Consider the following 72,089-nt stretch of genomic DNA (forward strand, 5'->3'; position numbering starts at 1 on the left):
AGCATACACATGAGGAAGACCTTCAGCCCTTCTGGGAGAACATCCTGTGGACAGATGAGACCAAAATAGAGCTTTTTGAAAAACAAATGAAAAGAACACACCCCCTACTGTCAAACATGGTGGAGGTTCAAAGATGTTTTGGGGTTGTTTTGCTGCTTCTTGCACCGGATGTCTTGACTGTACACATGGCATAATGTAATCTTAAGACTACCAAAGAATTTTGGAGCGTAATATTGGCAGGGGACAGTGTCACAAAAAGCTTGGTCTCTGTAAAAGGTCATGGGTCTTCCAACAAGACAATGACCTAAAGTATACTTCATAAAGCACCCAGAAATGGTGCGCTCGAGAGATCTGAAGTGGCCAGCAAGGAGTCAAGACATAAATACTATTGAACACTTGTGGTTTTTGTGTTGTTCCAGTGCAAAAAATTTTTTTTACATGTACTGTCCCTTTAAAAACACAGCACCAGGTATGTAGTCATGGGACTCCGCCCCATCCACTCTGCAACATGGAAGAAAACTCAGAAAAAAGACCGAAAAATGCTGCGTCCATCGTTCATTAAAAGAATAGCTCTGTAATTGTCATTGAGGTAAAATTAATTTAATAATAAAAGTATTTAATAATAAATAATAAATCAAATGTAGTAATAATAATAATAATAAAAATAATAATAATAATTATTATTATTATTTAAATAATTTTCCAGCATTATTTACCACTCAAAATGATCAGTGAATCGACACATCCAATTTCAAATAGATCAGTATTTACAGAGGCATGCAGGTTTGGGCACCCTTGGTTAAAATGTGTTACTGTGAATAACTAAGCAAAAGTAAAAGGTGACCTGATTTCTAAAAAGCTAAAAAAAAAAATAAAGATCAGTCTCAAAATAACAAAAAAGGGGAAAGGACCCAAAGCAAAAGTTTAGGCACCCTATATGGTCAGTTACTTAATTACATCCACTTTGTTGAGCATCACAGCAACATCTTTCACTTCCTTAAAGGTAAAAGGCTTCTAGTTCTGTAAGAATCCTGGGTTGTCTTGCTACACCGTTCTTTTGAGGTCTATAAATTGTCATTTATTTAGTTTAGTTTGAAGAACTGTGAGGGCCAGTGGAAAACGTTCAACTAGTGCCTTATTAGGTAGGTTATTGTGGATTTTAAGTTGTGTTTAGAAAAATTATCCTCCTATAGAAGCTATCACCGTTTCACCCTGTGTTTTTACAGATTGTGGGTTGTATGCTTCCAAAATGTGCTGATATCTAACAGTATTCCTTTTACCAATGCAATGTCTCCCCTGCATTTGACTTTTAGCAGTTCATAGTTAAAAAAAAAAAAGTTTTTTGGTTTTTGGTCCTGTTTACTGCTAGTTAATGATTATATGAACTGAGAAAGTTCTAGGCAGCTGCTTAGAGGAGCCAGTGACTGCTGACTGTTGAAACAAGGGTTGTGGAGGAACATATGTTGATTAATCACCTGAGACCTCTCCTGGGGTGCCCAAACATTTGCATGGTGCACAATTTTCTTTAACTATATGCCTTATGGTGATCAGTTTATCATGATCATTATTCACAATTACAGACTTGGTTTGATTCAACAAAGTGAACTTAATAACTGTTAACCAAACAAATAAGAAAATCTGCTGTTTATTACATTTCTATGGATTTAACATGTTCTTTCTGTCCAAAGAAGCCAGTAAAGGACATAGAGTGTAACAACGGTCAGGTGTAATAATAATAATAATAATAATAGTAATAATAATAATAATAATAATAATTTAAAAATGGGTATGTTAAAAAAATAGTAAAATCCTACAACATGTCAGAGCAGAAAAGGAATGAAGGCTTTGCGCTGGTCTGGATATGCCTTAAACGTGCTTCTGTAGTACTCGTGGCATAGCTGGGCAGCCAGGGCTTGATTGCAGAGAACATAGAGCACCACTAGCCACCAAGTGAGAGAGAAGCAGCCACAGCACACGCCCAGGGAAGCGTAGATCAGCAGCTCGGCCAGGTAATGTGGACAGGACACTTGCTCAAACCAGCCCCCATGTGGGATCCTATGAGCAAAAGTCTCCACCTTACCTGCAGACACAGAAAGAGAGAGACTGCCTATAACCCTCTTCAATTCGACTGTGAAGTTCTTCACAGGCATGTGGCCTTCAGTCACAGTCATTTAACTTCATACAAGTCACTTACTGGAGAAATCATTGAGGAATTGGCCGTTTTATGTCTTACAGCAACAAATAAGAAAAAAAATAGATAATATATGTTTCAAAAGCACTTAATTGAGCACGTCTTGACCACAAATGGCCTCTTTTACTGTATCCAACTAATTTACCTTTGGAGTCATTTGTCCAAGGCACATTGTTCCAGGTGTCTTGGTCTAGGTTTTCTCTGAAACACTTTAGTCTTGCTTAGATGGGTTGGACACCTCCCTTTAAAAATCAAATGTGTGGTCTTTGTACTTTGACTTTAGCTGTGGCTAGAGCTAGCCCGTGATGACATTTAAGGTCTTGCTAGGACTTGACCTGGCCATGTTGGCAGTTGAGTTAGCGGACAGTGGAACGGCTGATTTCTAATTGTTCTGAGATCTTTTTAAATCCACTCCAAGACTCTTTCTAGTCTGCATCTTCAACCTTCTTTCTGAATGCCCCAGAGAGCTCTTCAGATCTCATCAGGATGATATCACCCCTTCAACAATCAAAAGCAAACAATGTTAAATGTCTGAGGTTTAAATAAGACTAAACTCCTCCAAATGTGGAGTTGATGTGGAGATGTGTGCAATAGCCAGAACAAGTCCAAAAATCTGAGGTTGTTTTTGAGTCGATGTTATCAGTGATTTAAAAACGTGCTTTTGAATTTGACCTTCAACCTAGAGGTAGAAGTCTTTTGTTGTATGTCTGGAAATAACTGCCCAGTGGTGTTGAAAAGATGGCCACCAAGTGAACAGACTTGCTTATAAGGTTTCCATGAGTGTTTTTTCACATGACTGTAGATAAAAAGAACTCAATTTCCCAAATGATGCAAAAAGGTTACAGTTAATTTAAAAAGGTATGTGAACCTTTGCTTTCAGTGACTGGTGCGGCCCCCTTGAGCAGCATTAAATGATGTTGGTGGGTGTCCTTGCATGAACTTCTCTTTTTAGGACCTTCCACAATACTTCTGTTGGGTTAAGGCGTCGACTTTGACTTTATAATATAGTAAAAACAGTCATGTTATGCAATTTCGTTGTAGACTTTATTGTTTGCTTAAGACCCTAATCTTATCCTGTAGAACCTGCAGGTACAATCCAGAACTCATAGGTCCTTGAATAATGGCAAGATGCCCTAGTCCCAAATGAGCAATTCAGCGGCAAACAATGATGCTGCCACCCCCATGCTTCATGGATTAGACAAGGTTCTTCTGTTGGAATGGAGTGTTTAGATTTTCTCCAAATATTGCGTATTTCGTGTAATCCAGAGGGTTCTCTTTTTGATTCATGTGTCCACTAAACAGTGTTACATTAGGTTTCTGGCTTATTCATGTGGTTCTACACAAACTTCACATTGACATCAGTGTTTTTCTTGGGAAGTTGTGGCTTATGCCTTGCTATGCTGCAATGCACGCCATTCCTTTATCAGTGTTTGCCTGATGGTGGTCCTTACCTGAGCTGCTGGTACGCAGGCTGGCCAGCAGTAACAGTGAGCGATGCTGCAGCAGAGATGCCCAGATAAACAGCAGGACACCTGCTGCATGATACCATGTGAGCTGGGACCACAATGAATCAGCAGATGATCCTGAAATATTGATGAAACATGAAAATGAGCATTATTACGTCAACAACCAGCAGGTTATTATTAAAGCTGTTCTGGAATTTCTACTTTCAGAAAACTGGAGACCATGAAATATGACACAAATTGCCTTACAACTTCATCATTACACAAAGTAGTATTACTTTATTAAGCCACACAACATTTTTAACAACATTAGCATGTATGGCTGTACTAGATAAATCCTGCTTTGTAAAATTTCCCTTAGAGCTTCTCAAAGTAGAAGTGCTGGTCTAGGATCTGCTCCTGTCGGTAATCTAATCCTAGCATCAGCCTACACTAAGAAGCTTTGTGAACACAAGCCCACGTCTGTAAAAGCATCTATGCTTATGCAACAATTTCAGAACTATATACATTGATTAACTATATACATGTAAGGTCATCAAACCTGCTGCTAGAGACAATGTGGTGGATATCAGTGAAATCATGCTCACCATCTGTAGGTTGTGGGGTATCCACACACAGGACAGTTAACCCCAGTAGGACGTAATAACTTAAGCCAAAGGCATACTGAACAACATGGATCACACCATCAGAGAAAACACTGACAAACAGGCACTCCAGCAGACGTCTAAGGCAGTGAACCCACAGAAGAATAAGCAACACTAGGACAGTCAACTGAAGTTCTGAAATGGAAGAGAGACGGTGGTTAAATTACATTTGTTTAAAGCAGTATTAACCCAGAATTGGTATTTGTTGCTCATTGGTTTCCCTCTACAGTCATGCCTTATAGGTACACATGCGTTTACACATGTATTTCTGGACAAGCTGAGAGATACAGAACCGTCACAGAAAGTGAAAGAAGCATGTGGGCTGACACAGTAGAGTAATATTACAGTATTTTACACACATATATCTCAGGTTATGCAGCGTTTTGCTCTATAATGGCAAGAGTATTGATAGTAATAGACATACCGGCCCATGCAGCCTTTGGACGTCCGGTCAAGAATCCAAGTGTGTCAGTCAAGACGCCAGGAAACACCTTGCCTAATATTACAGTGCGGACTGAGAGAATGAGGAGAAGTCCATTCCACAGGACAGATACGGCATAGAAGTGCCAGAACCATCTACAGGAGGAGAAATGTCACTTGAGTCCACTTGTTTCACTGATATAATGATACATTTACTATTGGTTTAGGCCAGGGGTCACAGATTGTATGGGACCAGTACAGATATGGGAATTGTTGGGCTGAATGTACATATCTGGTGATGCTGATATAAATTTCCATACCTAAACATTTACAAAACTGGGACTACCTGGAATCTACCTAAAGAAACACTATATAGACATATGACCTTTATGACTTGCACAGTCTCACTTAAACATCGTGTTCTTCCAATAAACACATATGTAATCAGATATTTGCTTGAAACATTGGTCGAACATCTGATGCCTAGCATTATTAAACAATCATATCCTTGCTGAACAAACAAAAGTTCAGCATAGAGTATACCAGCGTAAACCTTGAACAAAAATATGCTATTGGCTTAACAGCATGAAGGAGGGTTTCCCCTGGATGGCCAGCCTCTCTGCAAAGATTTTATCTTGCATTTCTACAAATTATTTAAACATTCGTGACAGCATTGTAACAGTCCTACTTTAAAGTTACATCAAGCAAATAATAATGTGAAAACTGTACCGAGTCATGATGTAAGGATATGTGATGAAAAATAAAAAAAGTGCACCCTTCCTCTATAGAGAGACCACCCAGTGCTTGTTCAGTTCTTTATCACTTCAAGGTATATGGGAGACATATAGCTAGCTGTCTTCAAATACCCACTGAAGATCCATCTCTTTCCCAAGCATTTAATATCTACACTTATTAAAGACTCTGTTTCTGTGTCTGACTCTGACTCTATCTAGCTAGCTGTTGAGTAGCATGCATCTATGTACCCTTACTGTCGTTTGTATGTTACAGTGTCTCAGCTTGAGGTATCTTTGGACTCCAGTCTATTCACACTAGGTGGGACATTAATGAGCTCCTCTGGGGTTAAGACGCTCTCGACAACATAAATGTAAACGTAGCTACATTATTTAAGGGGAATTGCGGATGTGGACGCAGGGGTCTAAAAACAACGTGAACAGTGTGTGTGATTGTGGTGTAAGGGTGGCCTCTGTAGTAAGCAGCTCTGAAAGGAGCACCTTTTGGGAACGTCAAAAAGACGGAGGACTCCGGACCGCTTCAGCTGTTCCTTAGTTTTCCCGTATCGAATAAGGTCCTGAAACACCTGCTCGGCGTCTCCTGGGAGCTTCAGTGGAAACTTATGAAGGCAAAACGCTGCCAGGAATCCTAAAGCCAGGAATAACCACCCGATGTCAACCACCTGAAGAGTCGCAAGCATCCTAGCAACAGCGTGCGTGTGCGTGTGTGTGTGTGCTTCAGTAAAACACTTCCGCCAGAAGCGAGGAAGCTGGACCTCCGGTTCCGTTGAAATATATCACCTAGTTATTTATTAAATCATGTTTGTGAAATTTGTGGTGACAAATAAGGATAATTCATCATTTTGCCTGTTTGCTTAAAAAAAGTTATGAACGTTTAGCTTATTCGTATTTACAAAATGTATTATGCCGATGTCCAGATGTTAGCGCTGTGTACACCAGGGGGCAGCCTGTGCTGGCGTGATGGCACCCGTTAGCTGATACAGGGGTTCAGTCAAAGACACACACACACACACATACATATACATAGACACACAGATTGTACAAGCACCATATTAAACATTAATAACAGAATAGGATGCTGTAGAGCAGCCACACTGTGCCCTAATGCAAAAACCAAAACCACCATTACAGATGTGCACCTCTGGTCCAGAGCTAATTCAGGTATAAAATAAGAATACAGATGTGGCTCTCAATTGGTAATGAAACTGTGTTATTTGGAGTAATGGAGCTCCATCCAGTACCATTTATTAAAAATAAAAACTTTTAATGAGCACCAACCCATGTTGGCACTTTGTTGCCTACCTGACAGTAATCTCCAAAAATCAGACTACTTGACTCATTTTAAACCATTCAGTTCTGGTCCTAGAGTCAGCCTTCCCTGATCGAACACCTAATAAAGCTGGGAATTAAAAAGCCCTTGGTTTTCTCCCTGGTTATCTGTTTTTGCAAGCATGTTAAGATGGGCCATTCCTGGGCCACACAGTCCATATACCGCACTGAACGACTGCTCAGAAGACAGGATACGGATGCTGCAACCCATACATTTTTGTTTTTTTGATAAATGTCTGCTAAATAAAAACACAATACTGTATGTATTTGAACAATATTTATTATTATACAATACAGTTATTTCTATAATACTAAATTGAAATGGTGCAGTCTGTTACGGCTGTCAGAGGGCAGCATCGCAGCCACTTTAAATCCACCACTGAGAGAACTGAACCTCATCTCAACCACTAATTCTGATCACTAGATCCAGTTAAAATTACTGACACGCATATCTGGTCTGCCTCTGAGCAGCTTTTCAATGCAGTATACAGGATGTGGGTTCTGGACGTGGCCCATGTCTGAGCCCAATCAACACTGCTGGTTTTTAACGTGTTCGTTTATGAACCAAAAGTGGTCATTATTAATTTTTACATGAATGTTTTCCACTCCAGTTTTTGTTACTGCACTTTAAAGACTCATATATGCAAATGAGCTCTGATCTGGTAGGCTGTCCTACATTGTGCCTCGTTTTAAAAGCAGGCTGAAGCACTCTTTATAACTTCAGTATGAATGGGTGGGGTTAAATTGCTCTGGGTTGAATAAATGGATTTATGCAACTAGGCTGGTTTTCACAAAATTCAGCAGTTTTTGCAGTTTTTGAGCAGTTTTTGCAGCTCAGTTTTCATATATGGACTTTATGAGCTGGGGAGTCAACAACATATTTTTAAGCTTTTTTTAAAAAACTACATCATACTAATTCATATTTAAAAAGTGATCAGATAAGGTGGTGAGTTGTATGAGGGGTGTTACATCAGGGAAATCAACAATTTGTGCTGGACACTGACCCTTCAGGGCTGGAACTGTTGACCCCTACTTTTTATCATGCTGATACAAAGCCTGCCTCTGAATCAGCCTGTGGGATGTTTTCACTACTGAATAGTATTATAAATCTTGGTGTAGGACGTGGTACTTGTAACCTGTTTTGCTTTGAGTACAGTCCAGAGGGAAGTCTCTCTTCCTTTCCTCTAGACTCCACTGTTGTGCATGACCTGCATACATCAAAGACAGCACAGGGCTTGTCTTCTGATGGTCGCTCTGATGCAGATGTGTGTTTCTCAGCACAATGGAACTGAATAATAGAATCCCATCGACGCATTCCAGATAGACTTCCATGACCTACTGTCTGTGCGGCACTGCAGACGCGGTCCCGTGCACTCTCAGATGCCTGTTCATAAGCTGATTATCAGTTTAAAGGACATGGTATTGTTTGTTGAGTTGAAAGGACCCTGTTCAGAAGAGGAGGGGGGTATGTGAGGAGGTCATCTTTATTTAACCTCTCTGAGGAGAAGCAGCAATCTACAGTAAGCAGTTATCATTCAGTGTCTGACATCAGAACACAGACCACCTCATCAGAAATATAAAACTTTGCAAGTTGGTACTACACATGCCCATTAAAGCCATGCAAATACCAAACAATGTTCGGGTATTAGACAAGACAAGACAAGACAACCATATTCACAATCAATGTTGGACAATTTGGCTTCTGCCTTTAACCCATCCGTGCAGTGAACACACACATACACACTAGTGAAACACACACAGTGTCTATTAGCACACATCCTGGAGTGGTGGGCAGCCATTGAAGGGCCTTGCTCAAGGGCCTAACAGTGGTAGCTTGCCACATACTGGCATTGGCAAACAGTCAGCACATACAGTGACCCTCCCTGTTTAAAATGCTACTGTGAATAGTTAAGGGAGCATAAGGTGAACTAATCAAATTGTAGAGGTAAAAAAAAACAATTTTAGAGTTAAAAAAAAAGGAAAGGGCCATCTGAAGTTTTCATCTAAAGAAGCCTGATGTATTTGAAAACATGTCCTGTGGACTGATGATACTTTTATGAGAAGGATTCCTCTCCAGCTGTTAAGTATGGGCTGCTGCAATGTTAGCATCACTATCATAACGTTAGCGTCACAGTTGTGCCCAGTAACACTATCACATTGTTAGTATCGCTACTGCTCCCAGCAGTAGCATTTCTACCACGTTGACAGCTGACCTCGGCCAGCATCGCCATTGTGGCTTTTGAATCGCCAACACATGCTGCGTCGCTACTGCTGCGTCCGCCAGCCTCGGCTATCATGTATATCTTGTCTATATCTTAAGCCTCTGAGGGCAAGGCTTCAGTCCTTTTCCAGGCAAGGTCACATGAAATGGTACATGAAACATAACAGAGGTCATTTTATGCCACAGAACCTTTTTCACAATAGAGCAGATACTCTCTATTGTTCCCATTGACGATTCTATACATCCAATGGTGGTCCGGCAAAACTAGGCTTGCCTGTTTTTTATTAATACCTTCATCAGGAATAATGTCATGATAACATGCCCTCATATGATCTCATGTAAAACTTAGTAGATTATTAACTGCAAACTAAGGCAAAAATTGGCCTCAGTCTTCAGTAACAATTACCAGTTATTATATGAGGTGTGGTCTTGCTTGGTTGGAGTAAAAGCCTGCTGTGGGCTTTATTGAGACATGAAAACCACTTGGTTGATATTAAATGTTTGAGAGACCAGTAGACAGACTGGGTAGTCTAAAATGAGCTTCTACAGTGCTACCTGTGGAATTGTAGTCTCATCAGAGGATTTGGTCACATTTCTATCCAACAAAATCCTGCTGATAATAAACTCCTTCACAAACGAAATGAGGAGAAAGTTCGTATTCACAGTGATTGAATGCAGACTGTTGTAGTTAGCTGATCTCTTATCCTGTGCAGCTCATTACAGGGCTGTAAATTTCAGCTTGTTATTTCAGTGCTGCCGTTACCTGCTTCTACATCCTCGCATGCAGAAGAGCTTGATAAGCACTTCATTTACAACGGGAAAGAGTAGTGATATATGCACAGGTCTGGGGTGTTGTAGTCTTTGGGATGTCCCTCATGAGCCATTACCTATGGTACGTGCATGTGTGTGTGTGTGTGTGTGAGAGAGAGAGATCTAGAGAGACAGAGACACACACAGAGACAGCGAGAGAGAAAGATATACAGAAAGGCTCTTCCAAAGTGATAGATTCCAGGATGCCTCCTAGAGAAGGCTGCTTTCCTGTCTGAGGATGTGTACTCCGTTTCCTGCACCCCTGCCGTTTCCTCATTGTGCCCAGTGGTGAAGTTCTGTCACTTCATCCCACTTTCCATCGCATCCATCCTCAAATCTTTCCACTCATTATGTCTCTTCAACATCTATCTGTCCTCATTGCCATTATACACCATTTACACACACACATCTTTTCAATATGTAAATCTTCATTCAGTGTGAACTTTGACAGCATATAAGAGCTCTGCTGCCTTACCATGCTGCCATTGTGTAATTGATGTGTTAATTATGCATGTGTGTGTCTGTGTGTGTGCATACATGTATATATGGATGGTACAAATCAGATCCTGACAAAGCTGAGAAGATCACCATGCTGAGCATTATCTGAGAGGCATCAGTGAATATTTAGCAGCTGTGAGTGACTCAGGCTTGGGATGTGATAATGAACTGACCTCTGACCTCTGCTGTCAAGCGTAGTAATTCAAGTGCAATCTTACCGAGAGCATAAAGCCAGGATACACTGGAGGCATGTGGCTCACTCTGCTTACACACTGCAATTCCTATACATTTTACCCTTTTGAACTCCTCTGAACCACCAGTGGTTCCTGGCTTTCACCCTCCCACCCACTAACTTCTGTACTAACTTAAGAACAGCTCAGTCAGTTTGCATGGCTTTGCATGTAGCTACGGATTAGCAGTACATTTTTAAGAGAAGGAAAAAGCCTTCTTAACTTTCAATGGAAGTCAAGCTAAAATGATCATACCACATACCACAAAAGACATTTTAACGATTCACATTATATCAAAAAGTCAAAACTAGTAAAAATTGAGATACTAGGTTTTTATTGGACGGCCATGATAGTATGTTTACTGTTTATTTGTTTCTTGAAGTATATAAACACTGTTTTAAAACATACAGTTACAAATGTACTGTAAGCCTCACTACAAATGATTTTACATGGGTTTGTAAACAGGGTTAAATTAAATTTCCTAGGTCATCAGCAATTTATTGCATATATATAAAAAGGTCTACGATGGCCTGTTGTATGCCATATATTGAACACAACTTCATGTTGGAAGACATTTTCTCGTACTGAGGGACTGAGGACTACATTTTGCCACAAAGCTAACAAGTAAACGGGCTACCGAAAGGAGATGTAATCTTAGGTAAGCTGAGGTTGGGTCTCCTTGCTTGAAATATTACTGTAAAGGAAAGTGGTGTGAAGACATACTGTGGCAGTAATGTGTGAGTCAAAGTTCTTGGCAGTATGATAGCATGTTGACTCAACATCACAACAGCAGCATTTGCAGGCCTCGCCCAGCAATGCTACTGCATTGTTAGCGTGCAGGTTGCCAGCCCCGGCTGATCTCGCTGAGGAACAGTACTGTGGTGGTAACTTTGTTATTGCGCCAATAGCATTGCCAACGCTCGTCGGCCTTGCTGAGCATCGTTTTTGCGGCATTAGTATTGCTACTGCAGCTATTTTTGTATGAGTTTGTAAATTGTGTTAAACTAGATTTCTTAGGTCATAAACACTTTGTAGTACATACATAAAAAGGGCAGCACTTATCTGTTGCTTGCCATATATTGAATCCAATTTATCAATCTTAAGTAACAAATTAAACAAATTAAAGTATAATTTTCTTTGTAAGGAATATTGAGAGGTTGTTTAAAATGAATGACTTATCTTTGGTGTGTGAAACCACACAAATCTTACAAGTGCTTCTAAGGGGAAAAAATACAATTATAATATTCTTTATTTACATAGGCTCGGAATTTAACTAAGCACCTAAGCCCAAAGCCAAGCCTGTCCAATAAGAAAAGAAGAGAAGTATTCATATTGCACAATCCCATAGGACTTAGTTATCCAGTTTCAATGAGAAATCCTGCTATGTTTAATACCCCTACTAGTGCACAACTTAATGCTTTACACACATTCTGTTCTAAAAATGTTATGAGGGTCACATTAATATTCATGCTGCCCATTGTTCTGCCTGCCCACTCGCATGCTTTCATATAGTTTATTTTAAGACTCTGTTCTGCATTGTATGTAAATGAACAAATGGAACAAAAATTGGCAACAGACTAACAGGCTAAACAACTAAACAAAGATTCCTGTATTTCAAGTGCATGTAAGCGTGTTTTGTGGTCGTGGTTGTTACTATTGCAGCGTTCTGAATGACCTATGATAAATGAACAAAAGAATAAAGCTTTAATTGGGCAGTTTTGGATACTTTGCTCAAGTTACAGACAAAACATAATTTGAAGTGTTAAAATGCTTATAAAAACAGTGTTTCACAGTTTTAGCCTCATCATGGGTCTATGATTTGTCTGAATACAGTACCTTTGTATTTGCATACAGGGAGGACCTACCATGTGTAATTTAGTGTTTCCCCCTGCTCCCCCTGAGACATCAGACTCAACTCAATGGCTAATCAGCAAAGCCTTTATGAGCTGAAACAGGTGAATCAGTGCAAGATGCATTCCAGTGACTACTACCACCTCTACTACTACTACCTCCACCTCTACTACTACTACTACTACTACTACCACCTCTACTACTACTACCTCCACCTCTACTACTACTACTACTACTACCACCTCGACTACTACTACTACTACTACTTCTACCACCTCTACTACTACTACTACCACCTCTACTACTACTACTACTACCTCCACCTCTACTACTACTACTACTACTACTACCACCTCTACTACTACTACCTCCACCTCTACTACTACTACTACCACCTCTACTACTACTACTACTACTACTACTACTACTACTACTACCACCTCTACTACTACTACCTCCACCTCTACTACTACCACCACCTCTACTACTACTACTACTACTACCACCTCTACTACTACTACTACTACTACTACTACTACTACTACTACTACCTCTACTACTACTACTACTACCTCTACTACTACTACTACCACCTCTACTACTACTACTACTACCACCTCTACTACTACTACCTCCACCTCTACTACTACTACTACTACTACCACCACCTCTACTACTACTTCCTCTACTACTACTACCATATCTACTACTACTCCTATTACTAACTTTACTACTTTTACTACTACCACCTCTACTATTACTACTAACTCTTCTACTACTACTACTACTACTAGCTCTACTACTACTACTAGTACTACTACTACTACTACCACCACTTCTACTACTACTACTACTACTAATACCACCACTTCTACTACTACTACTACTACCATCACATCTACTACTACTACTACTACCACCTCTACTACTACTACTACTACTACTACTACCACCACCTCTACGGCTACTACTACTACCACCACCTCTACTACTACTACCACCACATCTACTACTACTACTACCACCACCTCTACTACTACTACTACCACTACCACATCTACTACTAATATTACTACTATTATTACTAACTTTACTACTACTACTGCTACTACCACCACCTCTACTACTACTACTACTACCACCTCTACTACTACTACTACTACTACTACTACTACTACCACCTCTACTACTACTACTACTACTACCACATCTACTACTAATATTACTACTATTATTACTAACTTTACTACTACTACTACTACCACCACCTCTACTACTACTACCTCTACTACTACTACTACTGCTACTACTACCACCACCTCTACTACTACTTCCTCTACTACTACTACTACCACATCTACTACTACTATTACTAACTTTACTACTTTTACTACAACCATCTCTACTATTACTACTAACTCTTCTACTACTACTACCAGCTCTACTACTACTACTACTACTACTAATACCACCACTTCTACTGCTACTACTACTACTACCATCACATCTACTACTACTACTACTACTACCACCTCTACTACTACTACTACTACCACCACCTCTACTACTACTACCACATCTACTACTAATAGTACTACTATTATTACTAACTTTACTACTACTACTACTACTACCACCACCTCTACTACTACTACTAATACTACTACTACCACATCTACTACTACTATTACTACTATTATTACTAACTTTACTACTACTACTACTACTACTACCACCTCTACTACTACTACTACTAATACTACCACCACATCTACTACTACTACTAATACTACTACTACCACATCTACTACTACTATTACTACTATTATTACTAACTTTGCTACTACTACTACAACCACCTCTACTACTACTACTACCACCTCTACTACTACTACTACTACCATCACATCTACTACTACTACTACTACTACTACTACCACCTCTACTACTACTACTACTACCACCACCTCTACTACTACTACCACCACATCTACTACTACTACCACCACCTCTACTACTACTACTACTACCACCACATCTACTACTAATAGTACTACTATTATTACTAACTTTACTACTACTACTACTACTACCACCACCTCTACTACTACTACTAATACTACTACTACCACATCTACTACTACTATTACTACTATTATTACTAACTTTACTACTACTACTACTACTACCACCTCTACTACTACTACTACTACTACTACTACCACCACATCTACTACTACTACTACTACCACCTCTACTACTACTACTAATACTACTACTACCACATCTACTACTACTATTACTACTATTATTACTAACTTTACTACTACTACTACTACAACCACCTCTACTACTACTACTACCATCTCTACTACTACTACTACTACTACCACCACATCTACTACTACTACTACTACCACCTCTACTACTACTACCACCACCACCTCTACTACTACTACTACTACCACCACATCTACTACTACTACCACCACCTCTACTACTACTACTACTACCACCACCTCTACTACTACTACTACTACCACCACATCTACTACTACTACTACTACCACCTCTACTACTACTACTACTACTACTTCTTTTACTACTAACTCTACTACTAAAGTAAATATGTTCAATGTCTTAAATCATCCAACACTCAAATCCCAAAGCTGACAGAAAGCCTTTTTGTTGAAGACACTGCTTAGTGAACCTGTCCGCAGAGCAGAGTATTTTGATTGGCTCTAACAGTGCACAGGAGGGCTTTATAATATGAAGTAGCAAAGGGCTACTTGCATAAATTTACTGGCTGATGAAAAAACAAAAGTCATTAGTCATTCAGACATTTGCAAACATTCTTTCACTAATGCAAAACAGTCTTTATCACTGTACAAATACAGAGACTGTTCAGAGTACCAGATGGGATGCTTGTCAACAGCCTAAAGTGGCTATCAGCTGTCCAGCTATGGAAGAGGTTCTTCAATGGTTCTTTAGTGAAGTTAAAGATTCTATACAGAACCATGACGACTCAAAGAACGATGGGTTGGTTGAATGGTTCTCACATTAGTGTTTTCCCATTGGTTTTAGTTGGATCAGATGTGTTATATATGGATTGGTGCTGAACGCTGCAGAATGGTTAGATCCTTAGAAGGAGTAGTAGTAGTAACAGTGAATTTTAAAGCATCCACATGGTGTGATGTGGCTGTCCATGGCTGTGTATGTAAAGCAGAGGGAGAGTGTGGAAGAAAAAATGATTCTTGTCCCACTGATTGACTTGCTTTTTAGGTTGTTCAAGATAGATTTTCAATTTGCTGCTTAATGAAAACACTTAGTATTGAAGAAATGTCAGGATCATGATTAACTATACTTCAGGGTCGCCCATCCCTACCTTAGCATTAGGTCGATTTAATTTAGTTATGTTGTTTGATATATACTTCCATGCATAATTGATGGTAGGGACTGTGGGAACATGGCCGTACCACTTTTCTGATTACCTAAAATTCTAAAACCTGAATACCTAAAATCCTCTTGATAATTGCATATGCATTAAAATCAAATATACCATTTGACCAAATATAAAATTTTCATCAGCTCTATATAGGGAACTCCCTTGTGTAGAGGTTCTGTTGGTGTTTTGTATGTGTGTTGGTTCCAGCCTAATCTTGATATCAAATTATGTGTCATGTAACAATTATTGTAACATCCATATCACATTCAGTGGGCAGACACATCAGGAATTGTAATAGTCTTGGTAACATTAGCATTGTGCAAGCAAAAATAGCTAGTCATAGCATTGTACAAGCTAGTATAGCCTGCTTTTAGCTAATATTAACATTAAATATTAACAGAAAGCATAGTGCTATGACTTTGGACTAACATGAACAGTTCTGGTTCTCTCACAACAACAACAACAAAGCTAAATGAAAGTGAGTCGAACTCCTAATTTGCTATACAGCTTGTAGATAGCAAACATGTGCATACTGGCAAATGTTAGTTAGCTAACAGCCTTTTACTAGCCTACATACAGTAGGACATACAGTAAGACCTGATGTCTGTGTTTTTAATTCGGGTGTCCATGTTGTCCAGCCAGATGGCTGAATTAAGAGGAAATACAGCAAACTAGCAACACTAGAAGAATTACTACTAATGTTCATTTAGTTCAGCCAATCGCTATCAACACTGGCTGATTGGCTGAACTAAATGAACATTAGTAGTAATTCTTCTAGTGTTGCTAGTTTGCTGTATTTCCTCTTAATTCAGCCATCTGGCTGGACAACATGGACACCAGAATTAAAAACACAGACATCAGGTCTTACTGTATGTCCTACTGTATGTAGGCTAGTAAAAGGCTGTTAGCTAACTAACATTTGCCAGTATGCACATGTTTGCTATCTACAAGCTGTATAGCAAATTAGGAGTTCGACTCACTTTCATTTAGCTTTGTTGTTCGGGCAGACATCAGGGAGAGACAGAAAAACATTATTAATGAGAGAAACATTATTAATATGATTCATAAATCAGATTAGGCTGTTTTAGAGTCATAACACATTGAAATGTTTATAGAGTATACCTAATATACCATAGGCCTATATGTGCATCATAAAAGGTGTGTTTTTACTTCTCTTGGTCCAAGCAAGAAAATGATTACTTGTTACACTGATTTGCCTTCATACTGACATATTTGCAATTTACCAAAATTAGAGGGGAAAAAAAGAGGTGAGGTGTATGTATTGGGGGCACAAGTGTGAAAGTGTGAAAACGAACCACACTAACAGAGAGATCACACCAGGCTGCATTTTAATAGAAACACAATTAACAAGTATCCTTTCTATTTAAATTGTTTTGCCTCCTTGTTTTTCTCTTTTTCACACACTTTCTATGATTTACCTTCTTAATTTTCTCAAATTTTTCTTTCTTTCTTTCTTTCTTTCTTTCTTTCTTTCTTTCTTCTTCTTCTTCTTCTCCTTCTTCTTCCTCGCTCACTCTCACTCACTCCAGTATCAACAGTGGCTAAACCCTCTTTGTCCCCACGACATGCTGACCACCCTCAGCAACCCGTCGGCTCTGTTTTCTCAGCCGTGTAACACAATACAGCACACACATGCTGCTACCATTAGCCAAATTCCCCAAATGCAGTTTATCAAACTAAAAACACGTACGAGATTTAACTTTGATCAGCGGTCAGATGTTTCATACAGAGCTGTGTGAGCCCCCCCGTGTGCTTGTTTATAAAGGAATGCTGAGAAGCGGAGTAAAGATGGAGTGAAGGCTGGGAGGGAAAACATAATGGGGCCATGCCTGGTAGAGCTGATCCGCTCAACAACACGTCTGAAAACCATCCATTATGAAAAAGGCCTTTTCCATGTATATACATACCGTACGTTCTTACCACCATGTTTTCAGCCTCCTTTGGGGAGTTTGATCATGGGGTGGCTTGTGCAGGGGGCTCTTGTCCAGTGTAGGTAGTTTATCTTAGAGGCCAAGTTTCAAATCTGTGTTTATGGCTTTCTGCATCTGTAGGAATTCATGCTAATTGGAGTGGACAAATGTATGTATGGTTCATAAAACAGGCAAATACGCATGCATGTTATACTGCGCCTCCATCATCATGTTAACTAATATATCTGAACATTCAGTGGAGCTTGGCAGGAGGTAAACTCTGCTACATATGGCAGAAGTGTACACACACTAGGACAGGCTAGTGTTGTGTGTGTGTATATATGTACCTAGAAATCAGACTTTGACATGTAAAGGCAAACACTGTCCCAGTAAACTGCTCATAAAAGCAGAAGAAGCATTCAAGAGATAAGAACTGTAACTTTTGGCTGAACAATCCATTACACAGTATGGTCTGAGGGTGATGCCACATGGGTGATACAGGGTGGAAGGTGCCACACTCCAAATAAGCCTTGCCACCCTGAGCGAGTGTGCTTCAGAAACAGATTTCTGGTCATTTCACTGATTGTCTATGATCCATTGGCATTCTGGGGCAAATCAAAGAGCAATTCAGGGCAGAAAAGACAATTGCTCAGTCATGCCAGACTACTAGTGGTGCAAGTCTGCTTCCAGTTGATATTGATACCTTGTGTTCATATGCTATAAATCCATGGTCTCCAACCCTGCTCCTGGAGAGACTCCGGATCCAACCCTAATCCTCCCCATCTGATCCAACTAATTACTGCCTTCAGAAGTCTTGGACAGAGAGAAGTCTGATTTAGGAACAAATCTCATCCATGCTCCAGGAGCTTGGTCTTGAGATTAATTTGTTATTAAATATAAATAAAAATTAAATATAAGTTTGTTGTTAAATATGTCACTAAAAGACCATTTCAAGATTCGTACAATGTGCAGTAAATATAATTCTACCCTTGTGCATATGCACGATTTACAGAGGCAGCTCAGATGTCAATCAAAAGATTTGAACAGAGGATGTTACAAAGCAACCAGTGTGATTTTATCACCTGAATCTGGACCTAAACCTAAATCCAAACTTAACCAAACCCTCAGATTAACCCTAACATAACCATAACCTAAACTTACCCTAAGCCTAATCTTAACCATTAACTGAAATTAACCAAATTCTAACCCTAACCCTTATCTTAACCATAACCAAACCATAACTCTAAACTCAACCATACCCCAAACTTAACAAACCCTAACCCTAAACCTAACTATACCCTACCCTTAACCCAAACCCTAACCTAAAATTAATCAAATCTTAACCACAAACCCTAACCTTAAGCTTAACCATACCCTAAACTTAACTAAACCCTAACCCTAAACCCTAACCCTAAGATTAACCATACCCTACACTTTACCCAACCCTAACCTCAAACCCTAAGCCTAAGCTTAACCATAACCTAAAATTAACCAAACCTTAACCCCAAACCCTACCTCTAAGCTTAACCGTACCCTAACCCTAAATCTAAGCTTAACCATAATCTAACCTTAACCAAACCCTAACCCCAAACATAACCCTAAGCTTAACCATAAACTAAACTTAACCAAACCCTAACCCTACACCTTAACTCTAAGCTTAACCATAATCTAACCTTAACCAAACCCTAACCCCAAACATAACCCCAAGCTTAACCATAACCTAAACTTAACCAAACCCTAACCCTACACCCTAACTCTAAGCTTAACCATAATCTAACCTTAACCAAACCCTAACCCTTACACCCTAACTCTAAGCTTAACAACAACCTAAACTAAACCAAACCCTAACTTTAAACCCTAACTCTAAGCTTAACTATAACCTAAACTAAACCAAACCCTAACCCAAAACATAATCCTAAAATGAACCATAACCTAAACTGAGCCAAACCCTAAAACTAACCTTGACCATAACCTAAACTTAACCAAACCATAAACCTAAGCTTAACACTTAGGTACAAAACCTGTTTGTTCTAATATTACAAATTTAATTGGGTACAGTTTTAATCATATATGTATGAATTTTATGAGATCTTTGACTCCAGTTGTGTACTCTCCTTCTAGACAGATAAGCTTGGACAATTATAATGGTCATTAAAAATGTAAGGGTTTACAACCCTGATTCAACTGAATAAAGATGAGCTTAAAACTACAAACATGTACAGAAGCTTATGTCATTCCACTCACCTATGTCTCGTCTATAGCTCTGCCCTCTCATCATCTTTCCTTTGTGTTTCTGCTCTAGTCTTGTATAGTTGTCCTTTTGTTTCAGTATTCTTTGGCCTGGTCCTGTGTTAACCCTTGCTTCCTCTATGTTGTGTTTAAAGTGAGTGTTATTACTGTGGTGAAATCTAAAGAGCTCTCTGAGGCCTTTAGAAAGAAGGTGGTAGATGCAGACACGTCTGGTAATGGATTTAACAACAACCACCAACATGGCCAGTTCAGGCGGCCCCAGCAGTTCAACAGCAGACCACAAAATACATAACGAAGTCTCCAACAAGCCTAACATATCCTCACAGGATCTACAGGTAGCTCTTGCCACAGCTGAAGTCAAAGGACAGCATCTATCATCAGAAATAAAGCACACACATTTTCATGGGAGGTGTGTAAGGAGGTAACCCTTGCTGTCAAAACACTTACAAATACATAGGTATAGGTGCCGCAAAGATCTTTTCCACAGAACAGGGTTGGACATTATCTAAATCCACAAGCTCTTCTAGGAACCTCTAACTACATCACTGTCAGATGGATGGATTCTAAGCCCACACAACATTTGGGCCTATTGAGGGTCACAAAGTCCCTTGCTTCCTCTATGTTGTGTTTGTTAGCTTGTTTTAGATTTGCTCTGGGTTTGTTGCTTGCCCTTCCAATACTGGTGCCTACATCCAGTTTCCAGTCTTCTTTGTTATGACACCTTCTATGAAGGCCTTAAAGGTCCTGGGGGATCCCCACTGATATGTAGGTATTTGTGCATGTGCCTATGCGTGTGTGTGTCTGTGTGTGTGTGTGTATGTGGGTCAGTCACATGGGTCTCTCACCCCATTGTGCTGGTTGGCTCTAAGCAAGCGTTTCCATGGCTCTTTCTGTGTTTTCTTTTCCAGTGCCCTTTACTGATGACAGAACAGGAACTGGCACACCTTGGCCTGGACCGTCTGGACTTTAAACCCAGACAGAAACAATGGCGAATAAATGGACACACTGCTATCATTGCCACCTACAACAGCTATATGGTGAAATGACTATAAGAAAGGTTTCCTGATATTCACACTTCAAGATAATGACACATTAACTTAAAACATGATCCCATACTGGGATGGTGCTTTTCCAGACACAAGCCAAGGAATATTCCTCCAGTTTGGATCAGAAATCGTGTACACTTCTTCCTGCTGCGGCAATACTGTATCATAACTCCATATATCTCCGTCACTTGAATGAGCGTAACAGGGATTTCTCAGTCTTTGTCTTCTGTATTTTCCCCTGTGCCTCTCTCTCTTTTCCCCTTCCTTCCCTTTGATCCTGTATCTTCTGCTTGCGTCTTCACTCTTCTTCCCCATCCCTTCATGTATCTCTTGGCTTGCCAACCCGTCAGCCTGGCTCTCTCTTTGTTTTGGTCTAAATTCAGGAGAGGTTGTGACACTGTGCCACACAGTGTGAGTAATGCAACAAAAGGAGAAAACAACAGATAGAGAAGAAAAATGTTCCTGTGGGGAGCTTTTCCATGCTTGCCGCTGGGACCGGAGCAGGGCAATAGGAAACGCGTTCCTTTTTTACCCCTCCTCTTCTGTTGAGCAAGGGAGGAGGTGCAGGTGCTATGGCTCCCAGTAGAAGTGACCAGGACAGGAAACATGTGGAGGTAGCACGCGCATAACTCCAACACCCACCCAACCATTGCACGCACACACATGCACTTAGACCTTGATAGGAGGGAATACAGAAGCTTACACAGCGCAGCAGCATACCTTGTTGTGAACAGCCATTGTGTTTGATGAGGAACAATATGGACTACAGCTGTTTGAGTTATTGGTTGGCCAATAATGCATTGCCAATAATGTGGCAATAGTAAGTGATTATTTTGGTTGTGGTTTTACCACAGGTTATATAATAACAGGTTAATAAACCTTGTATGAACCTCTGTTTAACCCTTTAACACTCCAAGGCTTATTACACACTAAGGTGTATTACTCAGTAACTACAGGGATGTCGGTACAAACTGGTGGGGCTGTTCTTTGGTAATAGAAATAAAAAAACAAACAAAAAAACCCCAGGACCCATTTGTATGTGGGTGGTGTAATTGCGCACATGACTACAGTCATTTACTTCAAGTCTATCTCCATTGGATGTCTACAAATGAAATTAAACATATTATAATACATTAATATCTACCATATTTACTGGGTTACTGTACTGGGTATTTACCAGTTTTCCAGAAAGGGATTAAGTCTAATTCTGAAATACATTATTTGCAAAGAAGAATCTTCATTCAGTATGCTGTGTAGTCCAGGACTAAGGTTAATCCCTGTCTGGGAAACTGACCAATAATGCTCACTGGAAAGGTAAACATGTAAATAATCACAACTGATATCGGATCTACAGATTTGACCTATTCTTTAGACCTTGTATTCTAAGGAACCATGCAATCACCCACTCTCCTTCCACAAAATATAGCAGTTAAGGATACCTTTCATTTGACTGATGTAAGGATCTATCTGATACAATTCTATTGGGCTAGTTGAACATTCAGCCATGCTCATCATTTTTTGGGAGTGGGTGCTTCCTTACCTGTGAAGTCTTAACAACAATCAGACCACCATCATGCTTATTCTTTAACTATGTGTGTGTGTCTGTGTGTATGTGTTTGTGTGTGTGTGTGTGTGTGTATGGGGGGTGACTAGTGTTGGTGGCCTCCCTTGTTTTTTCCATTGAGCCATCAGAGATCAGAGACTGTCCCAGGCAAAAGTACATGGGTGGGTCAGGAGGCAGAAGCAGAGTGAAGGCAGAGGGGGAGAAAAATCAGCAGGGGGCTGGGGATGCTGGTGCCGAAGCTGCACGTTGTGTGGAAGAGGTACTCCAGAGGTATAAGCCTCCCTAGTGAACATGATAGGGAGGAGCAGGAAAATGCTTTATAGGAATTTTTCCTGCAAGTCCTTTCAGAACGGACAGTGCTGTTTCATGCACTGTATGTGTGCAGCTGTTGCAAAACAACTGAGCCCAGCAGTAATGTGTAATAAAAGGGTTAGCACTCACTTCACTTGAACAATAATGGGAGATGGTGATAACTAAATACATAAATCTGTTTATTTAAAAATTCCATTTTTAATTATTTGTAAAATGTAATTAATAAAAATACTATTTTAATGTGAGGAAAGAGTAAGACACCTCCACATTTTTACTACTATTTGCCTAAATCATCAGCTGCAGGTGATTAGAATATCATTAAATCCTCTCTTTTTTAAACCTCAGATATAGTTAGGTTAACTCTTGATTAGAAAAGTGAGTGTTATTACCATGGTGAGATCCAAAGAGGTTTTTGAGGTCTTGGTAAAGAAGGTTGTAGAAGCTAAGATCTTTTCCACAGGGTTCCTGGACATTATCTTAGTAAACAAGCTCTTGCAGGAACCTCAAACTACATCACTGGACTCCATCAAGCACATAATTTCTCCTCATACACATACGTACATTTTGTATAAATGACATTCCAACATGACTTATGTTTGTTTTTAATATTTATAAATCTGTCAGTGACTCACAAAAATGCTTTTTTGTTGGTCTTGGATGTTAATAATGACTCATTTTATTCAAAAATAAAGTATTGTACTACAAATAAACTGCAAAAAGTCTTTTTCACGCAATACAAAAATCTCCCCTTTTTCTATCATATATTTAATCATATAGCACATTTCTAAAGTTATTTCACAGAAAGGGAAGCAGCAGTGCATTCAGATGCAGCTGTCAGATGACCTACAAAATCAGAACTGGTCCAGGATAGATTCTATAAGTGAAGCCCACACAACATTTGGGCCTATTGTGGGTCACAAAGCCCTCTTTGTCTCCAGCAGTTTCTAAAAATCTCTCTGTCCACACGGGAACGCAAAAAGCTTGCGTGATCATGCCAGCCGCGCGAAACAGTTGATGTCAAATTCCTTAAGTGTAACGGCCAAAACAGACCTAAAAACCTTTTCTAAGTAATAACTTTTCTCACTGTGGTTTTGTAGCTCTTTTATTCAACTGTGAGTCAAACAATAAACCCACTCTTTATGCTAACCATACACTAAAAGACTTTGAAAAGATTCTGAAAATACCTCGGACACTCTCTCACATCTAAAGACAATCTGTCATTACTCACACATCATTTTTGCAAAGACTTTTGAGAATCCTGCAGGGTCACTATTTGCATGACTGCAGCTAGATTCGTTTTGAGATAATTTCCCATCATGTTCCTGAAACTGTTGAGCAATGGAGCAAAAACAGAAGCAGCTTTTGGCCACAGTTGCCCTTGTGTGTGCTGTAGTTTATTTACCCCCCCCCCCCCCAAAAAAAAAGACACTGCAGAACACAACCCTTGCTGCTATGCTGCTTCCTATTTAGTGTTGGAGATAGCCATGTCACAATTACCATAAGCCAAAAAACCTTGATAACCTGATAATATTAAACATGGTTAATTTTATTGGAACATCAAGACAAGAAAAGGCATCCTTACCACCTAACACCAAACAGTCAAGATGACCGAAGCCTGCTGCATCTCTCACTTATTTTATTTCAAAATAGGAAAACTGTCTGCGACTATGAAAACTCTTGAAAAAGCTGCACGATTTACGAGTGCAAAAGTTAACATAGTAATATCAGGGTTTCAAACTGATTGGGCACATGAAAAACACTGAAGTTCACTGAAACTCAGAGAGCCTAGAGAGTGTTTTCAAAGCCCTCTGTCTTCAGTGAGCTACAACAGACTGATTTTGTGGACAAATGGTCAAAATACAGATAAAAGGCTACATTTTTTAAATATATACATTATGTGTGGACAGGGCCTTAGTTGGCACTACCTGTGCAGAGCCAACACTGTGGGTCCATTCACTTGCCACAAGCAATTTCTCAATTGCCTTCTCAGGCAACCCTCACCCCTAGCTAGGGCTGAGGTAGAGCTGCCAACGCAAGGCCAACACTGCAAATACACAGTGTTCTGTGTCCTGAACTGTGTCTAAAACTATTCCGCGCCCTATTCACTATGCCTTACATGTAAAATACAGAGCACTATTATAGAGCACTATCATATGGAACAGATTTTGGACTGTACTGTTGGATTTCAGGGACCTCATTATGTGTGTGAGCTCACTACTGTACAACAGGAGACTGCATTGCATAAACAACTTGAATGTCGGTCTTCTTATCTTATCATAGGAGTATCCGTATGGGCGTTGTGGGATTGTTTTAGTGCATTGAAAATTCGTATTTAGATCCTTACATCAGTCAGGTATTTTCAGATGCCACTACAAAATAGTAGTGGACTTTCTAGTGAACAGGACACAGTTTTGGTCACAGCTGTGATCTGTCTTTATCAGGATGCAACCTTTGACAGTGGCTCTTCAGTAGCAGAATCAGTATCAGTATCAGTGCTCAGAATCGTTGAGTTCAGGCTTGCTAGCTGAACTGCTTGATTGGTTTAGGTGCTGGTCGTAATTAGTGCCTGATGAGGTGCATCCTGATTCCCCCGCAGCCCCGTTGGTCACACGTTTCCACATTTGCAGGCTTGACAGTGACGCTGGGTCACAGGGCCCCTCCCTCTGTCCCTCCATCTCCTCTTCTCACGCGCTCTCTCCGGTTCCCTCCGTCTCTCCGGAGCGCACGGATTTACAGTCTGCTGTCCGTCCAGTCCGCTGGATTCGCTGAGTGGATTTTACTCTTTCCCTCTGTTTTTCGGTCCGCTTCCACGCGCGTGGCTGTGTGTGTGTGTGTGTGTGATACACAGAGAGAGAGAGAGAGAGTGTGTGTGAGAGATTGCAGTAGTGTAACCAGGCGCTGGTGTTCCCTGATGCGCAGCTGAGGATAGCCGTCCTGTGGGAACTTTTGAAGAGTGGTTTGATGCGGGGACAATCCGTCAAGGTGGTCGCACGATGGCAAAGCCATTTTCGCTTCTCTCTCTCGTGGGCATTATTTCTGCACTCAGCGGGGTGACAGGTAGGCGAAGTAACGCTGCTATTCATACTCCAGCCTAAACAGTTTCAAACATTGGAAAGTCATTACTCGAAAGTAATCAATATCATGGATGTGCGCGTGATAAAAGCTAGAATTGATTGGCTGTTAATAGTAGTTGCTACACAACAAACCTTGTATCTCCAAAATGGCAACAGGAGAAGGACAAAAAAAAAACTTCTTAACGGAAGACAGTGTAAAAATATTTGGAGCATTTATATTAAATAAATAACATTGTATTATTATTATTATTATTATTATTATTATTATTATTATACAAATTAAAACAAATGTAAAAAGTAAACAAAAAGAACTAAAAATGGAGATACGAGGTTTCTATATCAACCACGTCATTCTATCATTGTAAAATCTACAACTACAATACAAATTTAATATATTATGAATGATTTGAATAAATGTAGTGCATCACAGTTTTTTTTTTTCATATATCAGGGATATATGTATATTTTTATACACATATATGTTTAGTAGTGATAAATATAGCACTTCCTCTCTCTTTCCTGAGTGCATGGAACCATGCCTCGTGCCTTAAGGTTCTTGAGAACATCTCACTATCAGGCATCCCAGAATTTCACATGGGATATAGCAGTATCATTGTGATGCATTCTCAGTTAGGACTGTAATGATGTGGTGAATTATGTGGAGGCTTAATTCTGGGCTGTTTCTATTGGTCCAGTCATCCAGAAGTGTCCACACATAAAAAAAAACAAATGAGAAAAAGGAGAACAACAACACGAATGGACATATGAGGTTTTGTCCCAGTAGACTGCTCATTTTAGAGATTTGGCCGTAACTTTATCTGACTCGTGATCCTTTTTGCCCAGTATCTGGTGCCATTCCCACACTGCCATTGTTGTTTGAAATGACCTCAGTGCCCAGCAATTCTGAGATCAGATCTCATCACTTCTTAAATCAAATGTTTGAATTAGTGGGGCCCTGCAGGGTGTGCTTATTGTAGCTGTGAGCCGATGTTTGTGTGTGCGTGTGTGCTGTCCCTTGCCCTGGTTCCTCTGGAGCAGGAACCCCACCTCAGGGCTTGGAGCGCGGGGCCATTTAGGCCGGCCCCGGCCCATCTGCCCCAGCTTCCTGTTTTGACACAGTCAGTTCTCTGCACTGCTGCTGTAGCTCCAGTGGAAAAATAGCCCCAGAGCTTAGAGTGCATGCTCCAGAATTCTCAAAGAGTGCTGATCTTGGATCCTTTAAAAAATACATCTAAAAAATACATGGGTGGAAGCTGACTCTAGATCAGTACTTGTGCCTTGAGAATTTTCAGTTATATTAGAATTCTCAGAATTCTGAACCAGGCCAGTCCAAGCATTTACAGGCACTACGGCTGTTATCAGTTCCTCGTTCCATTTGCTGTTGGTAGGATGAGTAATGCTCTAATGACAATTAAACAGAGCAAGAGTCCTGGAATAGGTTAGGGTTAGGGTTCAGCCCTGCTCTTATGAACTGCGTCACTTTTGTCACCATCCAAAAAGCTCTTAATTTAATCTGAGCAGCATGTTTATTGTGATTCACAATTAAGAAAGGAAAGAAAATCAATTCAGGGCCTTAAAAATGCCTTATGGATACAGTAGCAAATACAGTTTTTGACCAAGTCATTTTTTTTAAAGAAAAAACAGCTCTATACTAAAAATGCACTTTCAACATCAACCAATTAAGTGGTGTGAGTTCAAATTTGCGAATTTTATAACCCCATAGGTGGGGCTAACTGTACACAAAGCTTCTAAATACCCCATACAGAGACCCTATACAGAAGTATTGTTTTCAAAGGATCTACACACAATATGTCCAAATATTTGTGGACACCCCTAATGAATGCATTCAGCTACTTTACGTTGCACCCATTGCTGACACTGGTGTGCAAATGCACACACACACAGCTTGTCTAGTCCACATAGAGAGACATATTTGCCAACAGAATAGGACACTCTGGAGCAGATAAATATGTACCTACTGGAACCAGTGCCTAATGCCAGCACTGAGCTGTGGAGCAGTGGAACTGTGTTCTCTGCAATGATAATGCTCCATCCAGTAATTTTGGGAAGGGTATGGGATGAACATATACAACATATTTGTCTGTCATAAAGAAAAACTATTTAACATGACATTGAATGATTATTGGAGCTGTCATGATTCTATATAGAAATGTGGTCTATGCTAAAGATGTCACGAAGATGCCTTTTTTAATTACATAAAGAGACAGAGATGCTAGCTTTACCAGTCAATAAAATGTCTGGTAATTGATGCAATCAATATATATTCAGTACAGTTACATTCTATCCCAGTTAACAGAGAACATTATAAGCATAACATTATAAAGGTTCCAGGAAGATTAGCCTGTAACGTTACACAAATAATGTTCTAGAAATGTTTCGAAAACATATGACATAATAAATGGAAACATTTTAAATGTTTATAGTAACATTCCTAACAGTACAAAAATTTAAAGGATGATACAACTGATACAAAATCACACTGATATCACTCAGACACATAATGAATGTGAATATAATGAATGTGATGTAAAATGTTTAACTTAAGAATTGGAGCATTTATTTAAACACAGATATTTTTTTTTATTTACATTGAACTTCCATCAGTTTCTGAAGTATGCCTACCAAATGTTATAACTAGTATTCAATTGTAAGAATTGAACATCTAAAAAACTTGACATGTTGAATGCTATAAGAACCAAAAGTCGTAACATTTATAAAACATTTACTAGAACTTGTTAGATGGTATGTTGTTGAAAGCTTATTACAAATTACAAAACATGTCCAAATGTTTATAATTAGTAATTATCATACGTGGCAATACAGTAAAAATCAGCATGATTACATCAAAATGTATAAAATGTAAATGTATAAATGTATAAATGTGTTCTACATTTATGATGCATTTAAACATAAACTTTTCCAAAAGGTTTTTGTTTATGAGGAAAAGTGGAGTTTTCTCATAGTCTTTTTATTAAAAGCTTAGTAGTAACACCCAGTTACAACTAACCCCACCTTATGGAGGCTGTACTTTAGCCTGGCTTGCTCTCACTTACTACTTACTATTTATATGGTGGCATATTGCAACCACCAAAAAGGAAATATCAACTTTACTGGTGATAAGAGAGTAAGAGAAGATGACCTAAAGCACATTGTACCTGATGCTGAATAGGGACCTAAAAAGTTCTCTAATATTTCACCCCATATTAGGTTAGAACACTTCTCCTCTAAACTATATAAGAGTTACAAGTTGTCTTGCTAATAGATTAAAAAAGATATGTCAAATCTATGTAATGTGTAAAACTGTCACTCTCCTCTGTTTCCAGCTATGGAGCTCAGGTTTGTGCCTGACCCTCCAATCTTAAACATCTTAAATAAAACACACAAAATCAATGCTTCAGACACACTGGAGATTACCTGCAGGTAAGACTGAACTACGCTACACAAAGAAATGAATGTGAATGTAGTATAATTTATTTATTATCAGATAAAGAAATATTCCAGGGTTTTGTTTAGCCTAATCTCAAAAGGAAAAGTCTGACTTTACTGTCTACCTGTCCTATAGGGGCCGCCAGATCCTGGAGTGGTACACGCCTCAGAACCGCACCGGCTCTGAAAGCAGACTCACTGCATCTGACTGTAGCGGGGATGGACTGTTCTGTAGTACCATAACAGTGACCGCAGCCATGGCCAATGAGACAGGAGAGTATCGCTGTTCCTACAGAAACCTGGCCGTGGAGGACGGGAAGACCTCAATTGGAGTGTATGTCTTTGTGCAAGGTGAGTTGTTCTCAATTCTTGATAATAATTAAGGCTGTCAGTGTCAATTATATTAATACTCACCTAAACAACCAGTTATTTTGGCAGTAAAGTTCATCTTTATAAAACGGTATGTGTTAAAAATGTCAGTGTCATGTCCAGTTCATCACTACTAATAAATCATGTTATTTTGTCATCCGTCAATCCATCTGTCATGACATCCTTAAAGCTTTAGTGATATAAATTAACCATCAATAAAAAGACAAAATAAAAGTATAAATAAAATGTATACATAAATAATACATTAGTAAAGTAAGCAGAAGAAACAGCAAGTATAATATGCTAATATACTGTATCTAACATGCATGATAAACATTGAAATTAAATACACAATTTGTTTAAGACTTTTTGAGGTTTTAAGACTCAGAACCTGATCCAGAACATGAACTGTTATGGCTTTCTGTATTATATAAAGGTGTCACACTATTAATGGCTAATAAATAATTTAGAATGGAGAACATTCTCTCTTTGTTTTTTTTACTCAGATTCATTTGGAGATTGGCACAACCACAACCATTAGAATGTTGGTGTTTGTTGGTATTTGTCCAGTCTGTGTACTCAAGCCTTAAGCAGCAATCCATGAATGGAAATAGCTTAGCATCACAACAGACAATTAGCTCAAACAAACCAGCCAAAATAACAATATAAGAGTAGAATAACTTGATTTAGCTTCTTAAAAAAGGCTTTCTCAGGAGACATCACAGCAATTAATGAAAATGCCATGCAAGTCTGATCAGTCCCTCAATCTTAAGGTTATTGGTTTGGTAAACAGGTCATGTCAATTTCTCTCCAGTAAGATGAATAATATGGTGAAACAGTACTCTGCAAAGAAGAGTATGTAGCATGTCTGAGTTTGGAGGGTATAGGTAAGGTAGAACTGAAGGCTTATCATGTCAGATAAAGTACAAACTAATCCAGTTTTGATTTGATCACTTTTGTCCAGAAGAACTGTCAATAGGAGATGTAGCCTAAACAGGATTTAGTCAGAAATAGAAAGCAAAATGATTCATATGAAAGAGTTGTGGGTTATAAATGACTCACACAGAAGGTTTTTGTCCAGACAGTATTTTATTAACACAAATATAGGCTTTTCAGCAGATCTAAAAAAATAATTTATTCAAAAGTATTCAAGACTAGTACTTTTTTTAAAAAAATCTGTTGGTCTAAATTTCTACTATCCTTTCTCACTGTCCGAGAGGGGTTTTCACCCATTCCTTCTGGCAGATTGTTTGTGGATCGCAATTTTCGAACTGTCACAGATACCTGATTGGTCTGAGAACCGGACGAAGTTTAAGTTTTAAGTTTTAGACTCAAGCATCCCCAACATGATGCTCCCATTGCCATTCTTCACTTCAGGATGTTTTTTTTAGGATGGTTAGATTAATGACCACATGCTCCATTATTGTCTCATGTAACCACATACGTTCTGACCACAAACTCTGCTTCTCTAGTTCTTTGATGTTTTTTCTTTGGTAATGGACTATGGCCACCCTTCAAAACAGGCCAGTTGTATACACAGTTCTTAATCCTAAAGTGATGTGAGCTGTTTTTGTAATATAGGCAGATGATCTGATGAAAACTTGAATACATGTTAAAGTCTGTCTCATGCTCTAAGTGACACATGAAAGCTCAAAATGTCTGTTTTTAATCAGAACGGCCAAAAAACATTCCAAGTGTACTGCTGTTGTCTCAGCACTTACATTCTACTGTATTCCCTCAGACAGGCTAGCAGCAAGTATCATTATAGAGGTGTTTTTTCCTCTAACTGAAGGCCTAGATTCAACAGTCATGGTACGCCACTGTAAAACTTATTCATTAAGGATTTTGGTGTTGGTCTACAGCTTAAGCATCTAACAAGACTTAGTGGAAATCTGAACTGTTTAAGGACTGATACAGAGTAAGCAAAAGAGAGACAGACACAGAGAGAGAGAGAGATAGACATATCTAGCATTAGCACACTTCCTGTCCGATCCTTCAAAGTGACCTCTCCACATGTGTCACCTCTGTATTCTGCTTCCCGTTAGAGTTGTACCAGTCGATGATCCTACATCCTGTTCCCTTTAGAATGGTTCAAGGAAAGACATAATTTGGAGTTTATTAAAAATTAAGCAAAATGAAATGCTAAAATGTAGAAAAGACTTAAAGCTCTGAAGGAACTTGTTGATTGAATGTAAAACATACTTCTCTGCCTCCAGACTATCGTGCGCCTTTTATCCGTTCGGCTCAGGATTATGACGTAGTCTTCATTCGAGAAGGCGAACAAGTGGTCATCCCCTGCCTTGGTTCCCTAGAAGACCTCAATGTCACCCTGTACACGGTAAGGTTTTAGTGATGGCACAGAACGGTGGTTCCCACCCTTGCTGATGAAGTACCCCTCTGTCCCTTTGTTTCCCCTTGTGTATTGTCCCTGCTTCATACTCATCTGATCCAGCTAACCAGCTCATTAGCAGGACATTCCTGAGTTGTGTTAGAGCAGGAAAACACAAAAATGGCAGGACAGGAAATATGTCGGGAGTTGGGAAGCTGTTCTCTAAAGAACCTCATTTGAAGATGTGGAGCTTGTTTTTTCTCAACTCATTTACAAAACATTTTTTTTTTTATAGTAGAACAACTTTTGATTCCCTAAAATAGACAAATTCTTAAAAAATGTGGAAAAAAATAACATCTCAAGAACCTTTACATAACATGACAGTTCTTTATAAATGTAAGGGTTCTTCTTAGAACCTTTAGATCATGTGGAGCATGCGCATTAGTCACACTGCGGGATGAACAATTTCATATAAGGCAAATCAAACACGTCATGCTTTTTTGCTGCTTCATACAAAAGAAAAATTCCCACTATTTTCATTTTCCATGACATATCTGCCAGATACAGATTATCCTTGCCCATTATCATTTCTTTTACTCCAATCCTGTCTACATGAAGTGCATTATTAATATTATGACATGTTGGATTGTCGACATCTGATGAAGTTTGATTTCGCAATATATATTGCAGAAAACAATAAATATAGCTATGTCATTTTTTCCCCAATATTATGCCACTGTGCTCCCACTGAACCATATTATGGGACTTTAACAGAAGTATCCAGTGAAGGAACTGGCCACTGATGGAAAAGATGTGCTCTGGGACAGCAGGAGAGGCTTTATTCTCCCTAGTCACGTGATCAGCTACGCCGGTGTGGTCTTCTGCCAAACGCGCCTCCAGAACGAAACCTTTCAATCTTCACTCTACATTGTGGCTGTTGTGGGTAAGGATGGGCACACTGACACAGGCAGTCCATAGCAAACCATTTAGACCAATGTAATCATTCATCTGTATGCTGTGCTACATTTTGTGCTCCGTTTTCATCCAGTCAGTTTGTGAGCAGTGATGCATTTAGTAATCCCTAAAACGTGTGGGTGGGAATTTGTGAGTGTAGAATTCCTGTTGTGTTTAGAAGTTACAGTTTGAGAGCGGCTGTTTGGATGTGAGGAGAACAATACCCCCCTCCCTTCTCTTCCTCAGGATATAAGATCTATGACCTCACCGTGAGTCCTGCTCACGAGAAGCTGGCCGTTGGGGAGAGGCTTGTGCTGAACTGCACTGCTCGCACTGAGCTCAACGTGGCCATTGATTTCCAGTGGTCCTTACCTCAGGACAGGGTCAGTGTGTGACGCTTGCATTATCACAGAAATGCGTAACCAATGAATGCACGGTCCTAATCAGCTGATCATAGACCTGAGAAGGGTCCCTCAAATGTGTATCTGGGTTATTGGTTTAAAATAAATGTATTTCATTTGGTCCTGTTCATTTTCTTTCAGTTTTTATTTAATTCATAATTCAATTTTCATTTAATTTTAATATTTAAAAATGCAATAATTTTCAGTTTTTGTTCAGTCGGACATTTAGTTACTGATTAATACACCTTAGTATGTAAGGCTTGCTGCATTAAGGGGTTAATTCAGATCTTTCTTTGCTTTCCTAACAGAGAAATACCAACCGTTCTGCACAAGCACATTACGAGACCAAGTCCTACAAAAAGAAGCTGTGGAACTCTCTGGAACTGTCCAACTTGCTGATTATTGAGAATGTGACACTCAATAACATTGGAGAATACATATGCACAGCATCCAGTGGTCAGATGGTCAAAACTGCTCAAGCAGCTCTTATAGTTTATGGTATGTGAGAGATGTCTTTGGCTACTGCTTATTAGCTTTTAGGTAAATCTTTGGTTGCAGTTTTCTTTCCTTTTTGCCAGTGCCAAATTTCATGTTTGCAAATGTTAATATATACCTTAATGTTGGAATGGACTTTTTCAGGCAATGGATTGTAGGTGTTTTTTCTTTCATAACATAGGTTTGAAATATTTAGGCAATTTATTCAAACAGTTTAATCACAGTTGGATTTTGGTATTACAGAGAAGCCTTTCATAGCGCTGAATGATCAGTGGGTTCGTGTTGTGGACGCAAACACAGGCCAACGAGAAACAAAGATCCCTGTAAAATATGATGCTTATCCAGAACCTAATGTGAAGTGGTGAGTGGCAAGAGTGTAGTTTGTGTGTATGTATATCTGTGTATGTGTCTGTAAGTGTTTGAGTGTGTTTGGAGGCCAATGTTTGAGACTCAGGATTCACATGTACTTTCATTTAGACTGTGCAAGATGTCATCACATCATATTTCAATATTTTGTAATGTGTCACTGTCAAGGAAAAGTCTTACATCTTCTTTGTTTCTGCTTTTCACTTTTTATCTTCACTGTACTGTAGGCAGTTTTCCTTCTGTAAAGTTACTATATCGGAGATATGAGGTTTTAGCTGGACAGCAGTGAACTGTAACATACTTTGCCATATAATTAAGTGCATTATGATGTGGTTAAACTGTAGGCATAGTTATTTATTAATTAAAATATTAATTCAAGAAATTGTTCACTCTAACATCACTGTAAAATATTCAGTAACTACAGGTAATGGTATGCAGTCATGTTGAGTTCTGGGTCATTGAGAGTTTAATGGAAAAACACACAGTTTGTGTCATTGAGTGTCTATATTCCACTCTCTGTCTTGTTCTTTGAGGTTGAAGAATGGCCTTCCCATTTCCAATGAAGAGTACAGGATGAAACCAGCCAAAGACTCTCTCACTATATTTGAAGTCACAGAAAAGGATGCTGGGAATTACACTGTGGTCATGACCAATAAGATCACTAAAGAAGCACAGAGGCAGACATTTCAGCTACTGGTGAACGGTACTGTTCTATTCTGTTCTAATATGACCTTCTCTTCTTTTCTCCTCTGTCTTTGCTTTTCTATCCCACTCTTCTCTGTATGTTTCCTCTTTTCTCCTCTCCTCTCCTATCTTCTCCGCTCTTCTCTTCTTATCACTTCTCCTCTCCTCTCTTCCTTTCTCTTCTTTTCTCTTCCTCTCTCCTATCAGCTCATCTCTTCTCCTCTATTCTCCTCTCTTCTCCTCTCCTCTCCTCTCCTCCTTTCTCTTCTCTTCTCTTCTCTTCTCTTCTCTTCTCTTCTCTTCTCTTCTCTTCTCATCTCTTCTTGTCTCTTCTCTTCTCTTCTCTTTTCTTCCTTTCTCATCTCATCTCATCTCATCTCCTCTCCTCACATCTCCTGTCCTCTCATCTCCTTTCTTCTCTTCTCATCTCTTCTCATCTCATCTCATCTCTTCTCTTCTCTTCTCTTCTCTTCTCTTCTCTTCTCTTCTCTTCTTTTCTCTTCTCTTCTCTTCTCTTCTCTTCTCTTCTCTTCTCCTTTCCTCTTCTCTCATCTGCTCTCCTCTCCTCTTTTCTCCTCTCCTCTCCTATCTTCTCCGCTCTTCTCTTCTTATCACTTCTCCTCTCCTCTCTTCCTTTCTCTTCTTTTCTCTTCCTCTCTCCTATCAGCTCATCTCTTCTCCTCTATTCTCCTCTCTTCTCCTCTCCTCTCCTCTCCTCCTTTCTCTTCTCTTCTCTTCTCTTCTCTTCTCTTCTCTTCTCATCTCTTCTTGTCTCTTCTCTTCTCTTTTCTTCCTTTCTCATCTCATCTCATCTCATCTCCTCTCCTCACATCTCCTGTCCTCTCATCTCCTTTCTTCTCTTCTCATCTCTTCTCATCTCATCTCATCTCTTCTCTTCTCTTCTCTTCTCTTCTCTTCTCTTCTCTTCTCTTCTCTTCTTTTCTCTTCTCTTCTCTTCTCTTCTCCTCTCCTTTCCTCTCCTCTCATCTGCTCTCCTCTCCTCTTTTCTTCTCTTCTCTTCTCATCTCATCTCATCTCTTCTCTTCTCTTCTCTTCTCTTCTCTTCTCCTCTCCTTTCCTCTCCTCTCATCTCCTCTCCTCTTTTCTTTTCTTCTCTTCTCTTCTCTCCTCTCTTTTCTTCGCTCACATATATCAATGTATATTTGTTTGTATGTTTGTGTGCAGCTCACCCCAAGATTTTTGAGAAGGAGGTGCCATTGGATCGGAATGTTCACATGTTTGGCAGCAGCCCCACCCTCACCTGCACTGCATCTGGTGGCTCCAGCCCTGTCACTATCCAGTGGCAGTGGATGCCCAGCGAGGACTGTCCAGCTCGATTTCAGTAAGTCTGCATGTCTAATGATTTAGATTCTTTAACATGTGTTTTAAACTTAATCAAAGATGTTATAATGCACCTGATTATTGCGTAAAAGCAAGAAGAATGGGCTGTATTCACCAACCTTTTTTTTAAAACCCACTCAGACAGTTTTCACGTTTCACCTATGTCATTGTGAATCTGACGTTTTGTTAGGACTTTTCTCAAGAAGAAATTTAAGACAAAATATTAAAGGATATGGTTAATAGGGTCCATTGTGACTGCTGTTCTTTACACAACTTGTAGTTACACCCAGCGTATTGTATTGTATGCAGTACTGAGGAACCCCAGTATTGTGTGCAGGTTTATTTTAGTTGACAGGGTCACACTACAATTGTTCATACACTTGAAAAATAATGCATTGAATTGACTTGATTCAATTGTGCAATATATGACATCCACATTAATCTGTCTATCAGTTTTTTTGTTTAATGTTTATATAGTATATTTTATTCATGTGCAAATAATTAATGTGCACAACTAAACTAAAGAAAATCCATTACTTTGGTACAGATGTGCAGATGTGCAGTGTGCATTTCTGCTGCAGTGTTGATGATCCCACAGTGTTGGGTGATTGTTTGGAGGTTGAAAGCTGCTGACTGTTAAGCTAAGGCACACAGAGTTCTGATGGAAAACAGACTTTGAGACAATGAGAGTGAACTCCAGCCTCTAACTGATAAGAGGATGTGATTCAGACTTTACACAATGAAATCCGTGCTGTGATTCAAAACAACATGGATTAATACACCGGTTCCACACATGCTAGATGACGGCATTGACATGGTGAATGTGTTAGATCAACTGTTTATTTTTTTTTTTTACTATTTGGGTAAAACAGATGTTTATGATTTAGGTTTAAATGTTAATAGCTTGCTTTTGTTGGTATGCATTTATCTTTAGCGGTAAATGAGTATTGAAAATCTGTACTTACTAAAGCAATTGTATCTTAAAATAACTAATTTGTTGGAACACTGTTGTAAAAGGGAGAAGGTGTCTCTGGACTCTATATACCTATCTGGACCTATCTGGACACTATATACCTTTGGTGGAGCTGCACAAGATCTGAGTCATATTAGTGTAAAATCCTGCATTATTACTCTATGCTTTCTTATCAGTCCACATACTTCTTTTACTTTCAGTGAAGGTTCTGTATCTCTCAGCCTGTCCAGGAATGCATGTGTAGATTTGACCATGAGGGGTGGTGGCGGTGGGGGGGGGGGGGGGGGGTGGTTAAACCATGATGTGCATTTACAGTGCTGGTTTAAAAGTGACTTTTGGGGAGAGCCCAAGAGCAGAAAATATAAAATCGTTCATTACTTTGCTTTAAGTAGGAGTACTACTGAACTACTTTAACAGTTAACTAAAACTGGACTTGTGTGGACAAATTTGATTACATTCTATTTAAATACTCACAGTAACTGTTAATGCTGAAGACTTTCCCAGACTTGGCCAGACTTGCTCACATTTTCTAACGGAATACATTTTAGGTATTTCAATTGATTTTGACTGAAATAAACTAGCAACAACAAAAGAACACAGTAGTCTGTCATATTAATGATGTAGTTGTGAGTACATAAGATTACAATCTAAGCCTGGTGAAATTACTGGACACTTAATCATTGGTATGATTTATTTTTTTGGCTAGATTTACTAGATGGGTTACTGTGCTCACAGTGCAGTCTAAGCGAAGCTTATTTTGATAATACACTAATAAGTTAAAGAGATAAACTTTTAGTGAGGTACAATTATTTAAAGAATAATAAAAATGTGTTAAATATAACTGAATAAGTGAAAACTCACATAGTGTTTTTAAAGATTGCTTTGTTTTGAATTATTATTAATAAGTTAAATATTATTATTATTATTATTATTATTATTATATTATTATTAATAATAATGGAATTTTACATTTAACAAAATATGTCTTATTGGTTTACAAACTACACCTTTTTAACAATTTATTTGCTCTGAGGCTATAGAAATGTGAAAGTTAATTCTACCCAAAGAAGTACCATTATTTTGCCCATTCTCAAGTAAGCTATGGCTATCATTGACCATAACACAGCTTCAGCTGACTCCTGCAGAATGGTGTAGGGAGTAAACAGGCTATGCAAATGTTTTTTTGCACCTGTTGACACCTTGTATTCACTGGAACTGATTGTTATATGAACTGTTTTACAATCTGAACTCTACATTAAAGTTGTACTAACCAGGGACTAGCAATGGCAAATCCCACCAGTGGGGCCATATTAGCATGATCATGTTACAGAAAGAGCCAAATGTAGTGTTGGTGGTATCATATACCAGGGTGCGAAGGGGAATTGAACCCCAGTCTTCTGTGTTACCTGAATGAAATCCTCAAAATGAAATCCCAACCTATTGAGATAAACCACTTAAGACTACTATCTACTCAACTACTGAGTGATATATAAGTGTTAAGACTGTGATTAATGGATTTTTAGCTCTTAAGCTACAATTGGTCCTTCAATAGACAGTAACTTCCAGTGACCTGATTGGCATACTATAAACCGATATGATGATTAGAAGTTTGAATGAGTCAAGACTTTGTCGTGTTGTCATGTTGTCGACTTTTTGCGATGTCGTGACTGAGACCTAGCCATTTTTGTTTAGCCATCACGCAAGCCTTATCTTCAGACTTCACCTTTGCCTGCTTCCTCTCTCCTCATCACAACTTCCTGTTGTTCTGAAAACAGACTCCTTCAAATCTCCTATTCCTGCTGCATCCTTGTGTCCTTGATCAAACAGCAGCACCGCTGAAATGGATCCCAGTTCTATATACTACATAGTACTCTACCTTGACTGTTCAGAAGTGAGCCACGTAGGACTTATTCAGTGTCTGTGACATCCTGCCTCCTGTTCCTTTTCAGTTTTTCGATTTTCTTTATTTGTCAATTCTCTTTCCTCTCTCTCATCTCTTCCAGCTGACCCCGATGAGACCTACTGACTGATTGTTGACATTTCCTATTATGCTGTTTGCTTGCAAATGCATTGTGTAACAGGTCCAGCTGTTGGTGGGCGAGATTTTGACTCTAAATTTAAACAAGGACATGAATAGAATATCTGCTTTTTTACTTTACATTTATAGGTTGTTGTTGTTGATGTTGTTGAATCTGTCTGTCTATTGGGTGATATAGAGTCTGGCCTAGAGTTTGTGCGTTTCCTCTATATGTTGTTTGGTTGCTCTATATTCAGTGTAAAAGTTTTCAGTTATTCAAAGAAAAAACTTTACTGGCATTTGGCAGCTCTTATGCTCTTATCCATATATATTTATTTTTTGGTTTAACTGATGCATAAGTCTAGGCTAACCTAAATTTGGTCACTTGTAGGCTTTGTTGCTTGTGTGTTGTGAAACAGTAACTTGAGAACTTAGCTTTCTTCTAATATCCTTCTCCTGCTTTATTTAACGTCAATAAAAATGTATAATTTTATAGTGGGCAGCTGTGTAAAGGAGCCCATGGCTACTGATTATTGGAACAAGGTTTGAGGAGTATTTATAAAGCTTTGAAATGTGTATCCCCAGACTTCTAATGATGACTGTAAACAAAACAAAGCTAATTAAGAGACCTTGGTAAAAGTTATAAAAAGATGTTTGTAAAAAGATGAGAAATCCGTAACCATATTCTCATTTTTACAAAAGTTACCAGTAGTTCTGGAGGGCAGTGAATGCTTCTACACTGTATGAATGTCTGTTTTATTAATGCAATGAATGTCTCCCCAAAGGCCCAGGTCAGACCAGAGTGCAGTGTGTAAGGGGAAATGGAGAGAAATCTCCAACAACACAGGGAAGAATCGCATTGACCAGCTAACCACTTTCACTGACCGCTCGCTAAAGGTAACTCCTGCCAACCACGAACCACAAACCTACAAACCATCTACCTGGGATAGTGTAATGTGATTGTAATGTGAAGATAAGGTAATAATGTTGTAATGAATTGAACTGGTAAAGAATGGTGTGATAATGTAATGTGATGATAATGCAATGATAATGTGATATGGGTCATCTGAAGGTAATGACATTGTATTATAAGGAAAGTGGCAATGCAGTGATATTGCGGACTGTAATGTGAAGATAATATAATGATAATATGATAGTGTAACGTGATGTGACGGTGCAATAGTGTATGATGATAGTAATGTGATGTTGGGGGGTAGTGATGTGATGTAGTACATGCGTTGGTGTAATACATTGTCTGTTAGTGATGTAATAGTATAACATGGTAATGTGTTAGTGATGTGATTGTGGTATGTTATGTTGATGGAATAGTAATGTTGCAATAATGCAATATGATCGTATAATGTGATAAAATGATGGCAATGTTGTGGTGCAATGTGATTGTGATTTGATTGTAATGTGATTAATTAATTCAAAATGCATTGCTCTGAGAAAACAGTTTGTTGTGACTGTTTATGTATTTTGTGCTGATGTTCTTTTCTTTTCTTCTGCAGACAATCAGCACACTGAAGATCCAGAAGGCTGTGGCTCATGCCCTGTTCAGATGTGTTGCCTCCAATAAAGTAGGAGTGGAGGACAGAGTAATTGTATTTCAAGTGACACGTGAGTGATTTCGGCTCTCAGTGTTGGTCATTTGTAGTTTGGTAAATGTAATGAACTTTCATTTATGTAAGTGATAATTACAAAGAATGTCAAAAGTTTTGTGGATGACAGCACAGCAGGCTAGGATTAGGTTTGTTCTAATTTATGAACACTGCAATTACTGCAATTTACTACACAATATTATACATTCATACACTAATAACATAGTAGATTTTAGGACTGCAAGCTAGACACCAAAAGGTATATTTCACATAAATTATGAATAATATACTGTAATTATTAGCAAATTAATCAATCGTTTATCAACTTATCTGTTTTGATGAGTTTTGTGCACACAATACTATGTGCATCATATTTTACTCATATTATTCATGCATCTGCAACAAAAGGGCTTTTATAACATTTAAAACATTGATTATAAACTTTTAAATTATTTTTTTCACTCAATTTGTAGTGTTTGATGCTTTCACAATCAATCACCTCTGTTACTCTCTGCTCTCCAGGTTTCCTCAACCTTAGTGTGTTCCCCTCCAGCAGCCCCATAGAGCAGGAGGATGTACTGTTGCGCTGTGTAGTCGATCGCATGCTCTACTCCAGCTTGAGTTGGTACCGGGTGCAGAATGTCTCCAAACCAGACAGCCTTCCTGCCACTGTGCCGTGTGGTACTCTTGCCCTGACCCCTCTCACCCAGCCCAACGCCACCATCATGGGCCTGCAGGGCAACAACGCCACTCTGGACCTGTCTCTGCCCAGAGCTTCCCGAAAAGATCAGGGCTTGTATGCCTGTCGGGTGGAGAATGCTGACAGCAGTGAGAGAACCTGCCTGCTACATTACCTGAGGCTGCGAGGTGAGCTTTTGAAGAGCAGTGGTTGTCTTGCATTTACGTGATTTTCGTACAATCTCATCCTTCCTTATTTTAAAACCAAACCACTTTTTAGAACCAAAACACTGTTCAGTTTGCTCGCAGGGTGACTATATGATAACTGTGGAGTTTGATGCCCCGTACCTCAGAGCACAAAGTCAAGTGAATGGTCTTGAACTGTCTTTGACTGTTTTTTAAAGCACATTTAGTAGATATTAATATCTATTTAACATCTATTTAACAGTCCTCATTTTGAGATACCATTTTTAAATACTGAGGTATACGGCATTACTGTTATAGCACCCAGCCCTAGTACTGTTTTAGACACAATTCACTGATGTTTTCATTTCCTGCTTTGGGTTTTAGCTCTGGAAGTGCCGGAAATTGTGAGCAACCTAACGAATCAGAGGGTCAATGTGAGCGACTCTGCTACACTGGTGTGTGAAGTCAAAGGAACCCCAAACCCCACTGTTACCTGGACCAAAGACAACCAGACTGTCATTAAGGGATCTGGTAAAAGACTGTTTTGTTCTGGTCAAACCTTTATGGAAAATTTGATTAAATTTAATTCACTAGACCAGCTGTTAGAAAAGATGTTTTTAATGGCAGTCCTTTTTCTCTGATATTCACAGACCATTACTAACACCAAGTTGCCATAACTGCGGCGGGTTGTTAACACTTGCCTCCATTCGGTTTGTGTGTTTTGGCAGGTGTCATTCTGACCCATTCAAATCGTGTTTTGACCATCCAGAGAGTGAAGAAAGAGGACAGCGGTCTGTACACATGCACAGCCTGCAACAAACAAGGCTGTGACTATGCCCAGGCCAAGCTCACAGTGGAGGGTGAGGAACTTGAGATTTTTTTTTCTGAGTGATGAATAGGTGTTGGAAAAGAGTGGTTCATATTTTGATTGGTTCTTGGAGAACCAAATATGAGTGGTAAGTGACTGAATGACACCGCTTCGCTTGAGTGTTTGTTGCTGGTGTGGTGCTGCCATACAAAACTGTCTCCAGGAAATTGATGCAGGTTTTGAAGAGCTCTTTGGCAACAGGCATATGCTTATTGGTTGCTCTGTTTTGGAACATGCTGAAGAATATCTGAGCATGTCTGTCCAGAGCTTTACTGTAACTTTAAAACGTTACAAGTTACCACTTCAGTTCAATTCAACCTTTATTTAGTACTGAATCCCCATTTTTAGAATAGCAGAGTGGAAAACGTGAATAATATAGGGAATGTCAATCAAATAAAAATGACAAATCAAGTAAAACAAGCACAAATAGTAAAATAAGTGGAAACTAAATGTTTATATTTAAATTAAATGATAAATTATATACATCTGAAATTTTAAAAAAGTCTGAAAGACAAACAAGTAGAAATAAAAAACACACAAAGAGTTCCAACTTTAGCACAAAGCTCATAATGATGAGTATTATAAATGTGACCAATAAAGAAAAAAACCCCAATAAAAGTAAAAAAAAGATGAAGAAGAATAGTTCTCAGATAGCACAGGCAAATGCATGGACTGTAATCATGTGAATTATATAAAAAAAGAGCTACATAGAAAGAAAGTAAGCATGGTAGCATGTTTAATGTGTTTATTTTCTCAGTTTTAAGCAGTTTCTCTGGTGTTACCACATTTTCTATCATGCTGAAAGAAGCCGCCTCTCAGTCTCAGCCTCCACCCCAACCCACAAAACAAAAGATCTCACAAGGGACTAAAATAAGCAGAGTATTTTTTTCAAGGTTGTAAATTCTTCTAAATAACACAATTGTGTTTGGAAGGTGTGGAGCATAGTTTGTAAAATGTATTTCATCAAAACATAGAGACTCAGTGTCATGCAAAAACCAACCCCAAATGCAAATCTCTATCTCTTTTACAAGAGAAGCAAAAGCCCTTCTTAACTTTCATTGGAAGTCAGTGTAAAAAGTAAAATCTGAGCATCCATTCATCATGAGATAAATATGTTTAATGTTTAATGTTCAATGTTTAAATACAATGTAAAGAATACCTTAAAAGAACCTCAAACCTGTCAGTACAGAATGTAAACTGACTGTAAATGTAATTTAATTCTAAATAAGTATGCAATTGTGTGTAATTATATAGTTACATTTAATTATTTAGGTAACATATATTGTATGCATTGCAAAAGACAGTTTTATTTTAGCGTGTATGTGTAAGTATGAATAAGTTATTTTACCATATCTTGCTTTTCATAAAGTTACGAAACGGTTTCCTGCTTTAGGACCTTCTGTGTATCAAGCACTACCTGACAGCGGTAGGAAATGCCATCGTATGACGGACAGGAAATGCCACTAATGACGAGTAGTAGTTTGCTATGTGAGTCTGTGAACTAGAGGTACACTTTTTTTCTGTAAGAGGTACATGTAGCGTAACCTCACAGCAGTTCTGTCTGTCATATTAGAGGCCTGATTGTAAAAGAACCTTGCTCAGGACTTAAGGGCAGCTCTTTGTGCCTTGTGCCTCCCCTGTCTGAGGAGAGGGAGTTGTTTTAATTAAAGTCCTGTGGTAAAAATAGCTTTCTTTTTAGTCAGCCAGGAAGGGGCCTGTGTTAACGCACATCCTTTTGGGAACACTAAAAAAAAAAAGGTACAAAGTCCCAGAGCTGTAAGAAGGAGCAGAGGCACCCACCCCCTCTCTAGAGAGAGAGAGAGAGAGAGAGAGAGAGAGCAAGCACAGGGAGATACACAAATAAACAGGATTAGCAGAGGTGCTAACAGAGGCACAGGCTGAGTGTACGTGACTTGTCTCTCATCACTGTCGTTTGTCTTCGTCACAGCCGAGGTGAATGTCGGGCGCCAGTTAGACCCGCTAACGAGGCCTGCTAACAAGGGGTCTTGTTCTCACAGAGAAACAGAAAGAGAGAGCGAGTAAAACTGTACTGAAATCATTTAACCCCTTTTATGCATTTATTAAAGCAGGAGTTCTATATATTATTTTTTTTAAATGCAGGCATAATTCATTCGCTGAGGTAGATGAAGTCAGTTCAGTGTAATAACTGTGTATTATGGTGAATAACATATATAGCTAAAATTAAGCCAACCTTTAATTGCTTGATCAGCTGATGAATATGAATGTATGTAAGCTCCAAATATTGTAATCACATATTTAAAAAGTTTGGATTAGAGACAGATATCAAATGTATAACCCCATAACCTTCTCTTAGGTGAGCCATCAACTTTGGTCTGTCTTTGGCCATTTAAATGACGCAGGCGGAAGGCGTGAAAATATTGGCAGGATGTAAGATAGCAATGAATAGGCTTATTACACACTATGGTGTATAACTTAGTAATTACAGAGACTGCTGTATAAACTTTTGGGGCTATTCTCTGGTAATAGAAGTTTGTAATAACACTTCCTGCCCACCGTCGGACCATGGCTTTAAGGGGTTAATGAAAAGACAAGACTCTTTTGAAAGTAAGTTCTGAATAGTCCATTCAAGTCTTCTGTAATGTTCTGCAAAACTTGCGGTGCCATGGAAAATTCCTGCATTTTAGGGATGCACTGTACGTTGTGGAAAGGCTAATCATTGGTCCTAATAAAAGCTGATTGTTGCATCATGTTCAAAGCTGAACTCACAGGTGGGACCACCTTTACTGCAAAAGGGGTTAAAGATTAAATGCTTTTATTTATTCATTTTAACATACTGAACAATTTAGAAGTTCAAAAGTTCATTATATACCAACACAAACTACTGAAATAACTGAATGTGTCAACAAATTAAGACTGAGAACATGAAGGTAAGGGCAGAAAGGGATACAGAACAATGTGCAGAAGTGAACTGATTTACAGAGTTCACTTACAGCCAGCTCAGGTAGTGTAATGTCTTTGGCCTCTTAGCTTCTGGGAATATTTTCTGAGCATCAGCGAGGCCAAGATCGGATTGAATAGTTGGGCTAATTTTCACCTACTGTTCTGAGCGGGTGACTCAGTTCCCACAGGTTGTCTTTGGCTCGCTGTGCTGGAGACTGCGATTGCTTATTGTGATTAGATAAAATATCAGGTCAGCACACAACTTGAATTCCTCACGGAGTCGCAGCCGGCATAAATCCCCCCACCAGCAACAAGTATTTCCTGTAAACTTGGTCTCTCCTGGCAAGCCGTGCCTGTGTTTGCCAAAACAACCCAACGACACGCATTCCTCAAATTTCAGTCCAGTAGAAATATTTGTCAGAGTAAATCAAAAGCACATTTATCCTGCTTTGTAAGTCACTGATACATGCATAATATTTATTGAAAACTGAAACCACTGTGATTACCAGTACAGGCTAGACGTTAGTTTATTTTAAACACGATATCTCTTTCATTCATCATTAATCATTCGGTTGTGGGTGTGAGCTAATCTTGTATGATAAGCTGTCAGTCTGTGTCACATGCGTTGAAATGTGGATATTATTTCCACGTTACTAAAATGTGTACTTACTTTGAGCAGTTATTGTTATCTTTGAGGTGATGTACAGAATATTATGACCACCCCCGGTTTGGGATGAACTCGGTCCACTATGTCAACTCCACTAACCAAATATGAGCACTTTGTAGTTCTGTAATTACAGGTTGTAGTCCATCTGTTTCTCTGCGTACTGTGTTAGCCTCCTTTCACCCTGTTTTTAATGCTCAGGTCGCCATAGGACTGACCACCACAGAGCAGGTAGTATTTGGGTGATGGGTCATTCTCAGCACCGCAGTGATACCGACTGACATGGTGGTTAGTGTGTGTTGCGCTGGTACGAGTGGATCAGAAGCAGCAGTGCCTTTGGAGTTTTTGGACACCTCAGCATCACTGCTGGCCTGTGATTAGTCCCCCAGGCAGCTTCCTGTGACCACTGATGAAGGACTAGAGACTGCCAAACACAAACTGTGCAGCAACAGATGAGCGTCTGTCTCTGACTTTACTTCTATGAGGTGGACAACCTAGGTACGAGTGTCTATGCTACCACCACATGCTATCACCACATCAGTGTCACTGCAGTGCTGAGAATAACCCACCGGACCTAAACAGATGGGCTAAAGTCTGTAATTATAGACCTAAACAGTGCTCATGTATGGTAAGTGGAGCTGATGTAGTGGGCCAAGTTCCAGGGGTGCTCATAAAATTCTGATATGACTTTGTATATGTAGAATATTTAGATAAAACGCTTGTTTTTAATGCAGGTCAATTTATGTGTGTCGTTGGTTTGTGTATAAATCAGGTGCAGAGGAGAAGATGAACGTGGAGCTCATTGTGCCGATCGGTGCTGTGGTCATCGCCATGTTCTTCTGGCTTCTCATTGTCTTTGTCATACGCAACAGGAAACGGGTAACACTCTTTTTCTCTCCCTCTCCTCTGTCTCTCACACACACATTCACTCTCTTTGACCCGCTCTGACTGATCTGATCTGAAGTGACTGCTCAGGCCTGCGTTCCCTTTGTCTTTTGTGTGATCTTGGAAGCGTCACCCTCATTCAACTTCTCTGGGTCATGTAGCCCCCGCCCTGTGCCCCAACAAAACTGCAGACTCTCTGTGTGTGTGGAAACCCAGGGTGGTGCTGGGTTTGTTAGCTGGTGGTTCATTAATGATGGACTAAGGGTGACCCATTGGAGCTTGCACAGGGCAGAGAGTTTGTGTGGATGTGCCCACAGTCATCCACACGTCCATACCATGTGTATCAATTCTAGAGATGATAGCATCATCTCAGGTCACACATGTTTTGCAGTGAATGGAAAAAGCAGTGTGGTACACCATGGTACCTTATGTCCATATGAGCTGGTTGTTAACATTACAATCTCTCTCTTTCTCTTTTTTGTTTACTCTCTTTCTCAGCCCGCTGATGGGGAACTGAAGACAGGCTACCTGTCAATCATTCTGGACTCAGAAGACATGCCTATGGATGAGCACTGTGAGAGACTCACCTATGACGCCAGCAAGTGGGAGTTCCCCCGAGAACGACTCAAACTAGGTGAGCTTTAGCCTCATAACTGGAGCTGCAGCTTCCAATGTAGCATGTTTATATTGTACAGTATACTTAACCCTTTAAAACCTGGACCATCCCACAAATGTGATAAAACATGCGTATATGACTTTTATTATGTATTATATTTGATACATCCAGAAAGTATTGCTCATAGCTCGTAGTTTTATCTAAAATATATTTGAAGTAAATGATCTGACCCCTTACACTCTGAGTTAATGTCATATTATGTATTCATTTATTATTTAGTAAAATTAATTATTTTGTTATTTTTTAAGACAATTATGTAGTGAAGGTATCAAAAGCTCAAAAATATGTCAGTTATACTCTTTAAAAAGGGTTAAACCGAATGTCTTAATATTAGTAACTAAAAAGATAATTCTCCAGATCATGGGTTTAACCTCTTTTGCTCCCTGACTACATGCAAAGCAATGCAAACTAACTAAACTGCCACCAGCGGTTTCCAGACATTTAAGAGGCTAAACTAACATACAATATTTTGTAAAATCTTTACATTGTCACCAAGCATTTACTCACTCATAACGAGTGACACTGAAACCTGAAATGACTTTGTGTGCAGGGGAGCCGCTGGGCAGAGGTGCGTTTGGGCAGGTTGTGGAGGCGGCAGCGTTCGGTATTGAGAAGGCCACCACCTGCACTACAGTAGCAGTGAAGATGCTTAAGGGTACGGATCTTCTTTTCACTCTTTTATGTTCTAAAGGGACACTGCATGACTAAGAATGATTAAAATGTAGTGGGGACTAGTTAGGTTGCACTTTTTCATAATTTTCATAATGCTACAAAGACCCTACTACAGTTTAATTAGAAGTAGCAACATTCATATTTCTCTGCATAGTAAATAAATAAGTACATTATAACTGAAGCTGAACTTTTATTTATTCTTCATTTGTTTGTTATTTGTCATTATGTACAAACTAGCCAATGTGAAGATGTATATGTGTAAATTCTATCTATGTTGGATTATTAAACTCATGTTAGTCGTCAATAATTTATTGCGAGGCTAACAGGATAACATCTGCATGTTGTCTGATATTTTCTCTCATCTAGAGGGTGCTACCACCAGCGAGTACCGTGCCTTGATGTCTGAACTGAAGATTCTAATCCATATTGGTCACCATCTCAATGTTGTCAACCTGCTGGGTGCCTGCACCAAACCAGGGGGTGGGTCAACTTTATTACAGCAAAGATCTATTAGATGGCTCTCAATGCCAATCGACAATTCACTTCTAAGACTTGGATCTTCAGTATGCACATATTATACCTAGAAAAAGTGGGCAAGTGGGCAGCACTAGTACAAGACAAGCACAGTAACAATTCCCTCGTCCTCATCTCCCACTCTTTCTCTCCTAATCTCTTTCTTTCTGACTCCCTCCCTCAGGTCCACTGATGGTCATAGTGGAATACTGTAAGCACGGTAACCTCTCCAGCTATCTGAAGAGCAAGCGAGGAGAGTACAGCCCCTTTAAGGTAAACAAACTGTGCCTCTTCACAAGCCAGTAAAAGAGCATTTCGTCTGTGATGTGGTCCCATTGATCTCAGGTTAATGCCTAACCACACTTTAAATCACTCTGATGTGGTTAAGAGTCATCTCAAGCTCTTATGTAAGAACTTGGGCGTCTGCCAAGCAACTGCACTCCCTGTTCATACGACTTAAGGCTTCACAGTAAAGGCCTGTAGGTAATGTGCAGTTGACTTAGTGATAGATTGATTAGAGATATATTATATAGGAATATAAGTCACATTTCAGGTGTTCTATTGTTTCTATGATTTAAAAAAAACAACAATGACAAGCACTAATTGATCCAAAAGCGTTTTGAATGAGCTTGCATTCTCACATAATAATCAACCAAGTGTACTCGTAACTCCTTGTTTTCAGCTCCACATTACTAGTTTAGCCTGTTATTCCAAATAGTCCTAGTTAAACAGAGAGTACCTCATCTTGTGTTCTTCTTGTGGTTGTGCCCTCGCTTCAGGAAACCACAAGTTAGATTAGGTGGCTTTGTTATTAATTATATGTTCAATTTGTGGCATTTCAGAGACGCAGGCCACGGTTGGTGCAGGACAATGCAGCATTGGAGGAGGATCTGAACGAAGGGGATCTGGGTTTGGGCACTAGCACCCGACTAGACATCTGCACTGGCACGGCTGTGTGCTCCGGACTGAGAGGGGATTGTGTCTTAAACCCCACACTGGATGAGCAAGGTACTAGCAATATAAAACAGGTTAAAGGTTAGCAAACTGATCTGAACTGTATGCCTGCTGTCTGCCCGTAGTGTATTTACTGAGACTGTATGAATCAATCTCTGTTGCACAGAGAGTTCAGACTGGGATCACCTGACAATGGAGGACCTCATCAGCTACAGCTTCCAGGTGGCCAAGGGCATGGAGTTCCTCTCCTCACGAAAGGTAAATCTCCCAGAAAACACCCAGAGACAGACTGCAGAATTTGTGAGCATGGAAAACCTGCTCTGAAAGGCACTGAATTCAGTGTGTGTGTAAGACTATCACTAAAACTTTGCTCGGTCCATGCCAGTGTATTCATCGGGATTTGGCAGCCAGGAACATTCTCCTTTCTGAGAATAACATTGTGAAGATCTGTGACTTCGGCCTGGCCAGAGATGTGTATAAAGATCCAGACTACGTCCGCAAAGGAGATGTGAGCACATGCACTGACAGCACCTTCCTAAATAACATATCCCTTTCTGGTATGGAATTGACTTCATAACACTGGCACTTGACTCTCGCTTTCTCTCAGGCTCGTCTCCCTCTGAAGTGGATGGCTCCGGAGACCATTTTCGACCGCGTGTACACCACCCAGAGTGATGTGTGGTCCTTTGGAGTGCTGCTCTGGGAGATATTTTCCCTGGGTGAGGGAGCTCTACTCTATTACTTCATTATTTACCTTGCAATCAGTCAAACCTACATGCTGTCCACCCAGAAAACATAGGGATGGAATTTACATGGAATTGATATGATTCAATTTTTCACACATAAATAAACCTCAGTACTTCCATACACATATACACATTTAAGTGTCAGTAAGACAGTCCAGAGAATTGCTTTTATTTCAGTGTAAAACCTAAACTAAATTCACAAAGACCACAAGCTAATAGCCGTCTGAATTTACCTGTGTTTGGATGTAGGTGCGTCTCCTTATCCTGGAGTGAACATCGACGAATCATTCTGCAGGAGGCTGAAGGAGGGCACCAGGATGAGACCACCTGATTACGCTACCCCTGAGATGTAACTATACCTTTCCTGAATTTGTATAAGTAGCCAGTTTCGAGCCAGGCAAAGTGTGAAATATATAACATAAGTGCTGTAAATAAATGTTAATAATATTTGAAATAAAGACACATTTATACACTGAAAAAAAAAGATTTTGCTGCCCACCGTCAGCAGCCAGAGCCTGAGGGAGCACAATTGGCCTTGCTCTCTTTGGTGGCTGGTTGCTGGAGGCATGTGTTGGAGGAGGCATGTGTCAGTTCTCACCCTCCCAGTGTTGGGAGCATTACTTGTGATAGTACTAATGTGATAGTAAAGAGCAGTAATGATTGGGTGGGTCATTGGCTAAATCAAAATTTGGGGAAGAAAATTTGTTTAAAAAATAGATTTTAATGCGTTTTTCAACTGAGCTGTTCGGTTACAATCCATGTTGTTTCAGCTATCAGACAATGCTGGACTGCTGGCTGGATCGGCCCAAAGACAGGCCCACTTTCACAGAGCTAGTGGAACATCTGGGTAATCTACTACAGGCCAGCGCTCAACAGGTGAGATATGTATTCTGTATGTGTGAGTGTGAGAGAGAGAGAGAGAGAGAGAGAGAGAGAGAGAGAGAGAGAGAGAGAGAGAAAGAGAGCGAGAGAGAGAGAGAGAGAGAGAGAGAAAGAAAGAGAGAGAGAGAGAGAAAGAGAGAGAGAGAGAAAAGCATATATGATCTTCTACTTGCCTGGTAACACCCCATCATGTTTCTCTCAGTTGATGTGTGTGCTTATTGGGGAATAGTGTTTATTGTGACATAGCACTGTTGCACTTTTCAAACCACACCGTCACGCCAAAAGAATCCACCTGAATGACAGAAGAGAGGTCATTCTGGGGCTCTGTTATGAATTAAACGAATTCATTCAGAAGTCGTACACACAGAGCATCCCTGAAGTTTGCAAAACACTCAAATTGCCTGTTACATTTGGTATCATGTAAATAATGTTATTTAATTATTTATTAATTGTTGTTTTTTTATTGTTCATTTGTTGCTGTATTTTAACAATCAGTTCTGCTCCTTTAATCACAGTCAATTGCTCTGCATGCTCTGCTCTGCAGATTTTCAGTTTCCTCCAAACAGGCGGAGCGTTATGCAATTACTAAAATGCATAAGGGAATATGCTACATATGTTTACATGTAAAAATACAGCATAAAAAATTATCAATGAATTATGCACAGGATTTACATAACATGCAGCACATTTTGCATGCCGTAGTGCAGAGATCGGAGGGTGTGATGAAGCTGGCCCATCACATGTTTAATAACAATCCGTATGGGTGTTTGGGTGTGTGCAGGATGTGAACTGAGTGTGTTTTTGTGCTGTAGGATGGTAAGGATTACATCCCGCTGACGGTGGAGGGGGGGTCAGGAATCAGCCACCTCAGAGTGACGTCATATAAACGAGCAGCTCAAGCTGACTGCTTAGGGAACCAGCTCAACTATGACAATGCTCCACCACTGGGGTTAGTAGCATATATGTGTCATCAGACTTTTCTCAGCACAATCCCAAACCTGATCTTGTAGGTTAATGTCGTCTTCTCTGGAGTTCCTACAGTTTTTGCTCAGTTTTTGTGTCTCCTTTCTCACAGATATGGTCAGCAGCTTGAACTGTGCAATCATCAGATATTTGAGGACATTCCTCTAGAACGAAGCGCTGTGATGGTGATTAATGAATCTCTAAAACCATTTGGCACCATTATGAAGCCATTATTAAAGCTTTCCAAGCACATTTTTAAATGATTCTACATTTACTGTTTCCTCACTCATAGGATGGGCAGATGGACTGTGGTGTGGGTTTGTCACGTGAACAGATGAAAGCTTTGAACCACCAAGTCCAAAGAACAGCATTTAGGTGAGATGTTCTATAGATACCGTTGTTTAAAATAGTAGTTTTTTACATTAACATTCAAAGCATTTGGCTGATGCTCTTATCCAGAGTAATTTTACACAGAAGCCTGTAGTGTTATAAGTCTTGCCCAAGGACTATTATTGGTATTGTGTGGTGGGTTTGCCCAGCTGGGGAATCAAAGCCCCAGTCTGCCACAGAGAAGGCTGTGTTATTACCCACCTTCTTTAGTTTTGGACTGGAGCTATACATCTAATGTAGCTTATAATGGAATAAATGGAATAAAAAATGGAAGCTAATACAGCATCAGTCAGCATTGTGCAAACTGCACACCTGCACAGACATCACACACACACTTCAGTGAGTATCAGAAACCACATGATGTATGATGTGGTTTCTGTCACAGTAGGAAGTCTATATTTTTAAGCCAATTTGTAGATAGAAACCACATCAGCAAATTTGCTTGAGATTACTTGACAACTCAATGCAGTTCAACAGTTTGAGGCAAGTGGGTTTTAACCTTTTAAACCCTAAAGGCCTGTATGTGAGTCCATACCTCAAATTCTTGTCCTCAAAAGGACATGAATTACATATTAGCATCATTGCAGTCTCTGAATTAGTCTCAGCAGTAGTCACTGAATAATAGCTCTTAAAAATAATCAGGGGCATGACTGGCATAATTTCTTCAGTTACATTTTACACTGATTTTGGGTATGTTAATACCAAGCTTAGTAAAAGGAGCTTTGTTAAGGTCTAGTAGTAATATTTCTTGTTCTATATATAATGGAAAACTGTTGCCATCAATCAAATCCTTGTTATTGGACCTCCTCCCTCAGCCCCCTCCTGCGATGTAAGAGTAAGGAATCTCTAGCCTCTGAATCATCCAATCAAACAAGTGGCTACCAGTCAGGCTACCATTCGGACGATGCAGAGGCACCTGTGTATGCCAACGAGGAGATGATCCTGAAGAGGGACATTCTGAAGAAGCCTCCGCTCCCCAAGAGAGACGACAAGTTTAGCGCTGAGGTCCGTTACAGCGCTCCTCCTGTTTAACGAAGACCACCTGTAACTCCTTATGACTTTAATGGCCTGTCTTTACTGTGACCATAAGCTTATGAACGCCCCACCTGGAATAGCAGATTCAGCCTTTTTATATTGAACAGAAGTAGTTTCCTGAATTTACTACAATAAAAGTGATGTCAGCACAGTTCCGATGTAAACTGAAGTGTATAATTGTGTTGATTAAATGTATATTATACTTGTAGACAATTCCATCCAGTAAATTATCTACACCACTGTCTTCAGTGTACAGAAGAAGCAATATGACAAGTGGGCTTTATCTCAAAAATAAAGTTCTGCTTATGATAGGTTGGCGCTTTGCCGATTACACTGAGAGGTGACTAAACATCTCTTAATCTCGCGTTCTTCCTCTGAGGCAATTTCCATTGCCCGTGTTTTACAGAGCAGGCACTACCCTTCACAACTCTCCTTCAGATACTGTCAGTCAGCATCACTGGGCATTTATTTATCATTATTTAATCAGGTACATAAATAGTAAAATCTATATGGCTTCCTCTGTCTACAGTAACAGATTTCACCCTCAGATCACAGTGTATTACACACATACAATATGGCATAGTCAAGTTCACCATTGTGCCTTAGCCGAAGCCCTTTATTCATTTATCCCCCCCCCCACCACCCTTCCTTTCTTAAGGAATTAATGTAATTTATTGTGTTGGTGCCGATAAGCTGTGAGTGTTAGTTTTGATTCTTGTTAAGAGAGCTTTGGAAATGTAATCACTGTTTACACAGACCACAGAGCAAATCTAGCCACACAGTGAGACCACGCCCACGTCCTTGGTATGACCACGCCCACTTTCTTCCAGACAGGAAATAGCAACTGCATTGCAAGACAATCAAGTGAGCAAATGTAGTGCTTTTCTGTATGTATCTTTTGTATGGTTTTAAATTGAAGTTCGGCCAACGTCTTTCGATTCCAAGCAGCAGAAAGGGCTCTCTGATGGCCTTTCCTTTGCCTCTTGTTTTTCCTTCGTTTCATGGTTGGCTTCTTGATTGTACAGTTTATAAAGTAAGGACTTAATATAGTCCATCAGTTATTTACTAAACTTGTTCTAAATGTAACTAGTTTTATAAAATAAACGTTCAGTAAAATTAATACTACTAATGGTTGTCCAAGTGTGTGTGTCTTGAAATGCTGTTCGTCAGTCACATCTTGAAGCACTGTTTGTCAGTTGCATGTATGCTGGAAGGAAAAATATGACAGCTATATATGGTAGCCTACGTGTGTGTGTGTGTGTGTGTGTCTGTTGTGAGACCCCTCTCTTCCTGTATCTGTTTCGCAGTGACCCTGAGCAGACAATGCACTTTCAAAGTTATTTTCCATTGTGTGGAAGTGTGTATGTGTGTGTGCCTAAAAAAAAAAGAAGAAGAGAGAATTTATCTCTGGATGTGTGTGTTTTTGGGTGGGTGTGAGAGAATGAGACCAAGTTTGTGTGTCTCATTGTTTGTGTGTGTGTGTGTGTGTGTCTGCGTGCCGCCATCCCTGATGAAACAATGCTCTTCCATCCTTGAATATTTTCTTAGGAGAGCTGAGCTCAAAAAGGCCACCCAGAATAGCCAAGGCCACAGCGATGTGTGGGAGCGGTTTATTCGGTTGTTTTGGTGTTAAATGAAAGTAGGTTAGGTTCGAATCAACACTTTTTGCCCCTTATTTATTTTCCACTTTATTTCACATGTGGCAAGACATGTCCAAACATCCTTAAATCAACAGACAGCCCAAGATAAGCACTATCTTTAATAACTGTCCTCACTAACTGAGAAATGCTATGCTTCCCATTGTAGCAAGTCTTCTCTTTGGGCCCATGTCTTAAAGCCATGTGTTCATCTGAGGACATTACAAGTTTACTCATGTTACAGAGGTGGACCAATGTAGTGTTAGGAGTCTTGCCCAGGAACTTGCTGGTGTAGCACAGCACAGACACCCAGATCGGGTGTCGAATTGAACCCTGGTCTCCCACATGATGTGGTAGCTCACTGGCAGGTAGTGGTGTTAGCTGTTGGTCACACCCAGTATTTTCAACTCTGAGAGTGTTGAAGAGAGGTTAAAAAAAAGAGCAGAAATGAATCTATTTTTGCTTCTCAGACCCACACAGTTGTCATCAGTGGTGCTCGGGGAAAGCTAAAGGCTAAAGGCTCTTTAAGGGCCCTTACCTCCTCATTAATATGGAAAGAGAAAGGTCGCACAGTTCTTCTCCTTAAATAAATAATAAAATGATTACAAATAATTTGAGCATAGTATAGACAATGACTTTCCCAATTTTTGCAACACATAATAACCACAAAAAATACATCCCAGAAGTTACCGTATGAATCCTTAAAATTATGATGGATGAATTCTATTCAACAAGAAGGAAATGTTTTACATGTAAATATAAAGCTAGTTCATAGGTTTTACCAGCAATGAGATCTTATCAAATTTGTATATTTATCACTAAAGTACATCCCAAGAAATTCATAACATTTGCACAAGCTCCTGTCCCATATTTTATAGACTTTTATAATTCACAAAGGGCTCCCGTCCACTGGTGGTGCTGTGAAAACTGCTTTTCTCCGCTAGGTATGGAAACTCCTGCAGAAATTTTACTATGGTTATGTTTAGGGTTAGGCTAAGGTTTCTGTGTCGGTTATGTTAGGGTTAGGTTAATTGTAGTCGACAGGTAGATTACAATTAGGTGTAGGCGTAGTAGGTTAGGTTGAGGTTTTGGTTCAGGTAATAAAACTACACTGCTGTGTAACATTCTCTGTATAAGTTTAATTTAAACGCTTGCTTTTTGTGTGTCTGGATTGCAACAGTAATTATACATAGTACACATTGTATGGATCCTGAAATGGGCTTTTTGTCATGTACGAATCCCTCTTGAGACCAGACTGTGTGCCAGACCAATTAACAAAGACTTTAATGTAAAGCTAAAGGTAATGCCCTTTGCATACAGCAGATTTGGCCATTTCCTTTGAGACAGTGACATGTATTTGATCTTGTCTGTTGCACTGTAGCAGTGCTTCTTTCAGTAAAGAGAATGCTGTTCTCCACAACTGCCTAAATCCTGGTAATGACTGCTACTCATATTTAGGATGCAAGACTTCCAGAATTTCTAGAGTGACGTTTTTTGTTATACTTGCCAAAACCATAATAAATCACAATTTGATTGGTCAGTTTCTCTGTTAGTGCAGATTATGTTGGCAATTAATCTGAAGCGCAAAACTGTCTGCTCAATTGGCTGTATACCACTAAGAAATGTAACCTTTTTAATGTTACCCAAAGCATATCAATTAAATAATATTAAGACTAGCCAATAAAGACTAAATATTTGTTAAAACTGTATTTCCTAATTCCCAGAAATCATTAGGCATTCTCTGAAAGCCTAAAAGTCCCTGGGGGTCCCCCACTGTGTCAAGCACTACGTGTGCCATGAAGGGCATTAGGCAGGTTTCGTTTGAATTGACCCCTTGTTCCAAACCTTTTGCCAGCCTGTTTATTTTATTAATGGTGTTTATGAACAGCTATGGCCCTGGCCGCTCTGTGGCTCTGCTACCCACTGGGTCAGGAAGCTTAGCTTACATTTACTTGTTGCTTCTTGCTACTGTTTATTACCCCTCTCTGTTCCTGAAGACTTCTTCACATCAAAGCAAAGGAGCTGAGCTTACCTCAAAGCATTTCCCACCATGTGCTTTCTCTTTCTGAAAAACATGGGCATGTTTTCTACATAACACACACACACACACATTGTTTTTATAGCTTGTATTTTTTATAGGGCATGGGGTCATGTACTAGCTTCACAAAAAGTATTGGAACAGCAAGGATACACAGTTCTTACACAGTGTCGGAACATGTGGCTGATAGGTGTTTCTTGTTGCCCAGGCACACCTGTTAGACTGGCTGCTAATAGCTCTGAATGTCTACTATAGACATTCAGAGCTAATATGTATTCTTACATTATTCTTGTTTTTTTATTATTATTTACTGAAGCAGGACTTCCCTGTTTCCAAAAGAATATGCAAAATTTGACCATTATTTTTCCCATTAGTTTTTCACACATTATATTGTCACTTAAATTAAATCAAATTTCACGGTACATTTACATGTATGTGTGTGTGTTGGAGAGTGTGAGAGAGAACAAGAGCGAGAGAATATCACATGTTTTCCCTTAATCAGGGCTATAGTGATGGTTAATTATAGTTCAGAAAAGGAAATAGCTGCAAGTTGAAAGAGATTTGCTTCCCCTGGCCCCCACACTCTGTTGCAGGATAAAAATAAATACGCCCCCCCCACACACACACAATTCCTACCTTATGTATCACTTCCTGCTTTGCTTCTTCGTCACTATCATCATTATCATCATCATCATCATCATCATTAGCAATCACTCTTATCTGATCCAATTTTTTTAAACAAACCCAACTGAATAGGAGTATAGATCTTTTAATACATTTCCATCGAACTGAGTGTGAGTTGATTTTACACTTCTGTCCACATGAATAAATCAATGATGATAATCAAACCCACTTTTGATTGGTCAGACCTTCATTGTGCTTTTTCTAATGTGTAAGATGGAGTGTTGAAGTCTTTTCTGGAGTTAAGGGATGATGAGTAGCACCATCTAGAGTCCGTCACATGGAGTTACAAGCCTTCTGCATTATTTTGTCTACTATCAAGCCCTGCTGCTTTAAGCACTCATTTATTTGAATTCATTTAACCAACCATCCATTCTTGTGTGAGCTCCTAACCTTCTTTTCCACTCAATACTGAGCACCTTACATTCAGTACATGTCTGACATTCAGTGATCCACGAGATCTTTGACAGATCTAACACTGGTCACTGGTCAAGCTCACGGACTCTGAGCTTTTTTGAGTCTGGAATCTTGAGGTCTGGTTTCAGATTCTTTTAAGCTGCATTGTGCTGACTGTTGGTAAAAACAGTACACGCATACATTTGAATTAATCTGGACAAAATGCTCTTTCTTTGAACCCAAAGGCTATTGAAATGGAATACTGCGTGCTGTTACTCAATTATATTTCCTTACATTTTTATTCAGGCCTGTATTTCAATTACAATCTTTTCAATCAAAATCTTTACTCAAACCACCAAATAAAAAAAAAAAACATGAAATTTACATAAAAAAAAATATTTTTTTTTTGTATAAAGGAAACAGGATTTTTGCATGGCCAGTATTTATTGACTTTAGTAATCACACTTTTTGTCTAAGAGTCTTGATTCATGATTGGGGGTTTGTGCCCAATTTATGCCTTAAGCTTACACCACTTTAGGTAGTTTGTGGAGGATCTTAAGGTGTGATTAGCATCATTAGCATCTTTCATTGCAGATGGCATGGTGTTTGCTTCCAGAATGTGGTTGTATTTCATTGAATCTATTCTATGGTCTACTACTTAAATATTCCTCATGCCATTGGCTGCAACACGAACTCAAAACATGATCAATTTCAATTCTGCACTTTTTTCTCCAAACAGATCTTTGCTCATTGCAGCCAAAACATTCTATTTTAACTTAACTTCATCAGTCCACAGAACTTCCAGGTCCTTTGTAAACCTGATGCTGAATTTTATGAAAAGGAATTCAGGAAAGGTGTTATTCCGATAAATCTTCCATGAAGGCCATATCTGTGCAGGTATCGCTGCACAGTAGAACAGTGCAGCACCACCACTGTCTGCTGAATCTCCTGAAGGTCTACTTTTTGCAGTCAAACATGGAATTGGATTTACCTATCCACCAATCCTGTAAGCGTTCTCTCAAGTATTCTGTACGGGGCATCATTTTTTAACAAGAAATAATACACTAATTTAAATCATCTTTAAAGCATCTTATGTTTTGACACTGTGCCCTTATTTTCTCTTAAGTGCAGTTTCTCTGTACTTTTACACCCCTATAGCAACAGCATAGCAACAACAAAGAGAGATGGGACTTTTCAGAATGTTGGCAGTTGAATAGTCAAAACAACGCTTGAGGCGGCCGAATGTCTTACACAGGCTCCGCTGGACTTTTTTTGGTAACTGCAATGATGATCTTTGCATCAGGCACACCTCAGGGTAGTTCTTCACATTTCCATTTAATCACAACAATCTCAGTGTTCCTCAAAGTGCCTGAAGAAGAACATGCAGTACTTTAAAATGAACTGTAAATGACTGTTACTGTGCTGGGTAGAGACAGGCCCTGGAGGGGTAAATGGGTTGGACCCTTTCACTGGACGTTTCTTGCAGGTGTGATCGACAGAAATATTCTGAAAATATTCAGAAATAAACTGGAACATGTTACTTGCGGAAGATGTTACTTGCGACATTTATATAAAGTAAAAAGGTGTGCCTTGCTCTTCCCTGCCCGCAAGCAAATTTTGGAGATCGAATCATTATACATTTTCTGACTTGAGCAGGCACATCCAGTATCTGCCATGTACTTCGGTATCAAAAATCTCTTTCTCAATGATCTTACTGATCTAAGACCAGTTAAAGCCTCATTTGTCAAACCGTACATCCACAGTATGTTCATGTACATTAATGCATACACATTTACTTATTTAGTAAGACCAGTAAATGACCTTAATAACCTATATGACCAAATCAAAAATATGGTCACCCTAGCATTTGTAGCAAATGTTTTCAAGATGATAAGCATTCATTCAGCCAATGTGTGTCCAAACTTTTGACTGGTACTTTACATAAGCACTATATCGTTTGTATCCCCTAGAGAAAATGTGCATATTATTTTCATGTTTCATTTGTGAATGTTGTAAAAAGGAGAAATTCTGGAAATGTCAGATTATGGCATTCAACATTGCACTATAGTTTAATTTACATGTAAATGTTTTAAACAGGTGTGCTAAAAGCCTGGAAATAATGATAATAATAGAAAATAAATCATATATTTAAATATTGTATTTATTGAAGATCTTACTTTCCCTCTTAGAAGGCTTTACATCAAATTTGGGAACCTTGCTTTACTGATTTGCTTTCATTATGCTACAAACGCAGCAGTAAGGCTTCCAGTCACTATTCCAGTTCACCCAAGGTGCCAAATGAGGTTCCTCCACATCAAACTCACCACATGCTTTGTGTAGGAACAGCTTCTCCAAATCATTGCCATAAACATGGAATATTAATGTATCATGTAGCATAAACTTTCATTTGTGACAAGAATTGTCATGCATCCAGCAAACCTTTAAACAACTCCATCTGACACTTTGAGCATGGTGATCTGAAGTTTTTGTTACTGATTGGTAATTACTATATGTTGCATCAGCAGCGACCCTGTTCTACAAGCTTGTATGACGCGCTGGTTCATGGCTAAGCTGTTGTTGCTCAAAGGCATTTCCACTTCTCAAAAACAGCACTGACAGTTGAGCAGGGCAGTTCTAGCAAGACAGAAATTTAATTAATTGACTTCTTGGTGGCCTCCTTTCGCAGTGCCTTATCACTGAGCTATTCAGTACAATTCATTCTACTGCTAATGTTTATACAATACAGAGAATATGTTTTTGACTGGATAGCTTAATTCTAGACTCGGTGATTCCAATTAACCATAAACATACAGAAAAACTCAAACACCTACTGTCGCCCAGAGGCAGTGCAGAGTGATGAGTATGTGCTGGCAGATTGAAGTAAATCACCCTGCACAATCTGCTTTCCCCATCTTCCAAAATCTGCCCATGTACCTTCAGTGACAGTTAGTCTAATGTAACTGGCAGTGCTGTTGTGCTGTCTCAGGCATAGACCTTTTTCCATGATTGACAGCACCTATTAAACAGCTGTGCTGAGCTGGAGGGGGATGTTCATAACCGCACTAAAACACACACACACACACATACGTATTTGGCAACAGACTCTAACCTCAGTCTGCATACCTGTCTGCATACCAGCAGGCCTGAAAAAATAGCATCTCACAGTAAAGTTTCCAAGGTATACTTTCAAATCATCTGACAATATTGATACACTACATAATAGTCATATTTAAAATAATACATTTTAACTATAACTACTCATTCACCCCTGCAGATTTATTTATTGATATATTTATATATTATTTATGTATTTTGCATACTAAACTACTGTTATTAGCCCAGATAGCACAGATAGCAGAACAAACATATAGTACATCAGCTTATATATTGTGAACATAATGGGATGCACATAGTCAGCAACAATACTCCAAAAGTTTGTGTCATTCAGGCGGTGAATGACTGGTATTAACGGGCCACCAACACCACCCTCCACTATCCTGGACTGCTGACACAAGGGTCATTGATTCATGCAGTTGACGCTGCAACCTCAGCTTTCTGTTCTTGACTGACAAATGGAACATGATGTGATCATCTGCTGTTGTTGCTTATCAAGTAACGAGGTGTTGTGCATCCTGAGGTGCTTTTCTGCTCATGTAAAATTGATTATCTATCTTTTTTTTGCAAATTATTTTAGCAATCTCAAAGTGATTATGCGATTCAACTCCCAAAACAAGTTCTCTCCACAGTTTCTCCAAAGAAAAAGGTAAAAAAGCTCAGTTTTAATTTGAAAAAAGTAAGTAAACTGTGCTTATACTTCCCTGGTTGCTATAAGCTATCCAGTGCCTTTAATATCCATTGTTGCTATCTATCTGCAACTAACAGCAGTCAACCATAGTCACTCTAAATTAGACTGTTTCAAAATTAGCTCCACAGCCTTACCACCTTGCAGATGTATGTAAACACTGTGTAGAACACAAATACTAAAAAAGACCTGAAACATGAGTTAGGTGTCCACAAGGAGGCGCTTCAGTCCACAGCTGCGAGGTCCTTAGGCACCTCCATTTGAAACAAGCATTTCAACTGTAAAAAGAAGAAGGAGTATTTTGCAAACATGCTTGAGTGACATGGCTTCTGCTTTGAGGGTTGATGTTCTTGACCATTCTGTTCCTTGAAGCTGCAGTCTGCTGAAATGTGGTTTTTAAAGACAAACGTTTGTCATCATCAAAGCAGGCTGCCACTTTGTCTCAGCTTTAACCTCCGCAAGTGTTCTAATGACAGGGTTCAAACGCAGTTCAGACTTCAGATAGAGACATGACAAGACTAAAGTGCAGAAGAGTTTCTCTCAGGCTGTGTATAAACAGAGGGTCTACTGCTGGACTTTACCTCGAGGAGCTCTTCTCTTCAGACTTTTAGTGAATTCAGAGAAGCAGCTGCCACTTTGTTTTTCTCAACTGACTTTAAACACTTCCCATAGTTGTATTTGACCAAAAAATATCAAAACTTTACTTTACACCAATTGCAGACATGAAGACTCTACAAATTCTAAAAAAATCATGAAAGGAAAGGAGTGCTCTGATAAATCATTAGTATATTGCTTCACTGAGCTTTTCAAAGGATGTGCAATCATCTCAAAAGGTGTAGCACCAGAAGCAATAATAAATCATAGTTTAACGTATACAGTCAATTTAACAGTCATTATATGGTCTTCCCACCTAGATAAACCCTACATCTAGACCTATAAAGGTATCTTTTATACATGTAATTTATTCTAAGACTAGGCTTAATTTGCACCTGGGAAACTGGAGGCAAATTTGACATCAGTCAACACTTACAGCTCAAGTTGGCGCTGCACCTTCTGGAAAGCCTATTGCTGCTGATGCCCATGCTCATGCCCAAACTCGTGTTCACTTATGTTTTTTTCTTTCTTTCTTTTTTTCAATGCTGTGACCACTTTTTGACTCGACTTTGGATGACGCTCATTAAGTGTAGCGAGACACTTAACTTGTCAGAACAGAGAAAGTTCCAACAAAGCTAACATGTCCACATGAGGCCTGTATGGGTAGCTTAATTGGGAATCAGACAGGTTTGTCCTTGGGATCTACGTTGACCACCCATTGACCCCCCGTTGGCCCACAGGGGTCAGTGATGAGACCAAGAGGGGTTAATCCAGTCCCAGTAAAAACATATGTACAAACCCACCTATCCCACGTTCCACCCATATGAGCCCCAGATGAGCATGTTGGCTGGGAAAATGAGTGTTGTTGGTCATTCAGTCTTAAAGAACTGGACGAACTTGAATCTTGTGGACAGAAAAGCAGGCCAGTGCTGCACAAATGCAGAGAAGAGGTCAAATATCAGAACATTTTACTAAGAGTAGGAAGGGGGGTTAAAGAGAGCTTTGAGGAGCTCAACAGCTCATTGCTCTGTGTGTTGACAGGTGTGAAATAGTGCCTGTAGCTTGCTCTCTGCTTTCCCCACCACAAAAAAGTGGGTTTCGAGTCACTGCAACACTGCAAGCTTCCAAACAGATCAATAGAAATGGAATAAGCTCAATCCTACCATGGATCAGGCTTTATGTAATGACTCGATGTTGTGCTAATTGACAAAATGTCATTTGTCCAAAAATAAATGGTTTGGCGGGCGGGAGAGATGCTTGGGAGGAAACAAATCTCTTAATTGCATGATGGTATAATTCAAAGACATGTGGGGAAAGGGGATGGATTGGAGTATAATTCAACTGAAAAGAGGGTTGCATGAATCAAGGAATAATTTGATCAAGACCAAAAAAAGCTAAGTCTACAGAAAACCTCGCAAAACATTGCATGAGATTACTCCACTTACTTGTCTTTCCTGTTTTGAGATGAATTCTCAGGAATAGCAAAAGAGTTTGAAGACATGATAGATGTGTCCAGAATGAGAACCAGAAGTAATAGTTCTAATGAACCAAGAATTGAGTTAATATCACTTAACTCGTCCTTTCTTTCCCACTTTCTGACACACAGTGTCTCGCTGATATCTCTTCTTGGATGGCAGCTCACAACCTCAAACTCAACCCCAGCAAGAAAGAGCTGCTGTACATCCCGGGAACTGCTGGACTTAAAAACGATCTTGCCATCTCATTTAAGAAATCACTGGTCATTTCATCTACAGAAGCTCGAAGCCTTGGTGTAGTCATAGATGTCTTATCCAGAATGCAGCGGCACAGGTCGTCTTCAATGTCCCTAAATTCAGCCATGTCACTCCACTGCTGCGTTCTCTTCGCTGGCTTCCTGTAGCTGCTGCCCGCATTAGATTCAAAACCCTGACTCTGGCCTATAAAACCCAGAACGGACCAGCCCCTCCATGTTTGATGGCAATGGTCAAAAGCCGATCCGCACCAAGAGCCCTTCGAGCTTCAAGTACGGCTCAGCTCGACCCGCCATCCCTCAAAATCCACGGAAGATGAACGTCCAGGCTTTTTTCTGTCCTGCACCAAAGTGGTGGAACGAACTTCCCCTGGGTGTTCGAACGGCCAAGTCGCTCGCTGTCTTCAAACCCAGACTGAAGGAGTATTATGGTCTCCATATTGACTTGTGTTTAGTAGAGTCTAAACTTAGAGATATCTTTGAATTTTTGTTTATTTAAACTAGCTGAGATTATTCTTGGCTAAACAGTGAAGCACTTTTGTAAGTTGCTCTGGATAAAAGCGTCTGCTAAATGCAGTAAATGTAAATGTATGTAATGAGATCACATCTCAAGGCAGGTAACAGTTTATTAAATGTTGACATTTTGTTCTGTAAAGCTTGTCTTGGCAATACTTGCTTTAAAAACTGCATTTGTTGGTGGAGCCAATTCAGTGTCCCTTCGGAATGAGTGGAGTTATGAAATTACTGAATTTGGGGAGGAGGACCATCCCTGAAGCAAGCCATGACGTGAAACATGAAGTATTTTTAGTCCTTGCTCCACCTATCAGTGGGGGGTCTGGTCTTCTGGTGACAAGCAGAAGCCACCTAAACTCCAGCCCAGAGTTCTCGCTGAGTTCCATCTCTCCCTCACAGTCTTCTCCCACGTTATCCATGCTGATGGCATGACCCCAACACACAAAAAGAAGCTTATCTGATTCAAGTCAATTGTGTGGCGCATGTAATTAATTGAAAAGTGAACTGGATGCATGGCTCACCTTTGTTCAGTCTGCAGCTGTGGTCAGGGAGAGCCCACAATTAGGTCAGAGCTATTATGCTCCTCAAAGCGTAATCAGTGCCAGCACTATATTGTTATGATTTAGACGGGATGTGAAGTCTCCCTGCAGTGATAAGGTCTGGCTGCCGTCCCCATTCATAAATATGATCTCATTATGTTGTGTGTGTGTGTGTATGGATGAGGGGTGTTTTTGAAATCTCAGGATGTTTTTTGTTCCCGTGTGATCACTCACTATGGCTTCACTGTAAATCTTTTCCGTCCGGAGAGTCAAGAAGAGTAACTTTTCAAGTAAATAACTGAGGAAGGTGCAGAGCTGGGAATACATGTTTTGGAAATACCGCTAGAAAACAGGAATGAAGTGTCTGCATTTGGTGGTATATATATATGGTGGTATATGGTGGTATATATATATATATATATATATATATATATACCACCATATATACCATATATATAAAACATGTATTCCCAGCTCTGCACCTTCCTCAGTTATGGTTAGGTTAGGTTAGGATGGTGGTTAAGATTTGGGGCTTTTTAAGAAGGTTTTGGGCTAAGGTCAGGAGGCCAGGGGTAGGGTTAATCTATAGACTTTACCCTAATACTGTAATGCACTATACAGTATATCTATTCCAAAGCCATTCTGATTCAAATTTTGGGAAAGAATGTGTTTAGTGTGGCCTTGGGCACACTTGCCAACAATCACATGAACATGCACCTTCACATACTTAATATACCCACAAGTGTGTACAGACTGTCACTGTCTAGTTGTGAATCAGTCAACATGCCACTCAAGTCAGAGTCAGTGTCCACTTACAAAAATGGATATCAAATAAACATTCATCCATCTCCACCACATACAACGAAAATGTTCAGCTCACACACACAACAAGCTGCTGATTGCTACATGAGCTGCTGAAGTCCATGAGCACAACAGCTCTTTTGTGGTTAAGGCCAAACATGTTCACACAAGCATTGAAAAGATGCTCAGTCAGTATATCCAGATTTTAGAAGAGTAGTTCTGCGTAGACTTAGAGTTGAATCTAGGTCAGAATTCATGTATATGGTTATGTCTTTATATGTTTTGAATGTTATGTAAATCAATAATAGTTTCTCAGGAGGGTGCCTGTAACATTTCACACATGTCCTCTGTGATAAAGCTCTCTCCTCCAGACAGCAATAAAAGCACCACAGGATGGAGGAGTTCCTGGCTGATGTCTTGAGATGTTGCTTCAGTATTTCCACATAATGATCTTTCCTCATGACACCATCTATTTTGTGAAGTGCACCCGTCCCTCCTGCAGCAAAACAACCCCACAACATGATGCCGCCACCCCCGTGTTTCACAGTTAGGATGGTGTTTCTTAGGCTTGCAAGCTTCCACCTTTTTCCTCCAAACATAACGATGGTCATTATGGTCAAACAGTTCAATTTTAGTTTGGTCAGACCACAGGTCATGTCTCCAAAAATGAAGGTCTGTGTCCCTGTGTGCATTTGGAAACATTCATCTGGCTTCTTTATGTTTCTTTTGGAGTAATGGCTTCTTCCTGGCAGAGTGTTGATACAGTACTCATTTCACTGTGGATAATGACACTCTTACCAGCTTCAGCATCTTCACAAGGTCTTTTGCTTTTGTTCTTGTTAATTTGGGTGCATTTCGGACCAAAGTGCGTTCATCTCTGAGACACAGAACCTGTCTCCTTCCTGAATGGTATGATGGCTGGACATTCCCATCTTGTTTGTACTTGCATATAATTGTTAGTGCAGATGAACAAGGCTCCTTAAGGTATCTGGAAATTGCACCCAAGGATGAGCCAGACTTGTGCAATTCCACAATTCTCTTACTGATATCTTGGCTGATTTCTTTCCACTTTTCCATGATGTTACACAAAGAAGCAGTGTGTTTCAGTTATGCCTTAAAATAAATTCACAGGTGTGTGTATATATGTATATTTAATACGAGTAAATATATGTGCATGTTTGATGCCTTTATGCATGTGGGTTACGATCATGTTTTAAAGTCCATATGGCCTCGCGCAAGATAACTGCACACACCTGGACATACTCTCCTCAGCGAAAGCTCACAAAGCACAAAGCATGCGTGTGTGTGTGTGTGAGTGCATGTGCACTACTCTGAGTGCTAGAGGCCAGTGGTAGGGTCCAGCTGTAGAGGAAGCTGTAGTGTTCAGGTTATCAGCTCTACTAATGCAAATCTCAAGCGTCAATCTCTGCTCTCACACACAGCTGGACAAAAGAAAAACACCCGCAGACAGGAAACACAAACAAACCAAACGCCAGACAATAGCCTTAAAGCACTCATTCACACACACACACACACGTACTTCAGGAGCCCATCTTCTGCTGAGGACACCTTTTTTAGTTCAGTTGAGCTGGTTTCACTGAAATTCACCGATTTCTAGACATCCACTCTCTGCTTTCCATGTATGCCAGATGTGTTTTAGCTTGTGGGCACTTTTTTCGGGACCAAAATGTCTAAACCGGAGTTAACCTATGAGGCCAGAACCGATGCATGTGCAGTCATTTCTATAAAAGCTACCTGATTAATTCAGTTTAAAGCTGACCCTTGATTCACTTTTAAGATCATGGAAAAACCTTATCTCCATGTTTGTCATTTTTCACTTTTTGTCATAATTTGAATCTGGCAGTTGTTCTTCACATTGTGTTTGATGATCTGAGCAATAGAAATGCTCCAAAATGACATGAAATAAAATCTTTCTACACTGGCTTCCATTAAACGTTAAGGGTTTTTTTCCTTCTCCTGCAAAGTCACTGTCTTGCAGATGTAAGACGTTTTGTGTGACAGTGACGATATGCAACTTACTTACAGCACTATGCAAAGTCAAAGGCGATTCATTTCATCAACGCTATGACATCATCAACAACAGAGACCTTTGTTTAATCATTTAAGTCCATAAAACACCAGATCTGATCCGGAGGTTCATCACTGTAGCAAGTTCAAACAGGCAGAGACGCTCTCTGATTAAATTACATGCAGATGGATTAGGAAAAGGCGGTCCTTTGTTAAATGCTTATGTGTACATTTATAATTTCCAGTGAATAGCCTTAACACTGCACGGATTAGACTTGACTGACATATAAAGAAGCACTTCAGAAACAAAGAAGTGGTTGTTTTAGCACTGTCTGTCACACAGATGTAAGATGAGACGTGTAATGCTTTCATGGAGCCACCTAGTGTTTTTTTTTTTTTTCCCTTTTTTGTAAACTAGCCTTTACACACCTTGGCAAGAGTGCATGTGCCTGCATGTGTTTTTCTGTGTCTGGCACACTTGTGGCACAAGTGTGTTGTACTTCATATAGGGAAAACTTTCGAGTAGACTGTAGAGGAAGGAAGGTTGATTTCCTTGTCCTTGTGCAGATGTAGCCTAGAGGAACAGGATGTTGGTATGCTGTCTACAGGATGGAGCAGAGATATGATAATAGATCACATTGTCACTTTGTGTATGAGTTTGAAGCATCTACTGTATACCGGCCGGATGCACAGCAGGATGTTTGTGTGTATGCATGAGTGTGTGTGACAGAGGGTGCCTAACAGTTCATACTGTATATCAGTGTAAACCAAAAACTCATCCATCAAATCTGAAGAAGGCCAATGTCATTCCATTCACTGCCCCCAGTGGTGTAGGTTGGAAAGCTATATTTCCCTTGGCATAGTTTAATAATGAGAGTTTGGTACATGGTACCAAAGTGACAAGCCATGAACCTCAAGCACTGCTGTGTCTTGAATCCAAAGAAAATCCAGGCATTACCAAAACTGGGCCAATTCCCAAACCCCAAAACTGCTTTGTCACAGTCTTGACTCTTTATACTTATGCCTCGAAAACTGATATACACCAGCTCACTGACTAAAGCCCTACACAGAGCTGATGAAACAGTAAAATGAGAGAATATGGTGTTGTTGAGAGCAGTACATCACCTCCAGACTCTGCTAGTCGTAGGAATGCAGGTTACTATGCGAACCTGGATCCTTGACTTTGGTGGGGGGTTGTTTAGTGCCAGTGTCAGCAGAACGGGAACCTATACTCTGTATGCAACAAAGGCAGAGTTTTGGGAGACAAACCGGGATCCGGTAATGTTAGCCTTTTACAATCTCTGCTCCTTTAAAAAAACACTCTGCTGACTACCAAACCTCAGCTGACTACCAAACTGGAGCTAGACACACATAAGAAGGGAAAGCACCGGCTTATCATTTAACCTGTTGATCTGGAGAAAGACAAACCCGGGGAAGTGAGTGAGGGCAAGGCTAAAAGCTAACCGGCTACAATCTTTTTAACTTGCTAACACAACAAGATGATAGCAGCTCTATCCGGTAAGATTCAGAAACAGTTACAGTGTTTTGGTAGTGTTAATGCTACAGTATAACATAAGGCTTCTGAGAGCCTGATGACAGTGTGGGCTATTTTTATAGCGTGCCTTGTAGAAGACCTGAATGGAGGGCAGAGAAGCACTGATGATTCTCTCAGCTGTCCTTACTGTTCGCTGCAGTCTGTTCCTGTCCTGCTTTGTGGCTGCTCCAAACCAGACAGTGATGGAAGCACACAGGATGGATTTGATGACTGCAGAGTAGAACTGGCTCAACAGCTCCTGAGGCAGACCCAATTTCCTCAGCTGACGCAGAAACACATCCTCTACATCCTCTGCTGGGCCTTTTTGAGAATGGAGGAGATGTTGGGCTCCCACTTCAGGCCATGAAAAATGGTGGTACCCAGGAACCTGAAGGTCCCTGCAGCTGACACAGGGTTGTTGAAGATAGTGATTTTATATATATATATATATATATATATATATATATATATATATATATATATATATATATATATATATATATATATATAAAATATATGATTTACTCAAATATGAAAATTATTTGTGTTTTGTGTAGTAATTTTGTACTGTAGCAAGTTGTAAGAAGTATTTAAAAATATGTATAATTATTTTAAAAATATGTTTCATTATTTAATAAAGTGCTTTTGCTGATTAGGTAAAGTAGGACATGGTTTTAGGCAAAAGTGGGACACTCTTAAACCATAAAGGTACTGTATATTATTAAACTTTTTAGAGCAAAGATGTGATCACCACCATGGCATGTAAAAGTTACCAACATAGAACCATAGAACTGCATACATACGTGGACAAAATTGTTGGTACCCCTTGGTTAATAAAGAAAAACCCACAATGGTCACAGAAATAACTGACAAAATCTGACAAAAGTAATAATAAATAAAAATTCTATGAAAATGAACAAATGAAAATCAACAGAATTATTTTCAAGTATTATTTTTAAAAGTAAGCTCATTTAACATGCCTGGACAAAAATGATGGTACCCCTGAAAATAATGTGACCAAAGGGATATGTTAAATCAAGGTGTGTCCACTAATTAGCATCACAGGTGTCTACAATCTTGTAATCAGTCAGTGGGCCTATATATAGGGCTACAGGTAGTCACTGTGCTGTTTGGTGACATGGTGTGTACCACACTCAACATGGACCAGAGGAAGCAAAGGAAAGAGTTGTCACAGGAGATTAGAAAGGAAAATTATTGACAAGCATTTTAAAGGTAAAGGTTATAAGATCATCTCCAAACAACTTGATGTTCCTGTGACTACAGTAGCACATATTATTCAGAAATATAAGATCCATGGGACTGTAGGCAACCTCCCTGGACATGGCTGCAGGAGGAAAATTGATAACAAATCAAAGAGATAATACAAATTTGTAACAAAAGAGCCCAGAAAAACGTCTAAAGAGATTAAAGGTGAACTTCAAGCTCAAGGAACATCAGTGTCAGATCGCACCATCTGTCATTGTTTGAGCCAAAGTGGACTTCATGGGAGATGACCTAAGAGGACACTATTGTTGAAAACAAATCATAAAAAAGCCAGACTGGAATTTGCCAAGCTACATGTTGAGAAGCCCCAAACCTTCTGGAAGTATGTCCTATGGACAGATTAAACTTTTTGCCGAAGCACATCAGCACTATGTTCACAGACAGGAAAAATGAAGCATACCAAGAAAAGAACACTGTCCCTACTGTAAAACATGGAGGATGCTCTGTTATGTTCTGGGGCTGCTTTGCTGC

The 72,089-nt window shown here is 39.5% G+C and overlaps 2 protein-coding genes across 2 annotated transcripts; one reads left to right on the forward strand and one right to left on the reverse strand.

The window, feature by feature from the left end:
* Positions 1-1,629: 1,629 nt before the first annotated feature.
* srd5a3 (steroid 5 alpha-reductase 3) lies at positions 1,630-6,166 on the reverse strand. Its single transcript, XM_072696187.1, has 5 exons — positions 5,951-6,166; positions 4,723-4,874; positions 4,242-4,433; positions 3,643-3,774; positions 1,630-2,080 (listed from the first exon to the last, which is right to left on the reverse strand). The coding sequence occupies exons 1-5, from the start codon at positions 6,148-6,150 to the stop codon at positions 1,821-1,823; spliced, it is 936 nt and encodes a 311-aa protein (XP_072552288.1). The 5' UTR covers positions 6,151-6,166; the 3' UTR covers positions 1,630-1,820.
* Positions 6,167-25,657: 19,491 nt separating this feature from the next.
* Positions 25,658-55,162, forward strand: kdr (kinase insert domain receptor (a type III receptor tyrosine kinase)). Its single transcript, XM_072682661.1, has 30 exons — positions 25,658-26,014; positions 29,376-29,472; positions 29,615-29,829; positions 32,064-32,185; positions 32,951-33,119; positions 33,377-33,513; positions 33,840-34,029; positions 34,270-34,387; positions 34,926-35,095; positions 36,262-36,418; positions 40,193-40,304; positions 40,919-41,027; positions 41,531-41,875; positions 42,257-42,403; positions 42,601-42,732; positions 47,099-47,205; positions 47,710-47,845; positions 48,438-48,542; positions 48,926-49,039; positions 49,257-49,345; positions 49,915-50,080; positions 50,193-50,284; positions 50,412-50,534; positions 50,634-50,745; positions 51,022-51,121; positions 51,543-51,648; positions 52,467-52,603; positions 52,730-52,802; positions 52,910-52,992; positions 53,823-55,162. The coding sequence occupies exons 1-30, from the start codon at positions 25,951-25,953 to the stop codon at positions 54,037-54,039; spliced, it is 4,044 nt and encodes a 1,347-aa protein (XP_072538762.1). The 5' UTR covers positions 25,658-25,950; the 3' UTR covers positions 54,040-55,162.
* The last annotated feature ends 16,927 nt before the right edge of the window (positions 55,163-72,089 follow it).

The sequence above is a fragment of the Salminus brasiliensis genome, chromosome 1 (genome assembly GCF_030463535.1).
Source record: "Salminus brasiliensis chromosome 1, fSalBra1.hap2, whole genome shotgun sequence".
NCBI lineage: Eukaryota > Metazoa > Chordata > Actinopteri > Characiformes > Bryconidae > Salminus > Salminus brasiliensis.

Bases quoted from the DNA above. Each gene is read 5' to 3' on its own strand.
- srd5a3 (XM_072696187.1), bottom strand. From the start codon at position 6,150: ATGCTTGCGACTCTTCAGGTGGTTGACATCGGGTGGTTATTCCTGGCT. The intron at 4,875-5,950 runs GTGCTCCTTTCA...CTCCTCCTGTAG, and splicing joins CTTTTTGACGTTCCCAAAAG to ATGGTTCTGGCACTTCTATG. The intron at 4,434-4,722 runs GTATGTCTATTA...CTTCCATTTCAG, and splicing joins TCCAAAGGCTGCATGGGCCG to AACTTCAGTTGACTGTCCTA.
- kdr (XM_072682661.1), top strand. From the start codon at position 25,951: ATGGCAAAGCCATTTTCGCTTCTCTCTCTCGTGGGCATTATTTCTGCA. The intron at 32,186-32,950 runs GTAAGGTTTTAG...GGACTTTAACAG, and splicing joins TCAATGTCACCCTGTACACG to AAGTATCCAGTGAAGGAACT. The intron at 42,404-42,600 runs GTAAAAGACTGT...GTGTTTTGGCAG, and splicing joins GACTGTCATTAAGGGATCTG to GTGTCATTCTGACCCATTCA.